Here is a 70944-nt window from a genome sequence, read left to right on the forward strand (position 1 = left end):
CTCCAAATCTGTCCATCTATACAGATGATATAACAACTCTTACTGAAGCACTCCCGTCTATGTATGTCGCAAAAACCACAAACACACAAAATAGTTCTGTGCTGATTGCAGCTCCCGACAGCAGTAGCACGTGTTATCGAACATGGTAAACCTTACTAGGCTCAGATAATATTACAGTCCAACCGGAATGCTTTGTGTACTGTGATATACGCAATAGAATATCTCAGGACTAAATCAGATTTACGTCTAGGTTGACACGCAGGGTATGATTATGATGTAATATTTTTCTCCAGCCCCATGCTCTGCGCCTCCGATATCATTACAAAACAACTTTGCAAAAATCCAGCTCTGATGTATATTAACTGCTTCTAGCACCGTCTTATTATTTAGCAACAAACACAAATCATGTCTAGCCCAGACAGCCGTTGCAGCTGTCGACTGTGGTCAGTGAAAAATCCGCTCTGCGACTTTCCGGTTTGGTATTCGCATTTGCGGCGGTCCGATCTAATCCGACTACATATTTAATTTGCATTTGCACAAACTGCTGTGGAACTCCCATGAAGCCAGAACAATTACTGGCCCACGTACCCGGAGGGCTCTGAAGAACAGGGATGCTGCCTTCTTTGCTTGGAGTGGGAGGGAGCAGAGTTGGTTAATCGGACTGCTGTGCGCCCGACACTGGGGAACGGTCGGAGATGGAAGGCCAGAGGTTAAGTCTGCGATCAGGACTCGTTCAATACACACAGGCCATTTGGGCTCGTGTGCAGTTTTGCTGCTGCTCCGAGTCTCACTTTTTCCTCTGGACAAATTTATACTGTGTTAATTTAAGTGGCACTTTTAATAGATGGAACAGGCTAATGCATATACGGGATTGTATGAGTTTATTCAGAGTGAGCACTACAACCGGTACAAAAATATTTTATCTATCAAATGCTTCCTCATCGAACATGTTATGTTTCACACTCTTTTATTGGGGGGGGGGGGGGGGGGGGGGGGGGTATTTAAACAAGTAAAGATTAACATTAAACATGTAAACATATAACTGCTGGATCAGTAGTCTTGTACAGTAAAGTAAATGTTGACACAGCCCCGTTCTAAATACAGTACACTTCCAGTACACTGAATGCAGTAACAATTCTGACCAGTCACACAGCTGTGCTACTGTCAAACACTTTGACAAAAGCAGTTGAAAACGAAACTCAAAAGCCTCAAAGACAGAAGATCAATGAACTTCATCTTCCATCACAAAGCAACTTACAGTTATGACTGAATACAATTTGACCAATTAAGGTTGAAGGGCCTTGCCCAGTGGCAAGGTGGCAGTGGTGGAGCTTGAACTGGCAACCTTATGATTACTAGTCAAGTACCTTAACCATCTCTAAATAATTAAACTGGGCATACCTGTGGCAATGCTTACTTCTTCTCCAATCTCAGTTTGCACGGTAGTACATGACAGGATTAATAATAAGCATATTACATTTAAGTGCACACCACAACTGAGCAAAACAAACCATGCGACTTGACTACATTCCCAAGATGTGTGAAATAAAATGGTAGTTGCTGGCTACACCTAAGTGTCATTAAGTGTATTTGACTTGTAATCGGAAGGTTGCCAGTTCAAGCTCATCGGAAGGTTGCCAGTTCAAGCTCACCACTGCCAAGTTACCACTGCTGGGTCCCTGAGCAAGACCCTTAACTCTCCAATGCTCAAAAAAACGTTGTATTCAACCATGATCGTAAGTTGCTTGGGATAAAAGCGTCAGCTAAATGCCATAAATGTAAATAGATCTATTATAGTGTGCAGAAACCCTGTCATGAACTGAGTAACCCTGTGGTTGTAGATATTTACAGTAATGAGATTCATTTGAAAGGCCTGGATTCAGTGATTCTGTGTAGCCTAGTTTCCCTGTGGAACAGTGAGTCAAAATGTCAACGATCACCACCGACTGCAAAAAAACATCCGACTAGCCAGAGTAAATCCTGTCTCAGTGAACCTTGATGTTTGTTTGAATTATCTATACTGCAAACTGAGCTCTATAGATATTTGATTTCATTCATGTGGTGTCCAGGAAATATATAAACTCCAAAGATAGAAACAGTCATCTCCAAGGTAAGCTAATAGCGATAAACAAATCAGAGTTTCATGTGACACATTTGACATTTTCTATTATTTGATTCCATTACTTTCTACAAAGTGTATTACTATAACTGCTCTGCAAGGTTTCTGTAAGTATGATATGAAATATTCAGAACATCTCTTGCCATAGTACTGCACGGGGTGAGATCAAATATGCTGCTATTGCAAAACTACTTGACATACAAAGAAACAGCCAGTATTGATTTGAAAATAACCCATTCCAGCAGGTACAAACAAGCATGATACTGACTGTCTGGAATGATTCAGGAAATGCACGAAAAACATCTGTTTAATATCTTCGTTGGATTTCATGAAATATTGAAAACACAGATTTGCAAAGATTTGTTAGGGGACCGTTTCCAGTGTAAGGATGAATTAATGACATGGCCTGACCTTTAGCTACTTTCCACAAAATGGATGGGAAATCTATTCAGTGGCGCTTAACTATAGCAGGAAACGAGGCACTTGAGATTTCCAAGAAATATAAAAAAAGACACCACGTCTCAGCCTTTAGTACTAAATCAGCAGACTCCAACTGAAATGCAACAAACAGAATAACCTTAGCAAACTAAATTAACCTACACCAACTATAGAAATACTGATCTCGTGCACTTAACACGATATGAAACCCTCGCTAACGTTTTCCGCTGCGTGTTACTATAAGAGACACAGGCATAGTGTAACCAGGGTGGGATTGATTTGTAAAACAATACTGCCCTCTTTCAACAGCGACCTTACAAGCCAAGGGCGTTCGGCGGCGGCGTCCTGTCACTCAACGGCCAAGCCCCTCCCACGGCGGCGGCGTCCTGTCATTCAACGGCTAAGTTCCTCCCACGGCGGCGGCGTCCTGTCACTCAGCGGCTAGGCTCCTCCCACGCCCGATTTTTGACTGTAAACATCCCGCTGATTTTAAAGCGTCGCAAGCGGGAGGAAGAAAGCTGGCGCCATCTTTGTTAGATTCAATGAGAGGGACGACTGAGGAGGGAAACAGCTTGTAACTTCTCTTCAGCAGTGAAGGAAGAACTTACACCGCCCCGTATCCATACGAAAAAATTACTGTTGAATGGTGAGTTTAATTCGTTTTGCATTAGTAATCGAATAATGGCTCTCAGTTGGAAAATACTATAAAAATAATTACAGCCGCTTGCTAGTTAGCTAACAGTTGGATAACTTCATTATCCAGATCAGCTAGTTAGCGAGTTTTTTAGCCGCTAGGTAGTGTTAATTTAAGATTAGATTATGCTATCTTGTTATTAGTCCAAAATAGCTTCGCATTGTGCTTGAGAACAGATAGGTTACATATTTATATGTGGTTCCGAATTGCTTGGCCATGTTTGAAAAACCGTGCAATGTAACGATTTAGTTATTTTGGGACATAACTAGGTTGCTAATTTTGCTAACCATTGCCTATCGGCTATGCACCCGACTAGTTAGCCAATTTAGCAACTTGCCGTGGAAAGCAGCGTTGAGGAACACAATTAGCTATCTGGCTAAGATTTTAGATCATTTATAGACAACAAATTGACGGTTGACGGCTAAACGTGGTCCTCCTTGACACTTGTTTTTTATTTTTATAGTCCGCTAGCAATCTCTGGCGAAAGACCTGTAGCTAGCTAACGCTAGCTAACCTCTCCTAACTAGGTTAGTATTTAAGGCGTCTCCTGTCTCTTGGTGTTGCTGTTCAGCAATACAAACAACTGTTTATCGTTAGCGAGTACGCTATGATAGTATTGTTACCGGTAATGGTGGATGTTGTGAGCTCTGCATATTGTCTCCAGTAAATTGTTTATTAGCAGCAAGTTAGCGAGCTAGTCTTGCTTTTTTTGGAGACCAGACGTTGAAACGGTAGATAACGTTAGCTAGCTATGATTGAGAGGCAACTAGGTAACTGCTTTAGCTAATACGTTTTCCGTGCGAGCCGTAATTTGCTATGGGCATTTGGCCTCACGTATGTCTCTTCCGACAGGTGTCGCTGACCCCTACGCCTTGACCGATCACAGGGCCAATGTTTTACGCCCACTTTGTCCTCAGCAAGCGTGGGCCGTTAGCCAAGATATGGCTGGCGGCCCACTGGGACAAGAAGTTGACCAAAGCTCACGTCTTTGAATGCAACCTGGAGAGCAGTGTGGAGAGCATCATTTCCCCCAAGGTGTGTTCTTCAGCCTAACGAGGACTTTTTTCAGCGGTTCACTGAGCTGTAACTGTGTGATGAAGCTTCCTGCTTGGCCTGTTACCAGTATATAACTATAAAGTGCAGCTTTTTAATTTTACTGTATTTTTTCCCCTCTTTTCCAGGTGAAAATGGCTCTACGTACATCTGGACATCTTCTCCTGGGTGTAGTGAGGATCTACCATAGGAAAGCCAAGTACCTGCTTGCTGACTGTAACGAGGCTTTCATTAAGATCAAAATGGCTTTCCGACCAGGTAAGGTCCAGTGTGGTTGTTGCTTTGGTGGTTGACCTGTATCATTTTGCATGGTCTGACCGTGTTGTAGTCTAGGTTAACCGATCATTTAAAATGTGATGTTTGGACGTCTGTGCCAATGAGACATTGCGTTTGTCCTAAAATTGCCTGTCTGCCACAGGTGTTGTCGATCTGCCCGAAGACAATCGCGAGGCTGCCTACAACGCCATCACTTTGCCAGAAGAATTTCATGATTTTGATCAGCCCCTTCCTGATCTTGAGTATGTGCGGGTTCTCCCCAATGGGTTTTTGCTGTGGTTATTACGCTGAATAACTTGCTGTCTGTTAGTGTTTTTTAGAGGTGAAGTGATGCAAGTTTGATCTGTTCCAGTGACATAGATGTAGCCCAGCAGTTCACGCTGAACCAGAGCCGTGTGGAGGAGATCACCATGAGAGAGGAAGTGGGCAGTCTCAGCATCATGGCTGACAATGACTTTGGTAAACTCAAGCTCTAAATGCATCACATGCAAAGGTCATTTAAAAAAATGTTATAGCTTGCTTGCTTTATTGTTGCTAGACGTTATGCTGTAGTTATACTAAAATGTAAATAGGATTGTCGAAAAGGTGGATGGGTGTTAGTTGGACACTGGTAACCTGCAGTTTGTATGTTGTTTGCAGGTGACTTTGGCATGGACGATCGAGGTATTATGAGGGAGGAGAGTGCTTTTGAGGTGGACATCATCCACGGATCCTCTGCCTCGAACCTTCTGTTGGAGGCAGAGCCTGGCCCCGCCCACCTTCCTGACAAGTCGACCAATCTTGACTATGATGACTTTGGAGAGAACAACCTGGAGAACAGTGATGGTGGAATACTCGGTAGGGATGGGGTCGGTGCTTATAGACTGATTGGGGGGGGGGTGGTTTCTGACTGAGTAGTTGGATGCATATGCTTAGCTGGGTTTAGGTTGTGCTTCATTAGAAATTTAATGACCGTATATAGGATCAGAGAGATTTTAATCACAGTGATTTTGTTTACTTGTAGTGGATAAGCTCTTGAGCAGTGATGGTGGTGGCGGAATATTTGATGATCCTCCAGCCATCACGGACAGTGTCATGATGCCCCCAGAACACGGAGACGACGATGATGACGATTTTGATAACCTCTCCCGTAAGCTTCTTTGTTTACAGCACCATTAACGCTATTATAACTGTCATTATCTTGCTGCTATGTGTTTTTTAGTGAATAGTTATAGGTGTTAGTTCATTTGAATCTTCCTTCTGCTTTGTATGTGTTTTTTGATTTGAAATATATTTATGTTGGTAACTTGTTGAGTTTTGCTGTAGAGTGCAGATTGCTGCCCTTTTGTCTGCTTGTTTTGACCCCCATTTTTAATCGTCCGTTTCCATCTCTTGCTGTGCTGTGACATTGGCTCTTCAGCCGCTGGAGCACCGGACAGCCCTGACTTGGGTCCGGTAGACCCTCTTCCTAACACCACGGATCAGACAGAGCAGACTACTCTGGTGCCTAACGTAGAGGAGGCCTTTGCTCTGGAGCCCATCGACATCACTGGTAACAATACAGACCACATAACTGGTTTGGGAGGAAAAGTCCCACCTGGGTTTGAGTAGGAAGTACAGGAAATGTTTCAGATAATATTGACTGAAAAAGTGGCATAAGCTGTAAACTGAACATCTGACCACAGTAGATGGCCACAGCTCCTCCATGTATAGTCTTGTTAAAGATGTTGACCATTTAGTGCTATTAAAGAAGAGAAAACAAGCTGCATTGGTTTGAAAAAACTGAGTCTGAGCCATATTGAAAAGTGGTGAGCAATTGTGGTTTTGATGATGTTCTCAGTGAAAGAGACCAAGGCCAAGAGGAAGAGGAAATTGATTGTGGACAGCCTGAAGGAGCTCGACAGCAAGACCATCCGTGCGCAGCTCAGTGACTACTCGGACATCGTCACCACACTGGACCTGGCTCCGCCCACCAAGAAGCTGATGATGTGGAAGGAGACGGGAGGTGTGGAGAAGCTCTTCTCCCTGCCAGCCCAGCCGCTCTGGAACGGCCGCCTGCTTAAGGTACAGCTGCTGTCGGGGCCTTTCTGCACGGCCTGGTCTCAGCGCAGGGTGCACTTGTTTACAGTGGAAGATGATTAGTCATCACGCGAAACAGCCAGTAGCATCCATGGGCATCTCCTGGGCTCTGAATCTGACAAATATTAGTTTGAGTGTGTGTATTAAAAAAAAACCAAAAAACCTGCTGGGTTGAGTGGACCGTATGTTGTGCTCCATCAAATTTCACACCAGAGAATTCCCACTGGCAGAATAACATACTGAAGATTAAGTTGAAAGCTAAGGTTTGTGTGTCACGGAAGCCTAAATTATGAACGCTTAATTATGGCTCGACTAATTGTGTGTTGGGAGCAGATGTTCACGCGCTGCCTGACGCCATTGGTGCCGGACGAGCTGAGGAAGAGGAGGCATGGTGGCGAGGCCGACAGCCTGGAGGAGTTTCTCCGGGAGCTGGAGAACCCCGAGGTGCCCCGTGAGGAGCAGCCGTGCCTGCGCGGAGACGTCATCGGTGAGTGGCCTGCACTGGGTCGCCCTGCAGTGGTCAGTGGGAGATGTTGCAGTGTCCTGGTCGAGCATTCCAAGTGGAGTGTTGGTGTCAACACAATGGATGTCTGAAAATGCATTCTTGTGTTCCAGCCAAGAATGTGTGTTTAGTCATTTAAACTTGAAGTATACACTTGCGTGCCTGTTGGGGTGTTTTTCTGGGTGTTCTTGAGAGAATGCTGTTGTCAGTATGCTGGTGAATAGAATTCAGACATTGCAGCTCAGCTGTAAGTGTAACGGGTAAATGTGTGGTGGTTGGTGCCCTGCAGATCAGACCATCCTGGAGGAGCCCAGTGTACTGCAGGCCTCCTCTATCGAGGGCAGCCGGACCACTCTGGACGAGACCCTGATGCCTCCGCCCCCCAGGCAGCGTCCCGTCAAGCGCAAGTCTCAGGAGCCCGAGCCCACCTTGCCGGTGAGTGGGTTCACAGCGATTGCCTTTCCTCATACCCGTCGTCTTTGTACAAAGTGTGTTTTTCTGCCGCCGTCGTGAGCAGTGAGCTTGATTCCTGCAGGCACTCCTCAGACCAGTGCCTTTCCTGCTCCAACCAGCCTGTCAGATGAAAAAGAGTTTAAAGTTTTCAGACCTCTGCTACTGCCATCATGTGCAGTGTTGGCAATGTCTGTTCATTTATTTGCTAGTTTCTTTGTTTTCTAGAAATGCCCCAATTATGTAGACTGTTGATTTACTTAGTGTTTTGCGTGGTGTTTTTTTTTTTTTTTTTTTTTTTTTATGTTTCTGCGATGGTTCTGCAGTCAATGGCCATGCTGGATCAGAGCCTGCCGCCGGTGGAGCAGACGGGGCTGACCCAACAGCTGGACGTGCCCCAGGTGGAGCTGCCCCCCGAGGAGAGCGCCAGCCTCTCCAGGCTTGCGCCAGAGCTTGACCTGCTGGGGGAGAAAAGCAAGGATAAGGAGGACAGTGAGGAGGAGGAGGTACGGGTCTTTGGTCCTCGCACCAAAAAAAAAACAGTCCGAACAAAACAAAATTACTAGATTTTTTTGCATAATATTTTTTGGGACCAAGACAAGAAGCCACGTTCAGATTCAAAAGCCACATTGAATGGAAATATTCCAGTAGGTGTAATGGTGTCGAGGCAGTAGAAAAATGCCATTTCTCTTGCCACCTCATTCATCGTCACTGTTTTTAAGAGCATAATTAGTGACCATTTGTAATTGTTTAATAAAATGCATAGGAGATTGAGGGCCAAGGCGGAGACCAGGACCAGGAGGAGAGGAGATGGAACAAGAGAACCCAGCAGATGCTGCATGGACTTCAGGTATGCTTCTGATTCACCTCACCACTTCACAGGGATGGCAAAATGCGTTTCATTTTATACAATCAAGATGTTTGTGAGCCCTCTAGCCAAGAATGGTCATTTGATTAACATCAAAAAGGAATAAGGACGAGCAATTGCCAACTGACCCCATACCTCCTCTTTTACATTGACACTGTTGCGGTTTTGGACAGCCACTTTTAAGGAAACGGTTGGAGCCTGAGTTTGTTTGCGTGTGTGTTGCATTGCAGCGTGTGATGGCCAAGACCGGAGTCCAGTCCATCAGCCTGCTGGAGCTTTGCAAGAACAACAACAGGAAGCAGGCTGCTGCCAAGTTCTACAGTTTCCTGGTCCTGAAGAAACAGCAAGCTGTTGACCTGTCTCAGGTCGAGCCCTACAGTGACATCGTCGCCACGCCAGGGCCACGCTTCCATATTGTATAGGTGCATGTTACTCTGATCTGTGTAGTAGCTGTATTTAACACTTTTTAATGTTGGTCAGTTTTTTTTTTTTTTTTATTGTTATTGTGTATCTGGCTTGTTTTTTGGACCAATTGTAAGAAGAATTGATCATGACGAGGTTTTAACTCCACATAGCAGGGGGCTTACATGTTGGTCTCTTGTATTCCCATTATTTCAAAACCAATGAAACTTTGCAGCCTGTCTTCTATATTTCAGAAACTGTTTTAACACTTTGGTTTTTACCTGATTTAGGTTTTACAGCTCAAATACTAGTAGAATAGGTGTATACATTTTTACATTTTTGATAATGTCATGTTTGAGAGACAGGTTTATTTTTGGAAGTTTTGGTGTAAGTGTTGAATAATGCAGAAGCTCAACATTTTGTATCCCTTTTAATGACATGTCTAAGGATTGCTCTGTGGTTATTAAAGGTTTATTCAAACTAAACTATATTGGGAATTCTATGCACTTGTGCTTAAATGTGGACTCCCATTTAGCAAGGCTAATGCTTTTTTTTTTTTTTTTCCCCTCCCCTGAGTCTTTAGATTTTTTCATGCTTTTAGTGCCCCACATCTCCAGCTCTTTGCTATACAATAGTTTGAACTAGAAACATGTTCTTGCCTTTCTACCCTTTTAACCTGATATGCATTGCCTTAGTGAGTGAGCTCACACTTAATGGTGGTCAAGATGGATTTTTCTTTTTAATGATTAAAAGCTGTTTTTAATAAACACCAAAAATAACCCTCCAGGAGTTTCATGCACAGAATGTTTTGCTGTAAAGTACAAAAGATTAGTGCATGTTCAAAGCTAGCGAGAAAGGGGAAACCCTTACGCTGCGTGACTCCTTTCATATGAAATGGCGTTGGCTCAAACAGATTTTTAAGATAATGAATCCTAAATGTCAAATTAAACTTGTAAGTATTAACTTTTAAAAAATTAAATCCTGGGTTTTTTGTAGTTCACAATCAAGATACCTTGACAAGATACCCAGTGATCTCTTGGGGTAAATGCATACGTTTCTAAATAATTAATTCGTGCTTAACAGTTGGAAGTATTTCCATTTTGTACTACTGCATCTTCTATATTAAGGCAAAGGAGGTAGACATGCCCACATGTTAACAACTCACGCTCGTTTAATAAAGCACGTTTGTCTACAATGTTTTGAAAAACGCCCGCTGATTACTACCGGAAGTAGTATCTTTATCCCGGAAACACATGTCCTGTCCTCATGGCAACTATGGCCGCACGTAAGGAGCCCGTGGCTCCGGCGCCTTGCTCGCTCGATTCCCAGGTCAAACGGATCCAGATAGATGGACTGGTGAGTGCTGACGGACAGACACCCTCACCGTTTTCTCAGGAGAGCGTACGGTACCGTTTTATTTAGCTCATCGCAGGCGCTAGGCGTACAGGCTAACGTTAGCTTAGCCTAGCTTATCTTAGCTTAGCTTATATTAGTTTAACGAGCTCGCTCTTCTTAGCTGGCTACGGGTTTCACCGTGACGGGAAAGTCTGAAACCCAGTATAACCGGCGTAAATATAAACCAGTATAACCGGTGTTCCGGCGAGTAAAGGACGCGGACTGGTAGTCGGCGCATGCCGGGTTCGAGTAACGGCAGAGTCGGTTGTGTCCATTAGCTGCTGTGTAAATGCGCTTCCTAGAAATCAGTACTGATCGTTTCATTAACGCGGAGACCGTCGGATCACCAAACCAACACGAGCGCTTTTGTGTTTATTGGCCGCTTTGTAGCTGGTATAAACGGGGGTTGTATGGCGGGGTAACACCGGGACCCGAGGCGTAACATACCCAGCACGCCGGATCCCCTGCTCAGAAACACCCATTAAACGCTGTAATCACATCATTAAAGAGTTGATTCTGCTGTCTCTGAGCAGGAAAAGGGTGAAACTGGAACTGGACACCCTGCACTAAACTACCGAGTGCTGGAGTCCTTCAGAGTCTCAGTTAAAGAATACTGGTGTGATGAAATGTGCACTAAAAGTCTATTTTAGTAGTGTGTTATGTTGTAATAGTCTAGCTCGTTTTCGTATACTAGTAAAAATCCTGGCGGATGTTTCTTGTTGCAGTCGGCTTATGATTCTAGCAGTTAGCCCAGATGTCTTTCTGAAATTTTAGTTGTAACCCTTATGCTATTAAGTTTTGTTCTCAAATTAGAGACTTTAACTCTGGATTCTTGGCTTATTAAACGTATCAGTAAAAGGACACCTCTAAAAAGCCTTCCCTACAGTTCTCTACTTGCCATGAGGGGGCAGAATTGCATCAGAGTACAGGAGTACTCTGGCCTTAATGCAAATAGCCGTTGGTGGGTACATTTTAAAACATCCACGATGCTTAAGAACGTCTTTCAACTTTCCGTGTTCCGCATCCCAAATCTAAAATGTTGTGCTACATTAAGGAGGATCTGTTATTAAAAAGGTGAATAGTGTCATGAAGAACATAGATTCTTTTATTTATAATCGAATTCTGGCCTTTTTGTGTGTCAGGATTTTGTATCTTAGGCGACTTGGCACGTAACGTTACTTTACTTTGTGTGGCCTATATAAGGAGACTAGCAGCGTGGACTGAATGGGAATCTGGAGAATGAGGTAAATAAATAACTTCCCTGTCTCTATTTGGGGTGCAGCAGTTTCTCCACATTGCATCACTCCTAGCTGTTGACACAGCGTGGGTCCCCGAATGTATTGACGCCCAATCGCTTCGTGCCAGCAACCGATGAAGCGTCGTGGAGGACAAATTGAGGGCCACTCACCTCTGCGACGGACCCGCCGGTGTTTCCTCGGTTCATTAACTGAGTCCGGGCAAGACTGGCAGTGGTCGTGGTGGAGCAGAGCCCCGGGCACCAGTGTGCCATCAATAAGTGTCCCGTTGCTGTTCTCCAGCTAGATGGCAGGAGATCGAGGCAGAAGTCAGACATAGTTCACGCCCTCGTTTGGTTGGAGGTGTGATTATGGAGTGCATGTGTGACCTTGAAACCCGACCCCCCCTGTGGATTTTTATCCCAAGTCTTGTGAAGCTTATATAGTGCATGTAAAATTGTATAACTCGGTGTCCAGGTCTGTCTTGCGATGGGTAGATGTTGATCGCGTGAATTGCTGACAGTGTATGTGCATCGTTTAGGGGGGGAAAAGGACCAGCTGGCATCGTTTTCCGGCTGGATACGTTGCCAAGATGGATGGAATTCAGCAAGGTGGATACAAAGCGGGCATCCTCATTCTAGCGAACCTAGTGGTTGCAGAGATGAGTAAAAAACTGGGAGTCCCTGTCTCCTCTTTGATTGTGGCGTGAGCATCCGACCAGATGCACCACAACCATATACACTCTGAAAGTCGGTCGTAACAGAGATACAGGTGCTACTGCCGAATGTCTGATATGCGGACCAAGTGGCTATGGCAACTGCTTGGAGTTGGCTATTTCTAAATTGAGAGAAAATGGAAAGTGTGTCCTGTGTGCTGTTGACACAGACAAATTGTATGCAGAAGAGGACAAGACAGTCTGTCAAGTCGCCCGAATATTTGAAACAAGACCAGACAAGGGGCACAGGAAGAAAGGGGGAAAAAGATCAGAAAACAGGCACTGAAAAAATTGAACAGCACAATGGAATGGCACAACCCAGCACAGAAGACCGGTCCTGAGCGCAGAAAAAGGCCAGCTTGCAAATGACCGGTCGCTTCTCGTCCATAGGAAATTGGTTCTTCTTTTAATTTCCTTTAATTCAGCTTCCTTTCATTTGCGCACGTTTTGTAACCTGGTCCCAGACCGGTACTTTGGTTGGCCACGGTGACCGTGGTGCTCAGCGGTGCCCTGAGGCGCGATATTCGCTCCCACATGACCCTGCTGTGCCGTCCATTTAATTCTGGACAGCAGGCGCTTGACCTGAGGTTGAAAGGATCCGGCAGACAGAGTTCCCTTACCGCGTCCCCGCGGCGTGGTTCTTCTGCTGGGCCGATAAGCCCGGCGGGACCGTGGGCCACGCGCACTGGGCTTCTGTCTCGTCCCTCCTCTGACCTTAAGGTTCGTGGCTGGGTTGTGGGGGGAAATCGGCGGGCGTTGAAGGCGACCTTTCCTCCCGGGGGCTTGGGCCGTGCTGCTTTTTGTTGTACCTCGCGGTCGTGACCTACTGTCCTTCATGAAAGCGCGGCCGTTCTGGCAGGGAGGCTGTCCACCCCCACCCCCACCCCCCACCCCCTCAGCTCGCGTGCTCCGGGCCCTAAATCAAGCGCTTAAAGTGGCATATTGAAATGGCTTCTCACACTGGGTGATGCTGTGCTCCAGCTGCGTGCCACGCTGTGATCTGCCCGTCAGCGCCAGGCCTGTTTGTCTTTAATCACTGTTTGCTTGGTTGTTTGTGCACCTGGTGCAACGGAATGGCCCCGTTGCCCCCACTGTGGGGAACCATTAGCGTCCGGCCTTCCGAAGGCTGTGAATTGAGTGTCCGTGGGAATGCGAGGCACCAATATCCACATTCATCACAGCTCTAACGCTCTTAAGCGCAGGCTTGGGGAACGCTGAAGTGCGTGGCAGCGTGTGCTTGTAGCATTCGCCAGGGCTGTGCTGCATATTAAACCCGTATCAGCATGGTTAATCAGCATGTCACCTGCGTCATGCTGTGAATAAGATGCCTTTTTAACAGCAAGCCTAACTTTTAAGAAAGTTTATTGACCCCATATAGCCCTGTATCAGCAAAAGAGTAGCGTTTCGGCTTCAAAGCGTATGTCTTCTGTTGTTTTGGTCTCGTCATCCGAAAAACCTCGAGTTGCTTTGCGGTTTATTTCTCTCCGTATATCGTCCCCGCTCGGGTCAGGAGAGACGTATAAAAACGTAGCTGAAGCCACGCTACTCTGTGTCTGAAGACATAAAATGTAGCTCCAAGCACAGAGCGAAGTGCCACCCTGCGAGGTTGGAGCACGCGTCGGAACCGCTGCTTCAGTGGGATCTTGGCCGTTAGTCGGTGTACAAAACGGGCGAGACCGTTGTCTTGAGCGTTTGCATTCTCGTTTGCTGACTTTCTCAGTGTGTTGCCTCTCTGATCCTACACCCTTTCTTTTTAAATGCTTCTGGGATGTTGCCCAACACATGCGCACCTGCACACCTGCCGATACCCTCTTCTCACGTGTGTGTGTGTTTGTGCGCAGGTGGTGCTGAAGATCATCAAGCACTACCAGGAGGAGGGCCAGGGCAGTGAGGTGGTGCAGGGTGTCCTGCTCGGTCTGGTGGTGGACGACCGGCTGGAGATCACCAACTGCTTCCCCTTCCCCCAGCACACGGAGGACGACGCCGACTTTGACGAAGGTAAGGGCGGAGCCCCGCTGCCGGCCCGATGCTGTCCTCACGGCGCTCGCGCCGGGGCCACCTCGTTAAAGCTCGAAATGTCAACGTTAATTGCTCCTTTAACCTTTTTGTTGAAGCAGGTAAGTCTCCCAGAGCTCAGGGTCTTGTTTTCAAGCAAAGCTTTCCCAGCATGGATATGCACGCCTCGTACGAAACCATTATCGCTGGAATCATTGTGCAGGATAGAAACAGACCCGGCACGCGGTGCGGTTTCCGTTCAAGCAAACCCAGACGGGCTCTCGTCCGCGGCGAGCGGGGCGGATTATTAGCATGAGGCGCCGGTCCTCTTCGGTGGCTGCTGTGATCAGCTCCCGGCCTTCTGTCGGGCTGGCGTGTGGCCCGCAGTGGCCCTCCGGCCTCGGCCTTCGGACAGCAGTGGGCGACCTCACTGATCCAGGCTTCTCGTTAGCGCTCGGGTGGCCCAAAGCAGGACGGCCCCGCTAACGAGCAGCAGAGCGAAGCGTGTGGCCCGTGCGAGAGGCCAAGCCAGGGACGGGGGGTCCAGGGATGGGTGTTTGCTCGCAGCATTCCTGGGATAAATCTGGGAGTAATGGCCTGTTTTGTTGTTTAAACCAGTGGAGCAATTTATACACTCGTTGGCTGCTGTGCATGGCCATATCTGCCTGAATGCAGACGTGTACTTCAAAATCTATTTTTCCAATTGGAAAGTGTAAGCGTTCCTGTTCTCTGTGCCTAAAGACTCGGCGTGCCCTTTGGGCTCATTAAGCGATTCTGTTAACAGGACATCGCCATTCATCAGCCTGTTCGACGGAGCAATATCCAGCGTCCTAAAAACTGCCGTCTGGCGTGCGCGTGCATCCACTGGCAGAACCGCGTCCCGTTGTGTTCCAGCTCTGCGCGCTTCCCCTGCTGACTGTAAGCCGAGATCTGACGCTCTCTCTGAAGTCGTGCCGCTTTTTTTTTTTGTGAAGTCCTACCAGGCTGCGGTGTGGCTGTGTACTTTTTTTCTGAGCTCCGTCATTCTTAAACTCAGTCTCGCTGACTTCTTTCTGCTGAGCCAGTTGTCTAGTGTGACAGACGGCCCGTCGTTCCCAGGAAGCTCGCACGGATCGGCTGTCATTCTTCACTTCCTATACGTCTTGGCAGGTGCGAAGGTACGTGGGGATCTCCGTATTGCGCCGTGCTGCGTGCCGTGCTGCCTGGCGTAAGGGAGTTGCCTCCCTCGCCTGCTGTTTCTTCCTTTCCCGTCCTCCTGCCGCCGGATGTTTTTCTCTCCCGCTCTCAGTAGGTGGCAGTGTTGCGCCTTCGTTTCCGCCCTCCGCGCCTCAACATGGAGGCCAGGCAGGCGGGTTGGTGAGCTGAGCAGGAGGACGGGAGGCGCGGGGCGTTATAGCCTGATCTGGGATTTATTACAGAGGAGCTCATCCCAGTCCTAGAGCTCGCAATGGACGTGCTAAATGGGCAATCTGCCGCGGAGCTTCTGTGAACGTGTTAGCCCGGTCGTGGACCCCCGCCCCGAATCAGGATTCCTGGGAGCGCCTGCAGCTTAGCTCAGTGATTGGGGTTGTGGGTCGTGGGTCATCGCGTGTCAGGTGAGCAAAATGGTATGTGAGCGAGTCTCCCTGGTGAGTGCAGCTTATTGCTTAGGCGTAGCCTATGAGAACGGAGGCTTCCAACCGTGTGCAGTGTGCTCTGAGATTAGGGTGACGGTGCAGACCCCCCACCCCCTCTTCTCCCGTGTCTCCCTTGTTCCCCCATCCGCAGTGAATCCAACTTCCTTTATGCTCTCGTTCCCAGGTGTGGTTAAGATGCAAGTCAGGGCTGAAGGCTTTCTCATTTTAATTGCCCAGTACAGAGCTGACATTAGAGGGTAGCGGGTTGTCGATATTACCCAGAGTGTCGCTGGGATTCAAGAGATGTGTAATTGAGAGTAAGCGGTGACCTGGGAACAGTGTCAGGACCCACACACCGCTGGGATCCTCCCACATGCCACCAGGCTCCTCCCACAGGCTGCCAGGCTCCTCCCACACCCCTCAGCAAGGAGTTCGTAAAGCCAGATTGACGGGAGCAGGGATCCAGCCTCAGGCTTGCACCTGGGCCCTGGCTCTTAGCCAGTCTCTCGCATTTAACAACCTTGATTTATTAATGGCCCTCGATGCCTCCACGGAATACGTCCTATCCAAGGTTTTAGCAGATTGCCTTGTATCCTTCTCCTCGCTGCTGATGCTGTGATTAATCAAAAGGTCCTGGGTGATGAGACAAAAGCCTACCAACTGCAGCTACTAGTGCTCCTTACGGGAATGAAGCATGGAGGCCCGAGAAAGGGGTCCCTGGACACTCTGGGAGGAGTCCTGACTCGGCCACCAGTTGTGGATGAGTACGTAACCCCAGGTTTCAGAAGGTCTTAGCTGATGGTCTGAAAGGTCAAGGCAGAAAATCTGGAAATTGGCAGCCGAGTGAAAACCGCGGGACTTTTGCTTGGTGTGGTGCGGCGATTGTAACGCTACCAAACCCCATTGCTTCTTTCTCCGTGTTTCCAGCATTGGTGAAATGCGCATGGCCTCGCGTGCCGCCCGTTGGTCCGTGCCCCGCAGAGGTGCCGGTGCGTTGGCCCTCATAGGCTACCCTTTTTCCAGTCATTTCTCCTGAGCTAGGCCAGCGTTGAACAGCGAGGCATTCAGAACGCCTTCATCACTGATGCATTTGAAGATGTGGGACAGATGTACTCACTGTAGATCTGGGGTAATTAAGTTTTGTGATTAGCCCACTCGGGTATACTGGAGCACGGTGAAAATAGGGTCTCTCTGGAAGCCATGGTATTAAAGGGGGAGAGTTTGTTGGTGAGGAGATGGCAGATTGCCACTTTGTCTAACCGCTCCCCCGCAATTAGACACACCTGGAAAGTACAGTAGCTTTTCTCTTCAAAAAGAACCAACAAACAGCTCGCCGTTATGGAGAGATGGAAATGGCTTACGTGCCGGCTCGCGTGTTCATGTACAAACAACTGTGAAAATTAAAGGGCTTAAGCCCTCTCCGTTCGGAATGCGCAGCGGTGCACTCTCCAAGTCTGTTCTAGGAGCGGAAGAATGGCTTCCCAAATCAAGACACGAATACTATGTTTGAACACGGAGTACTTGGAAGTAAACTGGAGTAAACGTGAGTACTTGAAAACTCCAGGCGTAGCCTCAAACGCGTCAGTACCTTTCATCTGGCATCTGTCGGGCCTTTTTATGAGCTCTGTTTTTCGATGAAGCAGGAGATTTCTTTCTGAACAGCCTTGGCTTCTGTCACCTAGCAAAGTCATTCCTGTTTCTCCAAATTGATTGTGAGTCGTTCATTAAAGCCTACAGCTTTTCTTGAGAAATCAGCTGTTTTGGGGGGATAAACAGACAGGAGGACAGCAGCTGTTGTGATGTTGCCTAGAAGCAGCTAGAAGTACAGGAGACGATGCTGAAAACGGTCGCGCTGCAAAGAAGGAGCTTGTTTGATCTTCATGCCTCGTCCTGGGAGACTGAGCTGTTGAGCCGGGCCGGGCTCACGCACGCCGCCTCCGTCATCCTTTGACGTACCTGCGTTTGAGCGCCGACTGTTGTTGTGAGCGGGACCCGTCGAAGGGCGAGGCAGTGGATGAAAACGGAAGGAGGGGCTTCACGGTCGCAGCACCGGGTGATGAGCGAAGGCGTAGCCACCGGAGGCCCTTGGCACAGGCATCCACGTAACCCTGCCCCCAGAAGCCCCTCGCCTCGGACAGCGGCGCGCACGCACGCATGTGACGTCTTTGTCATTCTGGTGTTGTGCCACCATAAATCCTATTGAATTTTCCTGCCACCGCACTCAAAATCCTACATGTCATTAGAGATTCACCAGGGGTGCGCTCTCCCGAATGAGTGTGAAATATGGAATCATCCACCATTTGCAGATGCGCGCTGGGGGCAGCGTTGGCAGGGAGAACAATTCTTCTCTCTCTCTCCTGCCTCTCTACTGTCTGTTTCCTTCCTCACCAGCCATGAGAGGAAAGAAAACTGGGGAAAAAGCTGATGGACTGCTGTTGACGCGCGCGCGCGCACACACACACACACACACACACCTCCTCTTGACTGATGTATGTGTGGCGGGAACAGCCTATCCGGCACTCACTTCTCATACGGCCATCAAGCGGCCGAACGGGCTCACTCAGACCCACCCCCCAAGGCTCCGAGCCCCCCAGCTAGCAGCAGCTACATAATGGGATCTGTGGTTCGCCTTGTTCCAGCAGGCACACTGCATATTAGCTGCAATTAATCTTAGTTAAGAGAAGCCTGTGTCCCTGACACCCTTCGTTGCCACTGTGAGGTGGGTGGATGCAGAGATGGAATGGGAATCCGGGAAGGGGGCGCGCAACACTGTGGCATGTAAGGCAGAATATCATGAGCACTAATGGGTCAGCAACCCACAAAATCAGCCCCGTATGGTCAATACATAGCTCATGCAGTGTAGCATGCTAGCTCACCCTTAATTTCTCTCTTGCTCCTCCTCTCTCAGAGTCTATGTTGCTCCAGCACTGCTTCTGCTGTTCATGTGAGATTTCCTTCTCTTTAGAGGGAGTCTCATTCTGTCCTCTCTTTCGCACGCACTCTCTTGCTCGCTCTCTCTCTCTCGCTCTCTCTTTTTGAGCGATTACCCATACCTCCTTCCTAGTCTTATTCTGCGTGCCGCTTTCACACTGATGTCTAGACTACTGAATCCACAATGAGGGAGCCTCACACCCCTCCTGCAGCAGGCAGGCTCGCGCAATTAACGAAAAATGCACGCTCTTATTGTGCGGCATACTGTGGCGGTAATTATTAATTACGATGATCAGATTAGCGTAGTTACCACCGGTATGATCTATCCGTACACGGAATGCTGCAATGCACATGGCTGCATGCGTTAATTGATGCCTTGTGTTAATTGTGGCCAAAGTTGTGACAACAATTGATCTTCCATTAATGGCACAGCCCTTGCTGACAGTGGTTTATGGGATTGTTCTCTCTCTCTCTAGAGAAGGCGATTAACGAGGCTTGCTTTTCAGGTTATTTACTGAGCTATGTCGGCTGTGGTAATACAGGCTTTCTCAAGTTCAAGTTTGGTTTATTCGTCACATACATAGTCATACACAGTATAATTCGCAGTGAAATGGTGGGGAGTGCTCTGTCCAAACTGAGGAAAGAAAACAGGGGTGCATAGAGAAATATAGATTTTCTCTATATGTGAAATATATATATATATGCAAGCTAAATATATATTCTATGTATGTACAAAATATATTAACAATGTATGTACAATATATGTATATTATGATTATATACACAATGTACAATGTATATGGTTGGGTATACATGTACACAATCTCCAGAATGTACAGATCCATTTTGTATAATAACATATCTACAGTTGTTGTGTAACAAGGTAATTGAATATAAATATATATATACAGATGTACAGATATACAGTTATGTTGCATGGTGGTGGTGGTCCCCACAGTTGATCAGTTTCCCTGATTCAGGGCTCGAATGGCCTGTGGGAAGAAGCTCCTCTTCAGCCTCTCTCTCTTGGTCTTCAGGGAGCGAAAGCGCCTCCCTGACCTCAACAGAGAGAAGAGTCTATTGTTGGGATGGGTGGGGTCCTTCACAATTCTCCTGGCCTTGGTCTGGCACCGCTTGTAGTAGATGGTCTGCAGGTCAGGAAGTTCCGTGTGAGAGTTCTCCCAGAGATGGACAGAACTTCCATTCAACTTTTGTTTTTTCTGTATTTCCTGAAGCAGCATGACTAATGTCTTCTCTCTATCTATCTCTCTATCTATCATATGCTAACATCACCAGAACGATGTGCAGACTGACCTGAAAATATAGCGTTTTCTATTTAAACCGCTACAACGTCGTATGACCATGTAGCTTCCAGTACATTTTAAGTGCATTTCTTTATAGAATAAATATTGAGAGTGATGGCATAATTTTAGCAGTACGTTGGAAGACCACGGTAACACTGCTGAGCCATAATGTCCCCTCAGCTCCGTAAACAAAAGCATTGGTGGTCCGGAGAGAGACAGGAACAGGAACAGGCAGTAATCAGCCCGCCTCCCCTGGTGGGCCGCGATTCTCAGCGCTGCCTGTAAAACAAACAAATGTCCCCGGATTTCATCCAAACCACAAACGGGCCCAGATCGGACCCATCTGGGAAGCCCTCGGCTTGGGGATATCTCGCACCGCCACCGCTCTCAGCGACCGCGTTCTTTGCGAGGCCCCCCCACCCTAAACAAGGATCCACCCTTGTTTATCAGGCTGTCATCAAGGCGACCTCTCCCACAAGTGCAGATGCAGCAAACCAGAATGTACTACAAACTAGCGCGTCCCAGCAAAGGACCATCGTTTATAATTTCGTATCAAACTCCAGATATCGATGTTGCTGAAATTTGCCTTCCGGCAGTTCCACTGTGTATCACGGCATAGTTTCTGTAATAGTAGCTGGCGATATGGAAAAGCTCTCAGGTCTACCGGTGGTGGGCCTCCACACGGTTTCCTGTCCCAAAGGAAGCCACTTGGATCGGGTGTCCTGCCTGAGCGCTTCTTCTTTTTAGAATGCCACTAGCCATAGAATTCCTATGGGTCTATTGAACTACTTCTATCGTGCTTTTCCAAAACTGTACGCCGGAATGAATGCGCTGGATGTTTTTGCAGTGCTCGGCAGGCTTAATGGACCGTGTATAGAAATCAACTGAAATGGAGTAAAACGTGGACTACTTTATGTATCCTCCGCCTTGGTGTGGCGAATGTCTGTGCTTCATCTCGTTCAGCGTACTGTTGTGAATGGAGCAGGCATACTAAGGCGAATTATTCCACGCACGCCACAGGCAAAGAAACGTGAATTGGATTTAATGATCAATCCTAGTCTTGTTCTGATTGTTATTGTGATCCCTGCTCAGTGTTTTCACGTGTTGATGTTTATCAGGGTAAATGCAGTCTTGCCTCATGCAGCGATGCAGATTTATTGATGGTCTACACTGAATTACTCATACAACGTTTCCTGGAAATGCAAATGAATCGTTTACATAAGCAGCGATGGCCTCTTTTCACTTCAACACAGACATGAAGTCCACTGTAAGGAGTAACCTACTGCCAGTGCCTTTTCAGTTTCTTTTCACCATAGCGGGCAACATTTCAGCCTTCCGGCCTAGTCCAGAGGTGCGGGTTTCGCGTGGCATGGTAGAGTCGGGGCGGGCGAGAGCCAGACGAGTGTCTCGGAGGCCTCGTTGGCTTGGGCAATATCAGTGCTGCAGTTGCTAATATTGCAATAACGATTAACAAATAAAATCTATTGAGCAGCTCTTCTGTGTTCTGCTGAAAGCCTCCAGCGTTCGGTTTAACCCTGGTGTCAGCTCGCCCTGTGGCGCTGTAAAACCCTGCATATCTTGTGCACTCAGCTCCAGGTTTTACCTCATCATCGTTGCTTATTAAAGCCATCGAGTCTGTCCTCAGTGTTCTTTTGGGGGCAGGACTGGAAGTCCCTGACTTGGAGGTAATGAGGTCGTTTCAGCCTTGATTGTTAAAAAAATAAAATAAAAAAATGTGTTGGCGCATCTTCATGCTTCTGGTTAATTGGACCTTACCTGTGGTGGGAAAGCATGGCTTCTGTTGCCTGGCTGCGAAGGACAGGGGGTCTGAAGGAGGCAAAGCCATCGATCTGATGGAGGCAACGTAATGGATGGCCAAACTGAAGCTGCTATGTTCTGTGGGGAACGGAGGCCTGATTTTAAGACACCTGCAGCGGTCAGTGGAGATGATTTTTGCCACCAATCATTCGGTAGAACGAGAGCTTCTGCCCCATGGAGTGATGAAATCATGCAAGCCACGCAGTCTGGCTGAAATTAGAGGATTGTGTTTCTGGAGGCTGTGGGGATGGGCGCATGGTTAATGTAATTTCGGTTCTCATAACCAGGATTGTCCGACACCGTGGCATTGTCTTTTGGCATGGCGGTCGCCTCTCTGCCTGGCACGCTCTGCTGGAAGTCAAGCTTGAGATGTTATTCCCCCCTCCCACAGAGATTTGACTTCGGATCCACCTGAATGAATACAATTATACCAGAGCCTAATCAGGGTGTCATGCCTTTGATGGTGTTGTTTAATATTGATTGTGTTTTGGGTGCCGTGAAATATGTGTAATTTGGAGCTGTGGCTCAGGCGGGTCTGCGTGGCTGAGTAGCTTTGGTTTGAGGCGCTGTCTGTCATTATGCCCATGGACAAGAATATCAGCGTTTGTCGGGCTACATCCCGTGGTGCTATACTAGAATATTCACAACAGGAAGGATGATTTTTTCTCTCTCTCTCTCTCTCTCTCTCTCTCTCTCTCTCTGTGAGTGAGAGTGATGGCAGTGGGTTGCCAAGTAATAGAAACCAAAGAATATACCTTGGACATTTAGCAGTAAATCTTAACACCAGTGTTTTACTGGTGAAAAACCATGGCCATTTACATTTGACATTTCGCACTGCACACAGTTTGTGTGTGTGTGTGTGTGTGTGTGAGAGAGACTGCTAATCTGTGTGTGGAAGTCGTTGTGTGATGAAATGGGATGTGCGTCTGAATCATGACGCCAGCCGATGACTGTCTATCCATCACCCTCCCAAATCCATGTAAGATTACCATCATGTGTCAAACAGCCTTCACAAATGACCTCACAACTCAAGCATGTAATGGCACGCAGCTCCGGGTGCCAGTATCCACTCTCCCGTCTCTGGAGCCTACCCGCCCGGCCCAGCGCAAGCGTACGCTTGGCTTTGCGGCAAGAAATTGCGTAACATTGTTGGGGGGGGGGGGGGGTTGCTCTGAATCATTTGTCACAAGCCCTTGTTACCTGTGTCCTTCCATGCAGAGTTCCTGGGCAGCCCTGATGCAGTGTTTCAGTAAAATAAAAGCACTCTGACGCGTGTTCAGTGACCAATCAAATGTCACCGCTCGTCCAGGTTTTAATGACTTTCCTGCCTCCCACTCTTTTTTTTTTTTTGTGCTCGGGGCATGACTGTGGAGTCCAGTATATCATGAGCTGAATGTTCTACCCAGGGCACCATTCCGTAGTGCAAGTAATGTGGGGTGGCTTGGGTTTCTGCCCCAGCTGCATGTTGCTCGCAAAAGCCTTTAAATTGCGCCGGCTCAATGGAAATTCCTGAGCTTCAGTGTTGCTGGAACGCAAGAGCCTGCAGTCTCTGATTTGTGTGCTCGTTTGGTACAAACCCCCTCGTTGCGGGAATATCAAATGGATAAATTGGCCTATGGTGGGGATTATGAGTTGGGCAATCTTACCTCATTATCTTACCTTACGTTATTGATCATATCACACGATTCCTCCCCCTGCAGGTTTATTCACAGTGTTGGTCCTCTTCTATTCCACCCACTAGCTCACTAATTCTCTCCCATCACACGATGCCATCAAACCAGGGAGGTGAAGGCAAGCACATGCTTCTTCCAGCCATCCATCATGAAAAGTTATGCAAATTTTCATTACAATTATGAAACGTACTGTTTCATGTATTTAGACTTGAACCAGCTTATGGATTTATTTGAACCATTTAAAATGCAGTTCTGCATTAAAGATGTTACAAATTGGTCCTTATAACCGGAGTTGAACTTTTTTGCATGCTCAGTGGTAGTTTTTACCAATATGCACACCACACAAACGCATAGGGCCCCAGAGACCAGGGGGCCCCCTGTTGGCTCCAAGTGGTTGGCTGAAAAAATGGGGGAAAAAAATTCCTTCTTTTATTGTTAAACACCAAAGATGCCATAACATGCTACCTAGCTAATCAGGGCTCTTGAACGCGAAACACTTGTCACCTAGCGATGCCCAAAGAAGAAAAACTGTTCAGTTGTGACTGCTGTAAGATGGGTGAAGCTTCTACAAGGTAGGTAAATGTTGTTATATTTTGCAGTAAAAAAAATAAGAATGTCAGACACAACTTTGCTTGGGGCCTCAGAAATGCCAAATCCTCCCCTGAGGATGCTCCAGTCAGGATTTTTGAGGCCGTACACCAGTGTGGTGCTGTTTTGTGTCCTCGTCCTGATTTCTACTTCCTAAGGACCCTGTTTTAAAATGAAAGCCACTCGCTAATATCAGCCAATGATGTTAACCAACTCTATCTAAACCGGGTAAATAAATGTTGAAGTTATAGAGTGCAAGTTTGTTTATGGCACTCGCATACAGTTGAATAATTGCAAAATGGTTATGTAATCGGATACAGTTTTGAAAAAGATAGGTGATTTCTGAACAGTACGGTAAAATTAATTCCTTGTGCACTTATGCTTTACAGTACTCTATAGTCTGAACTACAAATACATATTTTATTCTACTTAAGTCTACAAATGTTCACTGTATTACATAAGTCCTAAAATTATACACTGCCTGGCCAAAAAAAGGTCTCACTCTTTCGTTGGACTGCCTTTAGCTTTGATTACGGCACACATTCGCTGTGGCATCGTTTCCACAAGCTTCTGCAATGTCACAACATTTATTTCTGTCCAGAGTTGCATTAGTTTTTCCCCAAGATCTTGTATTGATGATGGGAGATTTGGACTACTGCGTAACGTCTTCTCCAGCACATCCCAAAGATTCTCAATGGGATTTAAGTCTGGACTCTGTGGTGGCCAATCTATGTGTGAAAATGAACCACTCTTTCACCCTGAACCACTCTTTCACAATTTGAGCCAGATGAATCCTGGCATTGTCATCTTGGAATATGCCCGTGCCATCAGGGAAGAAAAAATCCATTGATGGAATAACCTGATGGTTGGGTATATTCAGGTAGTCAGCTGACCTCATTCTTTGGGCACATAACGTTGCTGAACCTAGACCTGACCAATTGCAGCAACCCCATATCATAGCACTGCCCCCACAGGCTAGTACAGTAGGTACTAGGCATGATGCGTGCATCCCTTCTGCCACCTCTCTTCTTACCCTGGTGTGCCCATCAGTCTAGAACAGGGGTACATCTGGACTCATCAAACCACATGACCTTCTTCCATTGCTCCAGACTTGAATCTTTATGTTCTCTAGCAAATTGAAGCCGTTTTTGCCGGTTAGCCTCACTGACGAGTGGTTTTCTTAAGGCTACGCAGCTGTTTAGTCCCAGTCCCTTGAGTTCCCTTCGCATTGTGCGTGTGGAAATACGCTTACTTTCACTATTAAACATATCCCTGAGTTCTACTGTTGTTTTTCTATGATTTGATTTCACCACACGTTTACGTGATCGCCGATCATGATCATTCAAGATTTTTTTTTGACCACTTTCCTTCCTCGAAGATGGCTTCCCCACTGTCCTTCCACTTTTTAATAATGCGTTGGACAGTTCTTAACCCGATTTTAGTAGTTTCAACAATTTCCTTAGATTTGTTTTCTTTGCTTGATGCCTGCCAATTTAACCCTTCTGAAACACATGAACATCTTTTCCACGACCACAGGATATCTTTCGGCATGATTGTTTAACAAATGAGAAGCTACTCACGGCATCAGTTATGGTTAAATAACTTGTTGTCAGATGAAACATAATCACCCATGCAGTAATTATCCAATGGGATGCTCTTACCTATTTGCTTAGTTAAATCCAGGTGGTGACCTTTTTTGGCCAGGCAGTGTATATAGAAACATGTAACACGTCCCACTCTCTTGTTTAGGTCATATAGATTATGAAAAACTGAAACCCATATAATAGCCAATCCTAAAAAGCTAAAGTTTGTCAAATATTTTTGCTTTTCTATGGTATAAAAGATGAATGTGCTCAACACTATGGACCATGTTTCAAAGTATAAGAAAGTATTATAGTCTATATAAGGCAATAATTAATTCCAGTGGATGTAAGAAAATGCAGGGCATTTCTAAATTTCAGCCTACTACTAATTTAGATCATGTAAAATGGCAACAAAGTAGGGCTATAGCTAAATTGTAAAGAATAACGCATTCCTCAACATTGACCCATTTTTACCATCGGCCGTGGCTGCCATTCTTTGGCTCAGCCTACTTCTTAAGCATTGACGGCAAGTTTTTCTTAATAAATCTAGACATCTCTGCGTTTTTGGAAGTCTGTTCCTCTCCTCATCTACAACAGTTGCCACTGTGCTGAAAAGTCGCTCGCTATCTGCACTTGTGCGTGGTGTGCTGAGGCAGACTTGTACCGCTCCTGAGAGTGCGGGGGAGCCACTTTTATTGCTCTGCCAGGAAGCAAGCGACCGTCCTCTCTGTATGACGAGTTGCTCTGACAGGGAGAAAGTCCTGCGCGACGCAGTTTGGTTGCAGGTGTCGCCACTCCCGTGTCCCACAACTTCGTCCAGTAATTCCGCATGCAAGGAACCAGCTTGTGGTACCGTCCTCTGAACTGTTCCCGTCACAAGGTCTGATCTTATACCGTCCATCAGCAGCCCATGCCATTGATGAGCTCGTCTGTTGCGTCAGCTCTTCGAGTGATGTGAGCACATTTTTTTTGATTGATTTCTCCCAGTACCTGGGAATGGCGGAGGCTGTTGGCAGCGTAAGCAGATAGTTGGAGAAGACACTAGCGTATATGTTCCTCCTCGCAGCTACATCGTGCTGCCGCCATTTTTGTAGGCTGTGGCTGTGGTTTAATAAGCAATGTTTGGCAGCCATCTTAATCAGCCTCCCTGCAGCTGGAGGGAGCCAGATACGGTCGGCTGGGCACAATCCATAGCCTTCGTGGCCTTTTCCATGTTCTTGGCGTCATCCCTAAGGACTGTTTGTTTACCTTTCCTCTCGGGCTTTCCCAGTATTGGAACCCTATGTTTTGAAGATTTGATCAATAAAGTGCCGCTAAACAGGGACATGGGACACATGTACTTGAACTAGTTGTAAAACTACACTGTTTGGTATAACTGTAGCAGGCATACGTATATGAAACATTTATGCCCCCGGAAATAAGACGGCGTGGATCCAAGTAGGCAATATGCCGTCCTTTAGTTTTCCGCTACAGACAGGAGCTGTGGCTCAAGGGCAGTGAATTCCGTCATCTTGGCTGCTGTTTCCTGTGACGACTTCCCTTCACTGCTGTGGGATTCCTGCCACTTAAACGTCTCCCTGACAGCCGAGTGACGGAAGACCACATCGCTAAAGTGTTAACTCGCTTTACTGACTTTGCCTTGGCTTGCTTTTCATACACGCCTTATTCTTTGACGTGACTCATTCTCAAATGTCTGATGGCTATTAAATAAATATTAATACTATTTAATCCCAGCCACACCCTACATATAGTGAATTGGTCTTTTTTTTTGGACACCTTGTAGACTGGTGCTGGAGCAGGGAAGCCATTTGCCACAGACGGAGGAATATGTCTCGCATTTTGCAGCATGTAATCTGCTCTTCTGACCGGCCTTTGTAGAGGGCTCCAATCAATCTAGCATGAATAGCAGCTAATAATGACTGACTGGCAGCTGATTGATTGGAGTATCCCTAATTTTAAATCTGAAACACACATGCAGCCAGCAGTCAATAAATAACACAATTGACCCACTTTATGGGGTTTCAAAGTAGCCCTTTGGCATGTGACAATATTGCCACCAGTGCTGAGTACTCTATAATGGTGCACCGGTTGCTGGGAGACAAAGGAACTTTTTTTTTTTTTTTTTTGCCAGGCATCCAACCCATGGAATGATTCTATTCCAAGCGATCCAACTTCCTGTCAAGTTCAGGTAACGAGGGGGTATGATATTTGTTCTGCCTCAGTTCACTCTTTCAGGAGTGGAGAGAATTTTTTATTTATTTTTTGGCCCCACAGGTTCTGTGCTGGTTGTGCTATTGCTGTGGGTGCTGACAGAAGCCCTCCCATCTCAGACAGCTCGAGACATTCTCCTTTCTTTGTCTCCCCTTCAACACCATAGTGCTGGTTAAACCTTGGGTCAGGCAGGGACGTCATGTCCAGCATGTCCCCTGTTGTCGGGTCGCTGTATTTTTCACCGACGTACCAGGATGACGGGTCAGTTTTACCGTCTTTCGCTCGGAGGCCTCAGCATCCACACCTAAAGATATTCATTTTAGGGAGATGAAACACCAGCATTAAACACAGAGCACTCGTACAGTCACCACCCAACAAGTATATTTGTGAAATCTGTCAGTGGACTGAGGGCGGCCTTCGCCGACTCCAGAACATCAATACCTTGTATCGTGTTGGCACAAGATGTCTTGCTTTCCCATCGAGACCTGCATAATGTCTGTTGAAGCACTTTCAGTCATTGACTCTGGTCCCCATAGTGAGGCACAGTTATCATGGCTGGACCCAGTGCGTGTCCTGGGGCTGATGCAGCTTCGCTGGTGGAAGCAGTCACACCCCCTTAGACTTTTTAGTGAGAGTTACTGGATTTATAATTAGAAAAATATAAATACATTAATATAAAAACAAACCAATTATTTTGTCTTATAAACATAAAGCCAACGCAGGTGATCTACTTCAGCCAGTGGGCCCTCATGTTCTCATGTACTTTTTTTGTAACTTGGTATTAGTTTTTTAATTAATGATTTTTTTCCCATTGTTTCTTTGTGTACTAGAAGACTATAGAAGTGAATTTCTTTGTTTCCACCTTTTGACTCCAGCTGTTCACTGCAGTAATGAGCAAATGGTAACATTTGGGGTTTTTTCAAAGATTTGTTGCTGGGACCATTTAACCTTAAGTTTGGCTTGAGTCCAGATTTTTTGCCTAGGAATGTGTATTATTAGTTACTCTTATTACTGCTGTTATTACTAATTGCTATTCATATATTATTACTACTTTTAGTAGTATTTTTTCCCCCTATGTAGCTTAAGGCTAGTTTGTGTTCTTTATCTACAGCTAGATGCAGCCTGTGCCCAAGTCATGGCGGGTGAGTCCAGTTGCCGAGTTGCAAGGCCTTCAGCATATTTGCACCTCGGTCTGTTCTCCATGCAGGCTGTGTGGCCTTCACCGACACCCTAGTCCTCTATTGCTTCCTTCAGGTCATGGCCAGTTAACTCCCCAGTGTGTGAGTAGTTTGTTTGAAGACACGTACTCTTTAGATTGCAGTGTCAATAAAACGGATGTTCCCATTCCGGTTTGGCTCAGATGTACGACTGGATCATAAGTCACTCGTTGCAAGAAATTCGACGTTCTGTATTAGTGCCGCACTCCTCTGTCCGCATTCCCTGTACAAATGGGGTATGGTGGTGTTCAAAAACATATCTGTGACTTCGCAGCTCACGCCGTGCATCTCATGGCCTGTAAATCCCATGTTGCTCACAGCTCTGAATGACACTGTATCCTCAGCTCGAGAGAATGTGACCACCTCAGTCACCCCTCCATTGCATGCTGTTTTTATCGTGTTTTTCAGACTGCTGTAACATGTCGGTCAGCGATAACCGTTTCTGGATTGTTTCTCAAATATGACGGGCATGAAGGATATTCGCCTTCGTAGAGACGCGTGGTATAATTTTGGCCAATCAGCACTTCCATCTGGTAGACAGTTATTCTGTTGGTTTGGGAACGTAGCATGGAACCACATTATTACTGGCCAAGTTTTACAAGGAATACATCAAATGTCACTCACTTTGATCACAATATAAAATCGTCAGACCGCCCATCCCTTATAGGGGTATCGCAGGGTTCCGTGTGCTTGCGCAGTTTGCAGTGACTTTGTTAAATGGTCAGAGGAAGCAGACTTGTTTCTTTTTCATGGCTTCCGCGATGCACAAAAGAAGGTGGACCTCAGTGGAGGGCGTCTCCATGGGACCCTTGTTGAGCTCGGTTTAGCCTCCGATTGATTTGTGGCCTGGGCCCGTATCGACTAGAAGTAGTGCTTCACCCCAAAATGCACAAGGCACCGATCACCTCTGAAAGCTGGCATGAGGCACTAGGAGCTTGACATTATGTAAACGCTTCATTGGCCTTTCCTGATGTACTATTCTGTTAAAAGCTCATTGTGTTTATACCGGCTTCACGGGATGAGTCGCAAAGCTTGGAGAACCGCTGTTAAGCTGTTTTTCTTCTAATTAGCAAATCGGTTTGCAGAGTCACCACTGTATTTTATGAATAGCACCTTTAACGTAACTTTTTAATGCTGTGTGCCAGTGTGTTCTCGGCTGGCTCGGTTCGGGAGCGCCTCGCCAGCAGGGAAAATTCCAGAACTGGAAGAACGTCACCAAATGTGCTTCCGTGACGTTTGGAATTAATGCAACCATGGAGATCGGAATTTTTTCCCCCACACCATTAGGTTTGTTTACTTGGTCAGTATAGCTTTCTTGGTGAAAGCTAAGGGCTTCCAGTGCTAGCAGGGGCCTGGCAGTTTAAATCACTCACCCTGTTTCTATCGCGCATCTGAAATATCGCTCCCACGCACCCTCCGCTCGCACAAAACCAAGGGTTCCATGGTAAATTGCATCTCACTGCCTCATTCCTATTCAGAGTCGGAGCATTAAGATGTGGTGATGGGTGAATTCTCTTTGCACCAAAGCGAACAATATTGATTAAAAAATCACGCCGCTTCGTCCACGTGGATGGACTCTTATTTGCTATTATTAACGTTATATTGTTACGATGTGAAGACCAGCCACCAGTCATTGAACAGAGATGAAAAAATGGGACACGAACTGGGAAAAGAAATGTCTCAGCGAAGTTGTTTTTTATGATTATAAGTGGTTCTTTTCTCACTGGAATATTATTGCCTACTGGAGAGCTTCAGCTGGTGACTAGAGCACCTAAACATAGTGTGAGAAACTGTAAGAGTGTTATTACACACCCTTATCACAATGGATATGCAGCATTGTGAGCCCAGTGCAGAGACACAGGTATTGCTCTTGCCTTTATGGGCATTGGTTTCCTGTGTGTGTGTGCAGCGAGAGCTCCCCCGTGGCCGCGGCAGGCGCCACACGTCTCTGTGTGTCAAACATTTCCGTCTCCGCGGGGATGCCTGGCATACTCGCATGGCAGGCTCGTCGTCGAGCCCAGACCAATTTCAGCGCCTGGTCTGCCCCGCGCTCTCCCATCAGCCTGTCTTCCATTTTTGCAGGGGTTTTGTTGTCTATGTGGTGACGCGCTGGGACTGGCACGGCTCTACCACCTCATTTAAGCCCTCGGAGTGTTTTCTAGTCGGACCCGGACACGGTCGGCACCAGGCACAGCCCGCCGGCCAGCGCGTTTTTGTGCGTAGTGCTCATCTTTTTGGACTTTGTCGTCCCTATGCTTCCGTTTTGCCGTGTTTAATGCGCCCAGCGAGCAAGACCGACGCCACTCTGGTCCTCTCCTGCGTCCTCTCCTCATGTCTTCGGGAGGACGTGTCGTCCCTGTGTCTCTTCCTCCCCTCGCTGGCCCTCTCTGTTCCAGTTCTCATCCAGCGGAAATGGAATCCTCTCGGGCTCCTTCTCAGGCGCCTGACAGCCCATCAGCCTGTCGGCGTCTGTGGAAGAGGAGCGTGACGAATGTTCCGTCTCTCCCTGTCCTCCTCCCGCTCCGCTCCTTCCATCCTTCCTCCTCCGTGGCCTCTGGGAGAGATCCAAGCACGGCCTGTTAAGCTGCTCATTATAAATTCCAGCTATTCGCTTCCAAAAAAATCAACGGGGGGCAGCTGCCCTTTATGCTGCCCCCTCTCCCACAGTGCCTCGTCCACAGCGGTCTGCTGCCGCTCCTGACAGAAAGCTGCTGTGTGTGTGTGTGTGTGTGTGTGTGTGTTTTGAGGCATATGCAGTTATTTATCCTTCTTTTCTGCCAACGTGGCGTTTCCTCAGCATGCGCCCCTCGTCTCGACCAGGGAAGCGAGATGATGCGCGCCTCGTGTGTGAAGCGTCGTTAAAGTTCACGCCTCTGTCCTCTTCACCCTTTTGTTTGGCAGCGATGACAAATACACCCTCGCTTTCTTTCGCTCTCATGCTCCGTGTTTCTTTCTGATGCGCTCCTGCTGTCTCTCTCGTTCACTTGCTCGTTTGCTAGTTCTCAGTGCGCTCTCTCTCTCTGTCTCTGTTCACCTTGGATCTGAACACTGGTAATAACAGTCTCGTATTATTCCACATATGCAGTTTAGGATGGTGTTTCCTGTTAATTCCCAAAATGTGAGGAGATGGCGTTGACTCGATCTCCGTTTCACCGTCATTTATGATATTTCGTGTTGATTGATGATCTGGATTATGATTTTTGGGAGAGAAACATTCGTTATTTAGAGGCATGTGGATACTAGTTTAGGGTCAGGAAGGCCAGGTTCCTGCTCTCACATGTAGCCTAACCCCCCCCCCCCCCCCCCCCAAACCAAGAAATTGTCCGGGAGATGTCTAGCTCTGTTTTTCCTAGAACTGTAATTGGACATGAATTAACCCCATTCCCCCCCCCCTCCCCCCTCTCCAGTTCAGTACCAGATGGAGATGATGAGGAGCCTCCGTCATGTCAACATTGACCACCTGCACGTTGGCTGGTACCAGTCCACGTATTACGGCTCTTTCGTGAGCAGAGCTCTGCTGGACTCCCAGTTCAGCTACCAGCACGCCATCGAAGAGTCCGTGGTGCTCATTTATGGTAAGGTGCTTCTCTCTCTCTCTCTCTCTCATTGCTGAGCAAGCGTACTGCCTCCCAGGATTTATAGGCAGAGGTGCACACAGCAACACCTGCAGACTAAATTCCCGTGCAACGTCTCAGGAGTGGTAGTTACCTCACCTGGAATCCGACCATAATTAGTGATCCCAGTATGCCTTCAGTGATGTCTTTACACAAGCCATTTTGGTAAATGACTGAAATCTGGTGGAGTAGCATGGTAGCTATGTAAAAGAGAATAGAGCTTGGCCAGAAATGCTAAATGGTGCTGTTGGCTTTGGTTTCTTGATGGCCACATTATCCCATTAATGTTATAGCACTGATGTAATTGTGATACGTTTTTTGATGTATGGAAAAATGTTGTATTTCCAGCACAATTAATTTAGCCCTTTCAGTAGGGCAGTTGTATAACGAGAGGCAGGAATGTGGCGTTTTGGCGGTCAGGCACAGCTGCTCCCGTGGTCCTCCAGAGGGGCGACCCGAGCAGCATGCTGCGGGCTCCCGGCTACACCTCCGCATCCATAATCGCAGCCTCTTTTATGAAGCATTAATAATGCACGCTGCCATATTAAAGAGCCCTGGAAGAAAACCTCCGAAAAACCCGGCACCGACGTGCCCCATAATCACAAGCAAGGAACTTGAGAAAAGACCACAAGGTCCTCTTGCATATGCATGGGGTTGGCCTGGTGTTGCAGTGTGGGTTTTTTGGGCCTGTTTTATTAGTTTCCCTGGTTAAACAAACTGGGGAATGCCATTGTGTGTGTAAGCGACCAAATAAAACGGGGTCGTGCAAAACGGGCCATGATCGTGGTCGGCCGATTTCTAACGACTCGTTAGGGTTGACTTCATCTTTTCTTTGCATCATCTTCCATCGAGCTGCTCATAGCGTGTCGATCCATCACCCCTCTCGGAACACAGCATACGTTTTTTTTGTTTGTTTGTTTGTTTTTGTTCCCTTTGGCTGCCGACCCGTGTCGGGAGGGTGGCTTAAGGGAACAGGCAGGGCCAATCCAGGCGGCGTCGAAGAAGCAGCTGTGAAGTCCCAGGTCCATAAAGACATCGGAAGTGTTTAAGGCCTTCCTGCTGACCGCATTAATTCAGTTACAACTCGATTACTAAAACCGCCGCCAGCCCCTGTGGCCTCTGCCTTCTCAGGAGACGAGAGGAGGCCCGTGCCGTGTGACCTTTCTGGTCCCGTGCTTGAGATTGGTTTGTCAAAAAATGAATTAAACGCCTCCGTGAAGGAGCGCGGACGTTCGAGACGGCAGTGGTTTCTGCGGTGGTTTCCTTTTTTTGACCTTTCTGTCATGTTAGCGTATTTCCTTGCTGTCCACAAACAAAACGCGATACATTTAAGACCTTTTCATAACATTCACTTAGTCATCCAGGCGTTTGAACTCCCTAGACAGCTGGTCACCGTGGCAGTGCAGAATGTCACGTCGTTCAGTTTTGCTTCTAGTTCCTGTTATTGGGAAGCACTTTTTGTTGTGTCCAAAAACAGGAGTGATCAGAGTGAGTATTGGGATGCATGTCTGCAAGCAGAAAGGATTTTAATACTAATTGTAAAAGATGGCTTTACCGTTGTGCTGATTTACTGCACGGTCTTCAGGAAGATTCATCGATATTTATAATGCTTTGCTGCCTTGGGTGGGAGTTGAGGAGACGGAGAGCCGTAATGGCTGGCTGTGTGCGGAGACGACAACAGTGCCACTCTATAACGTCTCTCTTTTGTAGATCCCCTCAAGACGGCGCAAGGCTCACTGTGCCTCAAGGCATACAGGCTAACACCTAAACTGATGGAGATTTGTAAAGAGAAAGACTTCTCCCCAGAGGGGTAAGCAACTCGCCCGCACTCCTGTGTACGTGCACGCTCTCACTCTCTCACACACAAACACGCACGACTGAACACAGGTTTGAAGGGATCATCTCAGGATATGTGTTCCCTAAACCACACGGCAATGCATGAAACCGTAACTGACAGTCACACTCCCAAAAGGGAACATGAAGGCAGGACCAAATCTGCCCCTGTCAGGGGCATTCAGTCTGTCCTGTTCTGCTTACTTTGTTGGCGAGATGGATAAAAAGGCACGTAGCTAGCCACTCCCCCCCCCCCCCCCCCCTGCCGCCGCCGCACAGGTCGTCAGCGAGCGAGTAAAAAAACAACAGCAAAAAAAAAAAAAACCTCAGAATGGTGCTGATGTAGACTCGGTGGGGTTAGTCATCTGTCCCGGCCAAACTAACCCCCGCACAAAGTTTCCAGCTTCGCCCTTCCGGTAATTGCTTTTAAATTGCGAGGAGACACAAGTGTAATGGGATGAGCTTGCAGCAAAGGAACGGTGGGGACACGGCGGAGCAAATCCAGGCACGTAGCAACAGCGGCTGTTCCTGTTGCATGGCTGAAGCACTGACACAATAGGCTGCAGGTAAAAAAAAAAGGATCCTCGCGGAAATATTAAAGCTACTTCACTGGACTTTGATGACCTTGGTCTTTATGGGTCTGGGTGCCCTGTACTGAACATATTTGGAATCTGCGCATTGCGTTCGGTGGCCTACATCTACTCCGTGTGCGTGCAGGTCTCAGAACTGAAGAGGGTTATTGATTTTCGGAGTGTAATGAGTAATTTGGCGAGTGTTTACCTTTATTGTAGGCCAGTGGTAAACACTCTCGCGTCTCTTCCCGTTCACAGGCTGAAGAAGGCGAACATCGGCTATGAGCACATGTTCGAGGAGGTGCCCATCGTCATCAAGAACTCCCATCTGATGAACGTGCTGATGTGGGAGCTGGAGGAGAAGAGCACTATGGCTGACAAACATGAGCTACTCAGTCTGTCCAGCAGGTCAGAGCGCAGCACGCGTAGCTACTCAGTCTGTCCAGCAGGTCAGAGCGCAGCTTGCGTAGCTACTCAGTCTGTCCAGCAGGTCAGAGCGCAGCACGCGTAGCTACTCAGTCTGTCCAGCAGGTCAGAGCGCAGCACGCGTAGCTACTCAGTCTGTCCAGCAGGTCAGAGCGCAGCACGCGTAGCTACTCAGTCTGTCCAGCAGGTCAGAGCGCAGCACGCGTAGCTACTCAGTCTGTCCAGCAGGTCAGAGCGCAGCACGCGTAGCTACTCAGTCTGTCCAGCAGAATCCACCATACATTCACGAGCAGGGGTGGCAAACAGGAATCCCAGAGCAGCCAGCTGGACTACAACTGAATAATAGTGATAAATGAGTGTTGTTGTTATTTAGTACCTGTTTTATCCTGTTTGTACAGCCCCCAGCAGAATGAGTCACAGTCATAGTGAGAGTCCCCAGTGTAACGAGAGCTGAGGTGTTTGTCAGGGGGAAGAATGCCAGTGGTACTGTCACGGTCAGACGTAATGGGAACTGCAGCTTGGAGTAAAGTATGAGCAGAGAGTTCCTTACTTTTTAGCCTGACAAGCGAATCGGACTGCCCAGTTTATTTAAGAGACTCTGTCCGTGGGCCGGTGCCAGTATGGAGTCTTCCCGTTTTAATCCTCGTTCCGTTTTCCAGATGATGGTACTGGATAGACAGTCTGTGAGAAGGTCAGGAGCCGGGCGAAATGAGGAGAAACCACGCCAATGCGCACACGTGCTGAAGACAAGTCGCTCAGTTTTCCTGCTCACTTATATAGAGCCAGTCGTGACAGAGCAGTTGCACAGTATAAGCCTGCCACACCATTCTCAGTCTCTTAAAGCACTGCTCACCAGTCTTCAGTAACAGCAAAGTACAAGCTACTATTGACCATGAGCTCACAGACACTGAGAGTACACACAATAAACTTCAATAAGATAGCTAATTGGCTAGGTACGCTAACATTTTACCCCTTCGGTCTTTAATTGCTTGCTTCTAAATACCAAGCAAGCTGAATTAGTTTAGCTGTCATGCATGTTAGTTTTGGTTTCTTCTCCTTTCCTTTTTAGTTTCATTAACTATCTAATTAGACACCGCTTACTCTGCAACGGCAAAAAGTCTAATATTTCATGACTTTGTCAGAGTGGTAAATGAGATGGCAAAGCAGTGGTCAAAGGTCAGCGGTTAGAGACCTGTACCGCTAGTGATGAAAACACTTTTCCCAGCTAATGTTAATAGATAAATGGCACCTTGTTAAAAAAGTCACTTCTGGACCTGCCACGTTTGTTAAATGTTGATCTTTATTTCCCAAGGTATTAGCGAGCGGATAGCATAGGCCAGTTATGAAAGAGTCGGTTCTCACAGGCAACGGTTAGGGGCTGCGTTTGCTGACCGAATGTGTGTGATCCAAGAATAGATCTTTAAGGAGCATCTCTGGTGTTGTATATCTCAGCAATGCACTCTCCAAAGCCTGACAAAACCATGATCTCTTATAATGCATGTCCACGCACAATTTGGGGCAGCGCTAGAGAGGCAGCACAACCCAGTTTTATAAATCCATGTTCTGGTCTCTAGGACCTAAAGCAAGCACATAAATCGTAACAGCGTAACAAGAAAAGCAATGTCCTCCATTTTTGAACCTCAACTGTACCAGATACAGTAGCAACGTTTGTAGCTGCACACACAAATGTACTTACAAGAGTCTGAATTATGCATATAACTACAGTCAGTTTATCTCACATGGGCTGTCAAGCTAGTTGCACATTTCTAGAATGGACAAATTGCTAAGCTAATTATGGTCTCTCTGTGCCTCTCTTACACACTCGCGCACTTACACATCTCACACACACACACTCTATCTATCTCTCAATCAATAAACCTATCTAATCTACCTGCAATTCAAAGCGTTGTAAGACCTGGTGTGTCTAATAGTCACACTTGTAGATTTTTACAGCCTCCCTCATGTCAGCCAGAGAATGCTAATGCATTCAGGGCGTAATTTCTCTCTTAATGTGCACAGTGATGCCCTTTTCCTCTCTAAGCAAATACCAAGAGGCCCAGGGAGCATATACGCCAGTCCACAACCACCGAGCTCGAAAGCGTTTACCAGGGAGAGTTCAGTGAACCGTGGGTGGTCAGCAGCTGAAGATGGCTGTAATTATACAGTGATCTCAAAAATGGTTAATTAAACAGCAAGCTACTTTCTCCTACTTAGTAAATTATTCGTAAAAGTTTTAGATCACAGTGGAGGGAAATGTGTGACGGGTGAGGTTTGGCTGGAGGTGTGGGAGGTGTCCTCGCTCTCCTGAGACCGCGACTGGAGCTCTTCCCCGACCCTTGGGTCCACAGAGAAGACCCTAGTTCACATCAGATAAATCTTAATTTTGTCTGGTGGGATTTTTATTTTTTTTTAATTGAAGAGGACGCTGCTGTGGGGAGAACGTGCTCGGCTGTTCAGTGGACTGTGTTTCTTAGGCTCGCTCGCTTTGACTAAGCTGGGTGTCCATCTGCAACCGTAGTAACCATCTGGAGAAGAGTCTGCAGCTGCTGATGGACCGCGTGGATGAAATGAGCCAAGAAATCGTCAAGTACAACAGCTACTGCCGCAACCTCAGCAAGCAGCAGCAGCAGAAGCACCAGGTATTTGCCCGTCCTTGCTCACGCCAGCGAACTTCATGCTTCACTTTTTTGTCTGCTGCACTTTGTGATCGCTTGGCAGGTAACTGGGGAAGGGAGACTACGGGGGGGGGCGGAAGTGGGGGATCGTTTAACAAAGCAAAAATGGGGGGAGGGGCTTTGCTGGAGAAGTACAGGGATTTGTCTGTCTGTCTCTCTCCGTCTAGGATATCTGTCTCCCTGAATGACTTCAGCACAATGCTTTGCCTGAAAATTGCTGTGTCATTTTTGCTAAACCTTGTTCAGAGAAGCTCAGGAATCAAAGAACAATCTCTCTCTCTCTCTCTCGCTCTCTCCATTCTCCCCCTTTCTCTCGGTATCTCTCCATGACACTATCGATTTGCCTGTCCTCACATTGTCATGCTCTGCCCCAATAACATTCACAGTACATTCTCAGCAAACTGCCGTGTCATTTTTCCTACTGTCCAAGTGCAGGGTAAGGTGTCAAGCTTTATTTACCCAAAGGTGAGTGCACCAACTTGCCTTAGGAAAGCCGTTTAAGCGATTCAACCCAACAATAATTTTGCAGAAGACAGCTGCGACACATGCACATGCTTCGGAGTTCTCTCCCAACACTGTCCTTTTAACAGAAAGTGTTTACGTGGTGATTTTAAACTGATCTTGCACTTGAGGAGTAAAACACAATGCAAGTAGCAAGGAGCAAACAGACCTGCTTTGGTAAACCTCATATAGTGAGCATGCTAACTCAACGCTGTCATACAGTTCAAGAAAAGTTCAGGTTTTCTGCACTTCACGCCGTTATTCTTGTAGTCCATTTAAAGTGAATTATTCATGCCTTAATCAGTCCACATCAAGCCAACCAGTGGATGGTCACATGGGTTTCATGAGGGCATGTTAATTTGGTGCGTTTTATTTCTCTCCTTCAAAATCGACGTTTTCTCCTTGTGTTGACATTGCAGCCAGAAAAGCCCTTGACATTTCCACAGGCTTCGCCGTGCTGACGCTTTGGAAAGATCAGTAGTGCGTAGACACATGGGGCTTGGTGGCAGTGGTGAAATAAGATCTGAAACACATTCCTGCCAAGTCACCTGTTTGATCAGGTATCTCTTTTCTTTTTAAAGGAAATGCAATCTCAGATGCATCCTATTTCAGAGAAGCCAGGTTTTCAGTGGCTGGAGGTTAAAGATGTCGTACCATGAATATGGTTGGAAAAGTTGGCTTAGCAGCTGAAATGTCAATGGAATGACACTTTTTTTGTTCTATTCTACAGAGAGCACGATACGTCTGGCACTGGAATTCTAAGACATCAGAAAACCTCACCTTCACTGCATACCTCTCCTATATCATTCAGTGCTGCCAAAATAAAACCCGTATAAAAGACGCTCTTTATATAAGGATAGCTGAAGGGCCCCGGTAGCTACAGTTCTTCTATTGTGAGCAGCTGGATATGGGTAGGGAATTCGTACAAGCCTCATGCCAAAGAAACCCCACATTGCAGTGTTTGCGTGCTGCTTAATTGCGGCACGTGACACACTAGCACATCTCCGCGAAATGTCCTCCTGATTTCCCAGAGTACGCCGTCAAGGAAACGACCCTTTTTTTGAGCAATTAGCTGTGGTAGCCAAAGTGGTTTTGTCCAGGGGGGCGGGGCTTAAACGGAGCCACAAACAAGAAGGCCTCGTGGCCTGCATCCATCTCACCACAAAGGCCCTTGCATCAAACCCGGTCAAATCCTGTGTAATTATGTCTGACATCAATCACACCCCCACCTCACCCCCCGTTTGCCCTCATGCATGGCGCCTCCCTAACACCAACCCCTTATCTCCACCCGGCGTGCGATACATGCCACATCGATCATCGTTTAAGATCAAACCACACCAACGCTGCGTCTGTCTTAAATCATAACACCCCCCATCCCCACCTCCACCCCCCAGTTTTTTACGGAAATGACCGATTTTCTCTGCAGTGGTGTAAGTCACTTTAACGGGAGCCGGGAATGAAATATCCTTTTCTTTCCTGGTGGGCGTTTATTCCAACACACTCACGGCCTTGCTTGCTAAACTTGGCTGAAGAAGACGTGGCTGAACAGCGCTCGGCCATTTTCAGTTTTGAGCATCTCTGATTAATGACATTCAAGGCAACATGAGCCTTGGCAAGGGGAGGTAATGATTAAACAGCCTGGAAGGCAGGCGAGGCAGAACATGCTGTAGCAGCCTTGTGGGCAATACCTGACAACTTTAAAAAGTAACCAATATCACTGAACGTATTGATCTTCAAATGTACGTGTACAATGTTCCTGGGTGGGTTTTTTTTTTGTATTCCGGTCCACAGACTTTATCCCTGTGGGGCAGGCAGAAGCCTTTTATTGGCTGGTGTTAAGCCCACATCGCGTCGAGATCAGTGGAGGTGCGGTGTGTGTGTATTCCAGTTCCAGTTCTCTTCCCATTGTCTTTCCCTTTGTTTTGTTTGTTCCGGCTCCTTCTCTTTGTTCCGCCCTCCCACACAGTGATCACAGTTGTTGGAGCAGACAGCGCAGCTGAGAAGGCTTCCCATGTTGCTGGTGTCTTTCACAATTAATTGATTTCTCCAAACCCCCCCCCCCCATCCTCCCATCTTCACCTCTTTCCTTCTAACACTCTCTCTCTCTCTCTCTCTCTCCCCCCATCTTTTTCTTCCACCACCCCCCGGGTTTTTGCTCTCTGTAGTATCTGCAGAGGCGGCAGCAGGAGAACGCCCAGCGGCAGAGCCGTGGCGAGCCACCGTTGCCCGAGGAAGACATCAGCAAGATGTTCAAGCCGCCGCCGCCACCTCCGCGCATGGACACGCTCCTCATCGCAGGTACCCAAGGAAGCAATCTCAGCCAATCAGCTCTCCTTAAATTCCTTTTATTCACCCGTAGTCAAATTGATTGTCCCATCTCCACGATTCTGGGAGGGTAACGGGAAAGGGGGCAAGTTTCTTGCCACAAACTACCGGAGAGGGACTTGTAGCTTGTTATGTAATTGTTTATCCTGTCTAAGTAAATTCAATACGCAACATAAGGTGATGGACTTGGAATTTGGTTGAAATTTGTACATTACATGTTTTATACTCAAAAGTCTAGTTTGGTACCTGGTGTTTTTAGGCGTCTGAATTCCTCTGTCTGTTCCCACTTTCTCGCCCCTCCAGTAGTATGGCTCCAGTTTGTCAGCTTCACCTTCTCTCCCTTTGTTTCCGAGCACTTTAGCCTGCATACATTTATCAGGGGACTCCTGACAAGCCTCCTTGGGTTAACTGGAGATGTGACATTGTGACCCATGTTGCAAAATCTCCAAAATATCTGTCTGTGGACTAATGCATATTTAGACAGTGAAAATTAAAATGCGATACATGTACCACTTACATAAGGTTGCAAATATATATATATATATATATATATATATATATATATATATATATATATATATATATATATATATTACACACACACACACACGTAAGGCTGATTTGTATGCTGTAAATATCTCTGTAGACTTCCACGTTAAAGAAAACATCTAGTTGAGTTGGATGTTTATCGCCAGCAGCTTATATGAATATTCCGAGGTCATGTCTCAAAGTTCACGGCCTCCTTTAGGTGCTGCTTGCGCCTCTGTAAGCATTGTGGGATTCCTGCTGTGATGGCAGCTGACTAAGTCCTGGTGTGGCCCCTTGTGCAGTTCTTTTCCTTGGGAAATTTCCAATAGTCTTGATTGAATTTCCTCCAGTTATGCATGGAATTGTACATGTTCCAAAAGTGATGCTGCTGAACTGACTTAACGACCCTGCGATTTACATATGTATGCATGTTTTCTTTGCCTTAACAAGGACAAATCAACAACTACTGTCAGAACGTGAAGGAATTCACCTCTCAGAATCTTGGCAAGCTTTTCATGGCTCAGGCTCTACAGCACCCCAGCAGCTGAGGAGCGTTCACAGAAGAGAGCGATCTCAATTTAACCACCCCGACGAGTGTACACTGCCAAACCTGATGCTTTTTAATATCCCAAGTGCAAATTAAAACACATTTACATTGATCTCAAAGGAGGTCTGCATATGTGGTGTTTGTAATTGGTGCATCGGTAATAAAAATGTGTGCGTCTCATTGCTGCCTGGTGTCTGGACTGTTTTGTATTTGGAGATGCATCTCCATCTGCTCAGGTGTATCTGCTGTGGGCCTCGGAGCTCCAAGCAACGGGTGTGCGGTTTCATCTTTCTGATCTTCCTCCAGCATCTTTTTCTCGTGTATGTGGTTGAAACATGAGCGAGCGCATGGAACGAGCAACGGAACATTCTGTTGATGCGTTTAACTGCTACGCAAAACTTGCAGTGTTTAAACTGTGCATCCTGTTAAATCATCATAACCTGCTACTTAAGAATCAGCGTCTGACTGGAAGTTGTTTTTTTAAACCATAACCAGAGTCCCAGAGTCTCCAAAGTCGCATTAACAAACCTGCAGCTCCTCACAGGCCTGACCCACCCCCACACTGTGACAGAGGAACAGTACCCTTATCAGCGCCTCTTAATGAACCTGTCCAATCAGTTTTAATCACAAACAATTATGGCCATTGTCTTCAGCGGGGCAGCGTCCTCCTAATCACTCACGCTGCCGTATAGCGTGCTGCCAGCGTTTCTGGACCTGAGCCCTCATGTACAATTTCATCTTGGGTGTGAAATGGTGACTCACCCCATCAGTCCTCCCCCTAATGGAAGGAGAACTAATTATGTCAGCTCTGATTTGCAAGGGCAAGCGGGGGGGGTGGGGGGTTGGAGGTCAACTTGATGCCGAAACGTGGCGTTCATGTAATGGCCCCCTGCTCCTGGGCGACTGCCGATCTGTGTTGTGTCTACTGATACTTCATACAGAAGGGAACTTCGGTAGAGCGTCGGCTGGACTTTTGTGTTATGGTTCGGTGCGAAGCTCAGGACAGACCAGATGCGTGAACACCTGCCTTGTGGCAAAACTGAAGCGGTCACATTTTAATAAAATTGTATGTGTGTTTTTCTGGCCCATCTAAGCCTTCGTCAGAGTTTGGGTCTAAGGTACCATTGCTGTTGTGGCTGGATGCTGCTGGAGTCTCACTCCTTCCTAGCTGTAGGCATGTTGGCTTAAGCCTGGGGAGAACTCTGTACATTTCATTTAGCCATCGAAGTCGTGGTGAGTCTCATTTGCAAAGGATGTTTTTTTGTTTTGGTTTTTTTTTTGTCTTTTTTTCTGAATTTGTCCTCTCTGTTTGTGTTTCTGTGGCAAGAAAATGTCTGTGTTACTGCACACGACTGAAATATGCTACGCCGATTAAAATCGGAGATCAGGTTGTCAACTGTGATGGAAAATCCTCTGGCTTAATAAAATGAAACCAGTTATCTTGCTGTTAAGTCATAATGCTTAGGGCTTTTTAAAAAAATTTTTTTTACTCCTTAGCTAAAATTACCATGGCAACAGTAGTTGTTGAATGCAGTGCAGAAGAGGTGAAGTACTGTTCCTGTGCCATACGAAGCCCCCCAATAAATAAATGGATATAAATGAATAAAAAGTAGCCTTATCTTTTAAATCATTAAAACCAGAAGAAAATATTGATTTAGGTAAGGTGGTGGATACGATGAAAGGAGGATTTCTGAGATTCTTCGAAGGTTGGAGATAAGCATATAGTCAGTAAGGGTGCGGCGTCTACATATACAGGTAAAAGCCTCGGAATTCTATGTCTTCTTGCAGTTCAGAATGTAAGGCTTTGTTCTCATTTAGTACACAGCCAGCCGTCAAAACCGCGGCCTGTTTCCAGCAATGCTGCATAAATCAGTCCCTGGGGTCTATCGCAATCACCTGTCATCACTGCATCCCGATTTATGACGGTTTGGAACAGGTGTTTGTGGCCCGTCACGATGGCTGCTTGAGACTTTATGCACGTCTATGTGAACGCATCGCTCTCTCATGCTGTGCTGGGGTGCTCTCCATCACGAAAGTCCTCTGCAGTAGACTGGTCTAAGAGGTAGCGGATAATTATGATATACTTCACGTTTCACGCACCGGGAACGGAGCCTGCCGCCAGCGGACGGCCGAGATGCCCCGATGCTTGATTGGTCGGAGCCCGGGCTCCATTTTGCATTCCGTGCTGCACCGTAAGCCAAGTACCACCAGAAATAACTCGGAGAAAGGCTGTCCCATCAGGGCGGTCAGACAATGTACCCACCGCGACAGCAGGAACACGCTGTGTTCAAAGCAACTGGTGCTGTTAAATTGCCCAGTGGTATAATGTAAGTGAAACCGGGACCCGGCTGTCTGTGACAGTACAGACGCTGCCCTGGGTCAACCGCTGACGTGCCGTTAGACGGCATACAGGGACGCGGTAACCTTGCTGACACGCTGTCAAGCAGCAAGTGGAAACAAAGTAACCACGGTGACACACCGTCAGGCAGCAATCAGAAATGAAGTAACCATGGTGACCCTGTCAGACAGCAGGCCTACATGGGTTAAGAAGAATCAGCCTAAACAGGTTAGGCCCTGCTCGCTCTCTGACAGAATGTCAGTGGTTGACCCAGGCTGAGTTCCTGTGCATGCAGGTGACTTAGACAAATGCATCCTGTGGCGTTTAACCTTGGCAGTTGAGACTTTCAAGGCTGAGGGGCCAGTAAATTCTATGAAAGTGTCAGAGTTTTCACATTGCTTACCTCAGGGATGAGAGAATAAATTCTCACTCAATTTTCAGAATAGAAATTACTTGTTCCCCCTGTGGCCTTCACTAAGACCTCTCGAGCTCTGTGTTAGAAAATACTCAACCACCCCCCCACCGCCCGAAAAAAGCATACGCTTTGTGCTGAATGAAGGCTACCTTAGCAGATGATTTGCATGGCGCTAGCTGCTTGCTTCCAGTCATATTAGCATTTTTGTCAAGTGTTCCACTACAGCTAGAGTGTGCTCATGGATGTGTGGTGTATGTGCTTTTAACCATCTAATAAAGCAAATTTACATTTCAGTGGTGAGCTTTTGCCTTTGTCTTTAACTTTAAACAGAAACTGATACTAAAGTATTTGGATACTAAGCACTGTTGGATAAAGCTGTCCTTTAATAGTTTGAGATACCTTATTACTTAGACAAATAACACACATTACCCACCGATATGACCTTGCTCATTGCTGTAGACATGGCAAACAGCCAGTAAGGAAAATGTCTGCTACCATTCCCTCTAAAATATCACCCACCACAAAGTATATCTACAAACCAATGGTCCAACTAAACTGTATCAAGTACACCGATTTAAGGAATCATATGTAATAGGTTTTTATCTTGCTTCCAAAATCTAGACAGAATTGTAATACCTAGTTCAGAGTGTACCAGGAAACCTCAAGCCAAGTCTAATTTGCTAAAGGACTGAATGTTCGCTTCTGTTGTGATTTAAGGAGACTTGTTTCTGCGAGCACTGCTTTGCCATGTGTTGTGTACTGTGTGTCGAGTTTGAATGTCGGAGTTGGCGCGTAGGGTGGTTTGTACCCTACGGTACATTGCTATGCCAGGCATGTGACAGTGTCTAGACATGGAAAAAATTTTAATTCAAAAGTGGTACAAAATATTGTACCTATTTATATTTCAAATAAAATGTTACACTCACTGCAGACAGTTGAGCTACTCTACAGCAAAACCATGTAGGCATCTTTACCTTGAAATTTAAACAGTAGGTAATCCAGACAATTTTTGGCAACATCGTTGAACTCGTATAAACAGTGCACAAATTTGCCAGATTCAAATAACCTCTATTATGAACAACCCATTCTGACATCAGGGCAATGTTCAGTGCGTGTGTGTGGCAGGAGCCCATGCGTCACCCATCACTGGTCAGTTCCTGCGCGTAGGATCACTGATGACTGGATAGTATTTGGCTGGTGGACCATTCCCCACACAACAGACACGCTGACGTGGCCGTGGCTTGGTAGTGTTGGTTTGGAGGTTTTACACATTTTAATGTTACCACCAGTGTGAAGCTGACAGGGAAATATTTCCAGCCAGTGGTGGGCCTGATTTTAACCATCTATTCTTTGGTTAAAGTCAGGTCACTCATGCAAGAGACCAATTAAGGTGGACCCAACTTCATCACAACACTAAAGCCAAAAAAAATGTTTTTTAAAACTTATAATTAGATATAAATGACAGCCTATTAAATGCAGCTATGAGTATGTGTACCAAAGTGTTCATTATGTGTGGGTGTTTGTTCATGCAGGACTTAAATTATGTGTTAAATATGCTACTTATCATCTGACATTAATCTGTGTGTACCTCCTCTCGCAGTCTCGGCAATACAAAGTGAGCAGTAATTAGGTTCTTTTCTAGAAAATTCTGAAACAACCCAATGAGAACGCTGAAGCGATGCTCAGCACCAGAGCCAAGGCTACCTGGGCCAGCATGAGCTCATTGCCAAAGCCCATCTGTGCAGGTAACTGTCTGCCTTGGTGCAGCGCAAGGGGGTCTCAATAAAGACCACTTAGATGCTGCCTGGTTTAGTAACTTCCTTTGGACATCAAATAGCCTTGTATTTTGAACATGCATACATAGTGCTAATGTTTGGCAGACCATGAAGCGAAAGGAAAATAAAAACTTAAGTGTAAATTGAAGCTTAAATGAGCCAATTTAACAGTTTGTGATGCATTTGATGTCCCCCACCCAAATAATTCTGCATCGTGAGAGTCCTAAAGTATGTCTCTTTAGATTCACATTACAGTGTGGAAGTGTTCCAAATCCGTTTCGGACTGCTGTTTTCTAAATAGTGTAAAAACAAACAAAAGCAAACATCTTTCCTGGTCAGATTTAGCCTGTATTTATATTGGCACTATAGGTCAGACACATCGCATCTGTGGCCAAGGTGACTCTTTGTGAAAACTGTTGGACTGGAATCCCATTCCCCTGCAGTCGCAGATTCCTGTCTGTATCCCAGTCCCGCCGTGGCTGGCTGCTCTGACCTCTGCGCCCCCCCCCCCCCCCCCAGCTGCGCTGCCGGGGTGGGCTAGCAGCTAAAACTGCAACAGCTCTGCCTCCTGCCCTTTTCGCATTCTCACGCCAGGCCCCAGCATCCACGAGCCGCCGGCCGACCTCCGCAGCAAATAGCCTTTGCAATGAGAGCGCGCACTGCTATTTTATTCATTTAGCTCACCCATTACATTGATGGACCATCTCACAAAAAAGTGTGGTTTATTACTGCTCGTCCTCACATTTAGGTCAGTCATGTGGGCCTTTTAGGGTGGAGTCTGGTTCCCACTGAATACAGATATCGGTCTCTTACCAGCACAGTCTATGCAAAAATTATCTGGTCTGAGGAAAATCTAAGAATTGTGTGATCTGATTTATATATGTAGTCTTTAATTCTTCCTTAAACACACTGTGTGTGTGTGTGATGGTGTCAGGTCTGCAGAGGTGTTTCATTTGATGCCTCCATGAAAAGCAGCGTTAGTAGGAGCGAGTGGTGCCCTGCTCCTGGTATAGTGTGATCCCAGCTAATTTTCTGCTTTCATGTGGGAGAAAAGAAAGATACTCTTTTTCCCATCTTAATCCCTCCATGGCTTACTGGGTGATTTTCTAGCTGTTTACAGTTTGAAGAATATTAATAATGACTAAGCATGACTCAAAGTTCAAAGGCATTATTTTGCATGTTGTTTTTGCCACATTCAACACAATTCTATCTGAAATATGTTTTGGTTGCTATAGCAATAAAACAGCAAAAATGATAACAGGGACAGATTTGATTTCAGTGCATTATTCTGAACGTTTCAGACATTTTGCTTTAATCCTATTTCATGCCTTTGGATCTCTGGATCAATAACCATAAACATGCAAATAATGTTTTAGAGATTTGCCAATACTGGATCAATCCTAAAACGTTTTGTACCCTTGTTTTAATCACTTAATATTCTTATGTAAGTCCTACTTGTTACATTGTGTATTAAATGCAATGTAATCTACTGTGCATGCTGTAGTTAAAATATTGTGAATATTGTAGTTAAAAAACACTTGATACTAGAGAAACCAAGGCAAGTAAACCAAGTAGGGACCTACTATCAGAAATCTACAGTAAGAAATCTTGTACACCTCAAGGTCAACATCGACGGAGACATGAGTTCGAAGGAAGTGAGATTGTGAACGGCTTTGAGTTTTGGCAGCAGCAGGCCGCTCTCGGCGATGGTCCGTCAGACCTCCATAACGCACGGTGCGATTACCTCACGGCGACGGTAGACATTTCCACCTTGGCCCTGCATCACCGCCACCTGTGTGCATGCTGGTCTACCTGCTCCCACACATTTATAGCAGCGCGACGATTAGCAGGTCTCGCTGATGAACGATCCAGTTTCCTTTTGAGTGGTGGAATTCGTCTTAAAAGAATCTCATCCTCGGAAGAATTGAGATTGTGTATCTGGGACAAAGACAACCTCCTCTAAATGAACTTGGATTATCCTAGGAGAGGAGGTGTGGTCGGTCCTGGATCGGTGAGAATACTTTGTGGGGATGAATTTCTATTTTGGACTGAAGAGAGGGAACTCGTGCCTTGCGCAATGTTTCGGATTTTCTCATTAAGCAACGGAAATAGCTTCACTACTTGGCCTGCCCAATCGCCCCAAGTGAGGAGGCAAAATGATAAGAATGATCAAATGATAAAAAGAAATGCAGCACCAATTTAATGTAGTCTTGGAGTGTTTGATTTATGAAGTGACACTGGAGTCAGCATGGGTGTGAACATGCTTATGTCAGACCTGTGTGTGGTGGACTAGGCCCTTCTCTGATCTGGATTTCTACTGTAACTCTCCTGGTTCACGTCTACAGCCATAGTCCATATTTGTGAGTTACATCAGAGCAGTGCTTACAAGCCGGCAGTAACTGGGCAGGGATGGGATGTTCCAGGATGGGAAACACTGCCTTTAGAATGCCTTTCCATGTTTCTATCGGTTTTGCTTAAGTTGAAAAGAAAAATGAACTATACAGATCTTTTGCTTTTCAATTTGTACTCGCATGTGTAATATTTTTACTACGTAACTATAAAAGCACTGGGTAGACTCCCTCCCCCCAAGCACAATGTCCACACCCTGCAGCACGTGTGGGTGAAGTACTTTGACAGTACACTCACAAGCCACTATATTAGGTACACCTGTTCAACTGCTTGTTAACACAAATATCTAATCAGACATGATCTAATCAGGCATGCAGACATGGTCTAGATGACCTGCTGAAGGTCAAGCCGTACATCAAAATGGGAAGGAAGTTGATTTAAGTGACTTTGATTGTGGCCTGGTTGTTGGTGCTAGACGAGCCAGTCTGAGTATTTCAGAAACTGCTGATCTGCTGGAACTTTCATGCACAATCATCTCTAGGGTTTACAGAGAATGGTCAGGAGAAAAAAAAGAAAATATCCAGGGAGTGGCTGTTCTCTGGGTGAAAATGCCTTGTTGATGCCAGAGGTCGGATGAGAATAGCCAGGTGGTAGAAAGGCAACAATAACTCAAATAACCACTCCTTACAACTGAGGTGTACAGAAGAGTGTCTGTGAATGCACATAACGTCAAACCTTGAAGGTTTGAGGTGGTGGTGGAGGTGGAGGAGGTGGTGTGGGTTTTTTTTTCTTGGCACACTTTGGGTCCCTTAACAACTGAGCATCATTTAAACATCACAGCCTACCTGAGTATTATTGCTGACCACGTCCTTCCCTTTATGACCACAGCGTGCCTGTTTTCTGACGGCTACGTCCAGCAGGATAACACAGCATGTCAAAGTTTAAATCTCACACTGGTTTCTTGAATGTGACAACGAGGTCACTGTACTCAAATGGCCTCAGCAGTCACCAGATCTCCATCCATTTGAGCGCCTCTGGGTTGCGGTGGAACGGGAGATTCGCATCATGGATGTGCAGCCAATAGATCTGCAGCAACCGTGTCGCGCTATCGTGTCGATATGGACCAGAATCTCTGAGGAATGTTTCCAGCACCCCGTTGAATCCATGACATGATTAATTAAGGCAATTCTAAAGGCAAAAAGGGGTCCAACCTAGCAAGATTAATAAAATGTCCAAGAAGTGTATGTAGAGGGTGTTTTGCCAATCCATTCATGGCTCCCCAGACACGACACTGAGCATCTGCCTGGGGTTCTGGGTACCTGCTGGCCTCTAGGCATAATCTGCGCGGCAGTTGGGTGGCCAAAGCGGGAATGCAGATGGCTGTAATTATTGTCATTATTATGGCCATTTTCCGCGCGACCACATGGTGCGGAGCCGCATTTTTGGTCTTGTCGGAATGACGGGTCTGGTTTTTTGAGCAGCAGTTACAGACTGGCAACATTGATGGCATTACAATCTCCTAATCCCCTGTATCCCCTGTGTCGAAACTATCTACTCCTTTGCCAGCTGATGCTTGTGATTTAAAGAGTACTTCATTTTCCGTTTAAATTAATTTTGCCCAACATAACACGTCTCAGAAGCATCCTTTCTTCTAGTGACGTTACTTCGTATGCCGAACCAAGCGCTCCTCTTTGATTTGCGTCTGCGTGCGTGCGTGCGTGTGCGCGATAGGACGCTTTCATCCTGCCTCGGGGCCTTTCCATGACGCACACACGTGTTTAGGAAGACGATGGCAGCGAGATGTGACGCCCAGATAAATTCCCAAGCACCGCGCATCTCGCGGCCAGACTGGCGAGTTCCACCTCACCAGCGCTCGTTCGGCACCGCTGAGATCGTGGCGCGGTTCCTTCAAAGCTATTGGAAAGCAACCGGAAGCAATATTTCCTCCCTGCTCTTTTAATACACGCATCATGAAGATCGGACCGATTTATCACTCAGTCTATCTGTATGAAATTACCGTCTCCCGAGAAATGCAGCCTTTTTGTGGTATTAGTCACTGTAAAACAGATCCCGTGCGCGATCCATTTAGATTGGGCTTGATTAAAAATGATAAACTGCGTGAATCACTGAGCTAATTAAATGAGTGGTAAAACGGGGAGGTCTTGCGCAGTTAAGCGCTTATAAGAAGCACGTGAGAAATATGAGATCATATCGGATGGGTGAGCGTGCTCTGTATGGATTTGAAAATTAAGACACTGGTTTAGCTCGCATTGTATTGTTCAGAATGGCCGCTTTATTTTTATTCATAATCCCTTACTGTCGACCAACGTTACCATTGAAATGAATCTGTAGCTGCTTGCATATGTATTCTTTTAGGGTTACAGTGTGGAAGAACGGACAGTTAATCCAAAAGTGCAAATGCAAGTCACATAATTATAAAGGACCTCAGTACCATAAATAATTGTAGATGAAATGGTGTGTACGCGGTAAAATGGTCGTTTGTCTCAGTGCGCTATAGTCAAGTGTTGCTATTTCTGCGTTATGCAATCATAGATGGTTTAGGTACATTTTTGCTGGATTTGTTTATAATTTGCACGTTAGGTTACTTAGAGGGTGCTTTTTGGGGGGAAATGCTTCCACAGCCCAGGTCTAGTACAAACATGTTTGTTTAGCCTAGAGTCGCTCCTCTGAATTTCATCTGGCGGATAAATCATAAACATGTGTACACACGAGACCGAAACGCTACAGCGCAAGCACAAGCAGAACAAGTGTTTCTCTTGAACTGCGCTATTGACAAAGTGCTGCATCAGATCCAGGCAGAGCAACGGAGGCTCCGCAGACAAACAAACGCGCGCACGCACGTGGCCATTCCCCCAGCGGTTGACGCCGCATTTCAGTGTCGCTGCCTTCCCCAAAATCATATTAACCGGGTATGCTCGTGCTTGGCGGGTAGCGCTTCGACGATATTCCGCTGCTCTGAAACGAGGTGAGCAGTTCACAGCAGCGAGCGGAAATGGATTGCGACGCTGAAAAGCGTGCGAAAGCGCGTTCCTTGCCGCATTAAAGCGTGCATGGTGTTCTGGCGACAGCGTTCCGCTCGCGCCTGTCTACAGCTCTGGGCATGCCCAGCAGGGTCAGCACTGAGTGTCCTGTGTAAACAGGCTCTTGCGCCAGAGCGGACCCTGGTTTACCTGCTGTCTGCGTTAACACCGTCATTATGAGGAGACAATTCCCTACATTGATGGGTGTCTTTGAGTTCACAAGCCGTTTTAGTCGTAGTAGCTAAGATGGGTTACCATGGAGAGCTTCTGTTCTCGTGTTTGACGAGTTTAGTCACGGTTTGCGCGCTCTTTCACCAAGTGTCCTCGGATGCGTTCGTGGAGATTGAGGGACTTATTAGCGATAAACAGGCTCAAGTAAGGCCCTTGAAAGTGCAAGCAAGACAAATACTTAAAGACTGCGGCGAATCCCATGGCAACGCATTGCGGCTTATCGAGGAGTTCATTTTTATGAGTCCTTCTTGGCTAAAGGCGCTAATAACACACTTAGAGGCCGATATGTCCGTGTCTCTGGCGCTATGGCAACCTGGTCCAGGGTCTCGGAGTACAGGCGATTAAAATGCTTTCATAGGTCTTAATTGGAGTGAGGAGTTTGATATTTTCCGTATTGAATCCATTGCATTTTATTAGCACATACAAGACAAAAAGATGTCGTCTGGTCCATCTAACCGTATTTAACCGTTATGGGTGACCGAGGCTCCTTTAACACGCTTCACGCATGAACCCTAAGGCTGCATTATGTGTGAACGTGAAAGCAACGCTTACAGTAAAGCCGCAGGGTGCAGCGCTATTGTACGGCCTCGCGCCTAATTAGCTGGAGGCTCGTGCTGTCCTTGAGCATTCTGTCTCGCGTGCTCCTTGTATCATTTCTCCCTGTATTCATAAAAGTGTTCTTGTCCACTCTTTTATCGTCATTTCCAGGCCTAAATCATACAGATGATTTATCGTTTACACACATTTAGCAGCTTTCGTTATATGTCACCATTGCCATGTGAAGGAAGTGAACTCCACCATGTGTCTGATGATGCTGTCTCATGTTGCTTTGTCTGATGTTGCTGTCTGATGTTGTGTCTGATGTTGCTGTGTCTGATGATGTTGTGTCTGATGATGCTGTCTGATCATGTTGTGTCTGATGTGTCTGATGTTGCTGTGTCTGATGTTGGTGTCTGATCATGTTGCATCTGATGATGCTGTCTGCCATTCCTGAATGCTGCTAGCGTTAGAGATTCATGGTGGTATCAGCTTTTTAAAACAATTCAGAGCAAGAGAATTTCTTAGCTTCTACAGCATAGTGTAGTCTCTCTCTCGCTCTGTGTGTGTTTGTGTGTGTATGTTCACAATTATAACATAGTATCCTAACCTTGGATTGCATCAACATTTCTGTGGTGCCACTTTTGTGCAAAAAGAGGTTATCAGAAATAACCGAACCATATGGGCCCTTCAAGCATGGAGCAGACGGCATGACTCTGGAACTCTGGCTCCTTTTGGCTGCAGTCCAGCTGTTTTCCTCAGAATCTTCGGAGCTTACGCAAACTGCATCGAGCAGTGAATGACAAACACCAGGCCGTCGGCACACGCGTTCAGGAGATGGCGCGTCTCGGTGCCAGTGGCCTGGATCAAATCCTGGGAGAGCTTGCTCAAGCGTGAACATGTGAGGGGCACTGATAAACCACAATATCTTGAGTTAAACGTATCTACACCCAAGGCTTTGTTTCTCAGCCTCCCCTTTTAGCAGCAGAGACAATAGCGGCGGAAATAATTAGGTCGCTAATAGGGATTATCAGACCAATGGCTCAGAACTAGTGCAAGTAAACTGACAATGAACACACTGCAGTGGACTGAAGGCAACACCACGGTGGGGGTCACTCTCAGCTGATCTCTGCCAGTTGTGTTAAAAAAAAAAAACAATAAAAAAAACCTCCAGACTTCCCAGCTGGTGAGGGGCAAAGCACAGAAGGAATATTAAGTGAAGCCAGACAAATTGCATGCTCGAAATGCATTACAGATGGGGTGAATAGCAGAAGAACCAATCTCCCTTATACCTGAGATATGCCTGCAATCATTCGAGTCCCGCATGCAGTGTCGGAGAGCCCTGTAGGACCCCTAGACAGCTGACACTAGCCAGTAATACAGGGGGAGTCGTGCAGGACTCTTCGAGAATGCTCTTCGAGGATGATTTGGCCACACGCCTCCATGGAGCTTTCGTCCAACAGCCAGCAATTAAAGGGGAATATGCCGAAAATTGCGTATCAGAAGCTGAGTCTGTGCAGGGCACATCCCGCAGTGGGTTTCTCCTGTGTTGCACTGTCATTACTCCAAATAGTAGAACTCGGTGAGCTCTAAGGAGAAGGGGGTTCAGACTTCATAGCATGGATGCTCAAATTGGATTTGCTCTTTTATGACCTGGTATGATTCAATTTGTAGACATTTGGTCAGTAAAGGAAACGCCCCAGTCCATGTATGAAGTCAAAATTCGAAATGTCTGGTTCAGTGTTGCCATTTGCTTGGTGGACGTCCAGCAAAATCGAAGATAAAAACAGGTTCTCAGAGGCTCGGCTAGCTTATAGCCAAATGTTAAAGGTGACGAAAGGAAATCAGATTTGTGTGCCTGTTCAAACAAAGCCTTCGACCTCCGTAGAGATTTGGATTTTGGAAAGACTCTTTTCATTGAGAAGTGTGGGTGTATGTGTGTTAACTTAGGATGTCAGAATACAGAATGTTCCATGTCTAGCCCCAAACAAACTGAACCTTTCATTTCAGCTCATTCAGAGCACAGAGGATGGAGTCACTTTGTCTGAGGTGTTAAAGATTGAGTGCAAATTGATTGTGAGATTGGTCGTCTTTTTCTTCCAAGATCTATATTCTGTCAAGGCCTTTGTTTGAATTTTGAATTCTAGCCAACAGCACACAGTGTATTTCTTCACAGTGTTTTGTGCTATGGCCCCTTTACCAACGCGTATTGAACAGGCTGCATCCATACAGTAAAATCTGAATAAAAACATGGCAATTTTTAGGATATAGTTTATTGATATGGACTGGAAGAGCAAAACTGTGGTAGCTCAGTGGTTAAGGTACTTGACTTGTAATTGGAAGGTTGCTGGTTCAAATCCCACCGCTGTTGGGCCCCTGAACAAAGCCCTTAACCCTCAAGTTGTACTCAGTCATAACTGTAAGTCACTTTGGATAAAAGCATCAGCTAAATGCCATAAACGTGTGTACACTCTTTTGTAGTGATCAAATGTTCCTGTTTTGTCGCCATGAGGACAAATCCTTTAGAGAAAAGAGAAAGATTTCCTTATGGTTGTTGGGGTAAGCATTGGGTTTATATACAGGCTCAGGACTGTATGTTGTCAATAATGCATAGGCCAAGCACTATAAAAACAGTTACATGGGTAGGCGTGGAGTGCTGGACAACACACTAGTCCTCCAATATGTATATCCCTTGATTTTTAAATGCCTAACTTATGCATTTATCCTGCATTGCCCCTGTTATAGTCCCCTGTGAGCTGTTCCTTGCGGCCCTGGCGACCCACGCGTCGTCCGCGTTTTCCGCAGGGCATCAGGCTCGGCTGCATCCGTGCAGGGGCCGGGGCTCATCCCGTAAGAAACAAGACAGGGAGCTGGCTTTCGCGATGAGGCCTCCTCAGCCTGAGGAGCGAAAAAGGGAGGTTGGGTGGACGGTGCGACGGAGGGGGAGGTGGAGGTCATCTCTGCCATGGCATAATCCGTGAGCTGACTGCGTGATCGTGTATGAGAGTGCTCTCCGTGGAGGGGGCTAATGTGATCCTGCCATGGCTAAAATTCCAGACATGGCTGTCGGATTCCTGTGGTCTCTGGCGCGCGCTGTCTGATGGGGGCTAACGAGGGGACCTGCTCACTTTCAAGTTCCTACAGCATCTCGAGCTTTTCTTCTTTTTCTTCCCCTCTTCCCTTTGTTGTGGGGTGACCCAACATCTGCTATCCCGAGGATACACAGTAGCGGCTTCTGAAGCTGGGAGGGTTTCTGAACCCTTCCAGTACCAGAACATGTAGACTGGGGCATCGTACTGCACAAGAGCCGTTCTTCCCTCAACCGGTGAACCAGTGCCTCCTCAATTAAACCCAGCACGGCAGACTGTGATTCATTTCAGCCAACACGGACTCCAGCGTAGCCCCAGGAATCCAGTCATTAATATTCTGCCACAGATTTAATTCAATGTCTAGTGATCTCTGAGCTCCTCATTGCAATATTCCAAGATTTCCAGCTGAGGGTGGCTTTCTTCTGTGCGTCCCTACATCCTCACTGTGCCTGTGAGCCTCCGCTCCCGGGCTGAAAATGCAGGACGTGCCGCGCATGCAACTGTTTCGGCTGCATGCTAAGCTCCGCGGAGCAGCCACCGTGGTGGGGAGAAGGGCCGCCCTCCAGGGCAATGGCGTTTTTATTATTTTTATTTTTTTGCAGCTGTACGCAGGTAAATTAGAGCAGCCAAGGTTACTGATGGACTGTTAATGCTGACAGCTCTGGGGAACGTGGCAACTGCCCCTTAATTATCCTGCTTTAAGCATGCATTATAGAGGGTCCTTTAAGATGTCTGAACTGACAAGCTAAGTAGGTGAATGCTCTCCAGTATGGCCTCCTGGCCTCTGTGTGTGTGGGCATGCACATGGCTAGGTTCATTTTGGGGGGAGTTTGTGTCGGTGTCTGTATTTGTGCAAAAGTGTGTGCGCATGAATTTGTTTGTGTCTATGTGTGCAGGTCTATTTACATGGCTCTGCAGAAGAATACCAAGTGGTTCTGACTGTTATGGAGTTGATAAGTCTCAGTAGGGGCTGATATTGAATAAGTCACAGGGGTCAAGCCTGCAATTACTGAGGAGCATTCGAGGTCATGGGTCCCACTTGTCTGAGATAGGCACGGCGACTGGCGTGATGGGGGCCAGCAGTGGCCCAAGGCTTGAGGGACCCCATACCCTATGTCCTGGTTAACACGTCACTCCAAGCCTTGCTTCTAAAAATGCACACACAGGACAGTGCAGTGATGTGAATGCCTGTTCCAATCAGTGACTCAGCTCTCAACATGTAGCTCTAAAACAGAGACTTGCCAGTGTTTTCACAATCAGCCAGTGTTAGTTATACTATGACTTATAATTTTTGCATGCCTCTAGCATAAATTGTTCACCGAAGTCCTACTTTGTCCTCTAATTAACAACATTTTTGATTTTCATTTAATAAATACTTGTCCTGGTGCACTCTGCTACCACCCCAGTGCCCCATGGCACATAAACACAGCTAGCAGCAATGGAATTGGACCCTCACAGTAAACACATCCTAGGATGCACACAGTTGAGAGTCAAATAACTGTCCTACCTTTGGGACCCAACACACTCACAAATGATACATCACTGCTTCCTCGATGCTGAGTCAGCACTTCCAGTAAGAAATCTTCAGTCCTGGTCCTCAAAGCCTGGGTACTGCTGATTTTACTGCTGATTTTCTCACAAGTGTTGTTACAACTTTTACAAACAGTTAAATTAACCGCCAGTGATTAGAAAACAGATTGGAAAGCAGGACTGATTTAAACTGGAGGGCTCAAAGTGAGAACCTTCATCCTGACTGAGGAGGAGCACACCTCACTCCACTTGTTTAAACTCTCAGTCTTCAAACTGTTGATTAGCTATATTGACTGTTACTTGGTTGGAACAAAAACTTGCTGCCAAGATGGTCCTTTGTGGATAAGACTGCCCGCCCCGTCTTAGAGCCCATATGAGTTTAACTCACATTGGTGAAGAATTCATTCACAAGGATTGTTTGTGGATAGTCTAATTCTATTTTTTCTTGCTGTTAGGGTGTTAAGATGCAGTGTTGAAACTGTGCCAGTCACAAAGGCAGGGAGAACAGTCAGGTGACTGGTGGAAAGAGCAGAGCTTGGGTCATGTGACCTTTTGTGAGCAAAGGATGCGAGTCAAGTTAGATTTGTGCATCGAGAGACTTATGACATCCTTCCAACTCTGTAAATACCTCGGAGAATGGGTAGGTGAAGATGCAAGTTGTACATTTGGAGTAGTTGGGACGCTGAAGCACATTTCATATGGTTAGTATGTCACAAGTACATGAATACATAATCGGGGGCTTATCTCATTAACATGTTTATTCAATAAGAAGTGCATAGAACTGATACAACTACAGCAGTCAGGTTTGTGCGAGAGGGCCAGTGTATTGGAGAGCGAGCACAGGCTATAAATATGGGTAGAGAAGTTGAAGCATGTGATTGGAAATTGGCAGTGGATGTGCGTAAAAAGAAAACTACAGATCCCACAGTGCATTGCTTTTACTGTGCTGAGGCCGGATGTGGTGTACCCCATAAAATAAACTATCCGTTTATTTTCAGAGTTAACAATTCCAGGTGCGGACGCAGATGATGAAGCGGAGGTGAGAAAACGTGGGCGTCAGGCGTGCATAAGCCCAGGACAGATAGGTGCTGGGGGATTTGTAGCTCAGTCTGCCACATCCTTGCTTGTGGAATTTAGTTTTCGAGGCTGGAAGTGGAGGGTAGCTGTGAAGGAATGATGTGGAACAGCTGAAAAGGTCTGTCTGGTTATGGGCGAAAGGAGCACAATCTTGAGAAAATCGTGGTATAATGGTGGAATGGCTGAAGTGTTCTGAGTTTCAGGCCCATTCTCATGTCTAGAATCACATAGATGATACTGGCGGCATCAAGCATAGTTCCTGTGTATGGCCTTAGTCACCAGTGAGGCTAGTATGAATCTGCTGTGTGGCATGGTGGGTAAAATCCACATGGAACTGGAGGCACTGGGCACACATTAACGGTGCCAGCGGCACCTTCGTTGCTGGGGAGGCCAATGTGGCTCTTAGGGGTTAGGGAGTGACTGGCTGCATGGGAGCAGTGTCGTGGGTAAACACAGGGACATGAACTCAGTGTTTGTTGTTGGCGTAGTCCGTAAAGCCCACACGGAACCGGTGGCACTGAACACGCATTAACCATGTCAGTTGGGCTGGGAACAAGCGCTAGTCACCAGGGAGGACAGTGTGGGTTTACATCTAAAGAGGTTTTGTATGTGGTTTAAATGTTAGCTTGGAGGGGCCAGGGCCGGGACTCTTGGCCTTGCTGTTGAGCCTTCTGGTGTCGTGGGCTTATTTCAGTGAAGCACTGATGAAAGGAGGTGCCTGCCAGTTGACCCCTGTGAAGAGCTTGTGATGTTGTGCTCTCTAGTGTGAAGTGAGTGGACTGGGAAACTATGTGAAACTAATGGTTTGGTACAAGCTATCTGACATGTTATCCGATATATAATTACAGTCGGCAGTGTCTTTAGGCTTTTCGCAAGCTTGTTTGTCTTCCGTGACTTGACAGTGACTTGTTTTCTATAGGTTAAAAGCCGGATATCTTGCTGGTAAACACGACCTAGGATCAGCCATTGTGTAGCTTGTGTTGCCCTCCGAGTCTCATTATCAGCTGGCACTGTCTTGCAGGAAGAGTGATCAGAGCAGGTGAGCACACCTATGCGCTCAACTTAAGCTGGGCTCATAATTAGTGTCAGCAGAAGGTCAGATGCAGGGTGTGCCCTTTGTCTTCATAACATCACACCACTTTCCTCAGATAGCTGCTCGGGGGGTCACTGGCCCATGCACTTGTCTGGATGAGTCATTGTTATCTGTGTGTGTGTTGGGACTCTCTTCTTGAACTACAGGTAAACGGAAGCGTCCCTGGATGCTCCGCGTCTTGTCTGAGTATTCCAGTGTTCACAGAACACATATGCACCATCTAACAAAATCCCGGCTGAGGTTCATACCGTCTTTTGGTCAACGTTTTCTTTTGCATAAACAAGTTTTCTTTTTTGCAAAACACTATTTTCACCCTGGATGTGTGTGTGTTTATCAAAATCTATATATTTTTTTCACACAATAGTTAACGGCCTCTTTGCAAACTTTGGAAATATTGATTGGATTGTGCTTTGTGGCAGCGTGTGCATAGCTAAATGTAAAAATGAAAGGTAAAAATGAAGATCTTGGGAGAATCTCCTGATATCGAGCTCTGCTGAAGAAGGAACGTCCCAGTAAACGGATATATACAACACTGCAGTCACAGTCGGAATCGTTCCTTTTATTTTCTTGACATTTTAACGAATGCGATAAGGAACAGCTTAGGGTCAAGACTTCCTCTACAGGGCCAACAGCAAGAGCTACGGTGACAATGGTTGGTCAATGACTCCCATTAGGAGAGAACAATAAATTTACTCGCACATCCGCCTGATGAGTGTATCCCTTCTAGTGCTGCAGTAATGGGTAGTTTGTGGCAAAGCTGATTTGAAAATGAAAAGACAATTGTGTTAAATTATAGACAAGCATATGACTGGTCACTGTAAACTGCAGTGATTGTGCCTATAAACACTGGTAATAGGATAATTGCCTGAGGGTTAATTACACTTGAGTTTTATATTTGAACTTTCTCGGTACATGTAGCCTTCAAAGAGGACTTAATGCTTTATGTAGCCAGAATGACTGTGCATATTGGAGTCCCCACATCCCATTGGGACGTCCCCATGGCAGTGTGTAGAAAAAATGAAAACAGGCTTTCCGAGCGTCTAACTGGATTATGCTGCTTTAAGACTTGCATGTGGCTTCATCCTATGATGCATTGCTCCTGTCTTAAGTCAGTGGAGATGGGAGATGGTTTGGCTGGACTTCACGCTCTACTGTGGCTTATGGCCATCAGCCCTGTCCTGCAGAGTTGGCAGACCTGGGTCCTGGGTCTACCCCGATTTAATGTACGTGCTCCAGTTCAACAGCTAATTACCAGCCCTTTCATCTGCTCAGTCAGGGAAGTAACACAGCGGCCCTGCAGAGACGATGCCTGACGCCCCACGCTCTGGAACAGGGGCCTGAGCAGTCTGAGATCCTGCTAACACCCCTGCTGGGGGTTTTCACTCTACGGTTCTGGTGCCTTGGTTGGAGGCTGATGATGATGTTGTTTGTTGTTGCTGCTGCTACCATTGTGGAATGTTTGCCCACAGCACAATAGCTGTCTCTGGTCTGCACATCTGAACGCATGAAAGATGGCCAATTGCAAGGTTTCTTTTAGGCAATGAAAGAAGAATGCAGTTGCATACAACTATTACCAAAAGTAAAGATAAACTCTAAGTTTATATATCGCTTTTTAAATTTCCAGTATAGTATCAGTTAAGTGTTATTCTGAAACGCAACCATAGACTAAGACTTTATAAGACAGAGAAATACAAACATGCTTTCATTAAATCAGTGAAACCAGTAACAGGAAAAAGGCAAGGAGACAAAACGGACAATATCGACTCCTAGAACAACTGAATATTCTTAGAAAAATCGAATAAATTGCCTGTTTACTGAGGTATGTCTTAAATTGTTTTTAAAGCTAGTAAATAAGGATCTTTAATGAACAGCTGGAGGAGAGAATTCCTTTTACACTGCAGAGAAACAAAAGGATCCATCTGCACGTTTATGTTTCACTTCTGGAAAATTCAGTAAGTCTGCACTAATGGTTTTAATCATGATTTGGAATCGAACCTGCCCTGAGTTATTAGACCACTGAGAGCTTTAAAAAAACTACTAAAACTTTTTAATTCTACGGGATTTCACAAAACTCCATAATAATTCATTTTCTCCAGTAAAAATTACCAGTCTTAAATGAAATGCAATATACTTTGGAGAGTAGAGTTGCCATACTGTGTGCTCCAGAGACCAGTTGAACACTATAGGTGGTAATTTAATATGGGTAATTTTTCTGCTCTGAACTTGCAGACAATTTTTTACAGGGGAAAAAAAAACCAACTTGAACAATCATTTTAAATGAGACAGAAATCTACTGTGGTGTGTGTGTGTGTGTGTGTGTCGTGTGTGTGGTGTGGGCAGGGGGAATGCTTGAGGAATTCTAACAGTCTACTACTCTCTGTTTGGGTCAGTTTCGAAATAAAGGATTTTAAATGAGGTCCGTAATTATGGAAGCCTGTCATGGAGGCTGGCCGCCTGTCAAAGACGCAGCTGCTTTGAGATCTGTCCAGGTTAGTTCAAAGAGCTCCGAGTTTGGTTTGCACTGGAAGGTGAGGAGAACCTTTTAGAACAAACTGATGGAATGTAAAGAGGACAGTCTGTGCAGAGAAGCACTGCCTTGCCAAAGCTCCTGAAGGTATGTTTGTCTTGCGCTCTCCAAGGAATATATTTGTGGTGCTTGCATACAAATCAGACCTTTGTTTCAGACTTGCTAATTAAAGCCAAAAGATTCCACCACCCGCCTAGCCGTGTTTGAACAGCCCTACGTGGGCGAGAGCATTTTCAGTGGGGGGATTCAATCAGCCCCACAATCAATATGGCCTCACGCTGAAATGTCTCGCAATCACATGCAATTTAGATGAACCGAAGCAATTTTGCCTAATGTCTGTTTTTATACCCATGTCTTATAAATGAACATTATAACATCACTTGCTCTGGCTTTAACCCATGACGCAAAGTCTTGTAACTTTGCCTTGTGGGTTATGCTGTTCACGGCCATTACACTGTTCTAAGGGAGAAAGAAACCAGGCCTGGTGGGTCAGTGAGCTAACAGGAACTAAGAGGAGTCTGGCTTGCTGGCGAGAAATAAAAATGCTTATGACAACAATATCATAAAGATTCCATCCGTTTCCAGTCCTTAATCACTTTGCCTGAACCAGCTCCGTGAAAAGCTAGCTGTAAAATCCGTGGGAAATATTTAACAGCCCAAGACATTCTCTCAAGAGTAATAAAAATCAACGTGCCAAATACAATGTTTGGAAAGACAGCCACTTGGCTACTGTTGGTACTGTTTGTTAATTGAATACTACAGCAGAGAGTGTGCAAGGTCTGTTGTTCTTCTTGAGGAAGAAGCCAGTGATGATGGATGAGGAAAGCAGATGGACAGTCACTTGGCTGAGGTGAAAAAAAATATTCTCTGTAAGTAAAAGAATCTTTTTTTTTTCAGTAAGTTGTTTTTTCATTCTTGACAAACTTCTTGCATCTCCCTGTTTTGTATATAATCTCTAGTGTCTCAAGTTCACATATAACATCCACAATAACCTTTACAGCTGTTAAAATTTCACTTAAACTAAAATCTTTTTAGCACAGTGGTTTTGACTAGTTATCCAAGCTAATTGGACCTGTCCTATCAACCCCACCCCACCCCCCACCCCCTGGTCTCCCATAAATAATTTCAGCATGGACACAGTAAAGTCAACATGTGCTCAATCAGGCCAGTCCCTTCAGCTGAGCCTCCAGTGAGCCAAGCTGGAGTGATTTATTAGGTGAATTAACGTGGAGAGCACTGTGCCTTTCTTCTGCATTGCTGTCACATACAGGCCCTGCATATCAGCAAAGTGGAGATTTAAAAATGTTGGAACCACCCTGTGACGTGAGACCCAGAGTACGAGACCTGGGGCTGAGCTAGTATGCACAGAATCCGGGACATTAACCGGAACAGGGCCAGCCAATCACCAGAAGGCCTGCCATGCTAACTTGTTCTATTAAGTTTAGTAGCGAAAGTGAAGTTTCGTATAGCCTACCTGTTACTAATCTCCATAAATAGTGGGTTTTCTTAGCAGGAGGCTAAATACAACCATAAACAATCTTCTCGGTGTTGTGTGCACCTGTTTTCTTCTGAAAGGTTTGATCGCTGACTAATAATCACTGTTAAAGAAAACGCACGGGATGCAGTGAGATGCAAATTGACTGCTGTGAGCGGCTTGGAGCAGCAGGGAGCAGGAGGATCAGTGCTTCCAGACGCATGAAATGCAGCACTCGCACCTCCATGGTTGGCTCAGGGGAGTCAAAAGTGTCGGTTATTAACCTGGCAGAATGTGGGTGGCCGCCAAGGCCGCCAAACGGGCTCTGCTGATGAACTTCAGTCATGGACACTGTCTTCCTCAAGCCCAGCTCTCCAGGTGGCAAGTAAGAAGGCAGAGTTAGCCAAAAAGGCAAAGTGATGGCGCCCCTGGTAGGGCAGCTTGGATGAGTGGCATGCACAGACCAACATGAAGGAGAGTTGCATGTCGTACCGTGATGGAAGTGGAAGTGTATGGAAAGGGAAATACACTGGTGCTGGGAGGGAAATCTCAGCGAGGCTCTTACTGAAACGCTTTGAGCTGCGTCCTTTGATTACCTCATGGTCAGACCATGGATAGAATTTGAGTATTCAGGAAGGCTTTTCTCAGATTAATGAAATGAACGAAAAGCTATAATCATACATTATGGCATTTCGTGTTTTCTCTTGTTTGTTTGTTTATGGTGGTTTGTTTGCTTATGTATTTTGTACTTCTAGCCCTCAGCATTGATCCCTGTATTTCAACAGTATTCTAGTTCAATGGTGTCTTGGACTCTAATTTACTGTACTAGCTTGGATGTATTCTATGAGTAAATGACACAGCATTTTTGTAAGTCCCTCTGGATAAAAGCGTCTGCTAAATGTTGTAAATGTTTTGAGCTGTACATGTTTTGAGCGACTTCCGTAGGTTTTCAAACATGATGGCCATTTTGCATATTGCATACTGGGTGCATTTTTTTTTTCACTTACCGATGGTCTTATTTGTTCCACTAACCTGTGACGATCCCTGATGAATCACAGTGATCAATAGGTTAGAAACCCAGCGCTGTACAGAGTCTCCACAAGGCATGCGGGTCAAAGCAGTGAGTTGGTTTTCAGTGTATAAAAGTTCTCTCCTCAGTTTTGGTGTGGGTGTTTGCATGCTGATGATGTTAGTGACACTCCAGGTAACTTAACATGCTGATCTCTGAAACAAGTGAAATAACAAGCCTAAAATGACAAACCAGGAAACTAGAACATGCATGTATTAATTCAGTAATTAATTTCTTAGCCTAATGCGAGAAGTGAATGCTTGAGTGCTCCACCAGCTTCCAGTTTAGCCTCAATGTCCTACCATTCCCTCGCGTTGCAATCTAAAAAACCTACAACAGTAGCTTGCGTCTCCGGCTTGATTTATTCAGCACCATGGACAGCTCCTAATTGCCCTCCGTGCACTCTGGCTGTGTTCGCGCTCTAGTTTTTATGTTTACTATTTTTTAAAAATCTGTATGTTATGACACGATTTTCCTCCATTTCTCTGATGTTCCGCGGAACATTGACTATCTACACGTCACAACTTCCATTTGGGTTTATCCGCCTCCCGAATTCTGTCACCGTGTGACGCGCAACTGTGTGTTTGCGCGCGCGCGCGTGTGTCTGCGTGTGTGCGTGTGTGTGTGTGTGTGTGTGTGTGTGTGTGTGTGAGAGAGAGAGAGAGAGGGGGGGGGGGGGGCGCTGAACTGGGAGCAGTATAACCCATAGATGGCAGAAGACTGCCTCTAAAACCGCACAGTTCTTGGTACATTTTTAATGTGGGACTGGATTTCCATCTTAAGTGGACTTTCTAGAATATACTTCAAAATGCAGCGATGAAAAGTTGCATGGTTGTTGCACATATCACGCACTGCACGCTCGAAGCTCGTGGGGTTTTTTTGGCGGATTCACGGACGAAAATATGTTGCGCGCTGCGGGAACTTGTGTTCATGCTCGGATGAGTGGAACCTTTTTAATGGGTGGAAATCAAACCCCTTCGCTGTTGTTTCCGAGCATTTGGTTAAACATTCATTAAAACGGCAGTCATTGCTGTCAGGTGGTTTGCCTACCGAGTGGGAAGAAAGTGACGAACGGCGTAAAGAGGCTCCAGAAGAGTACAGAGTCTACTTTGTGCCCCTGTCGGCGAGATGGTTGAGTCCTCGTCAAGGTTGCTGGACTATCCTAAAAATCCCTGTAACGTTCCTCATACCGAGAAGTGACCGCTCGCTAGCCGCCCAGCCGCGCGCTGCCCCTTTGCGCGAGGAATATTCATTTCTTTAGGACACTTGAGAATATGAAAACAGTTTCTAGTGACGGATATGCCGCCGTATGGAACGGATTTTTAGTCGTTTCCAACAGAGGATGTATCAAATGTGGTCGGACGAATTCCCATAACGCTAAAACAATGAGGATTAAAGCGGGATTTCTCGCTTGGAATCTAATCTTTTCCTTGGCGTTCACGTGCGTGCATGGTAAGTGGACGAGGTCTCCTGATTCCGCTCGTTTCGTAAGGAGGTGCGGTGCTGCTCGTGCGTGGACGCGCTGCAGAGGACGCAAGGTTTCGCTGAGGAGTTGAGGAGCCCAATTCGCAGGGAAGATTCGGCACTCAATGCAGTCTTTGAGTGAGGGTGCTTAATAAACATGCGTTTGGAGGGATATAGCCAAGAATTTAAATCAACTAGGGTCACATTTATGTCTTAACAGCTCTAAATTAAGATGATCTTTGGTCCTGGCGAGCCAACGCGTCATTTATTAGGGTGCTTTCTGTCACTAGGTACCCTGTTATAAGGAATAAACACAAACAGCGTTGGTTTGTCTTCGGTACCATTGATTTGGGGGTATTGCTCGGGCACTACTGCATTAACACTTTGTGTTCAGGATATAAGCTGCTGCGCGATGTTTCAGCGACCTCGATAGTGATTTACTGTGTTAATAACCATATTCCCTTTGAGAAGCCAAATAGTTCCATGTGGATTAAATTGTGTAATGTGTTTGGTGCGTTTTGTCTACTGTTGTAAAGGGTTGTACAAAAAGGTTTGCTAAGTGTAAGTTAAGCGTACTGTCCATTTTCTAAAGTTTGCATTACAATATATTACTGATTACTTTAGATTACTGTCTATCACACAAGGGTGCTGGTAGACTTCATTTCCAAAATACGCAATTAATCTGCCATGTTAGAAGCAAGAAACGGTCTTTTAACGGAAAAAAGAACGAGACTTGCCGGTTTCGGATCGGCAATTGTCGATCATTTTAAATGACGGTCAGGACGGCAGCACTTTTCCCTGCATATTTTTAAAAAATTACGCGTTTTTTCCCTTTTAAAAGCACACAGCTTGAAGAACTAATTGTTGCGCGCGCAGGCGCAGACGCTTCATATGACAGTGCGGTGCACATCAGCGCTTCAAACACGGACAGCATCTCATCTTAAGGAAAAGAGCAAATAAATGGATATGGGCTTTTGAACTAATGGACGCAGAGATTTCACTCGCTCTCCGTCCACAGGGCCCTTTTGCGCTGTCACAGCGATGTCTTCTTCACACTTGCATTCGGTAGTCCACCTGTCTTCTTTAACGTTTCTCCCCAGTACTTTCTTTTCAGGCTTATGACACCATTTAAATGTTTCCCATTCTGTATTCATTGTTTTTTTATATATAGATAATATATCATAATTTTATATATATATATATATATATATATATATATATATATATATATATACATACACACACACACACACACACACACACACACACACACACACACACACACACACACACACATTGACCTTGTGTATTACCCCGTTAGCGTAATGCACTCTTTAACCTTGCAGTGCATCGTAACATAATCGACATATCTGCATATTTTGCCACTCATTGCCAGAACATCAGAACTGTGCTCAGCGTCTATAAACGTGCCTCTGTTTCCAATGAGGAACTCAGGTGAAGTGACAAGCGGACACCGCCGCTGGTTTACATGTCTGATTTAACCCCTTAGAAGCTGATACGCTACCTTCAAGTGCTGCACGTGACAGTTTTCTCTCTAGATTCATTTAAAGTATAATTTTAACATAAATTTGAGGAAATCTAAATAAATGTTTATGAATAATGTACACTGCTCGCTTTCATCACCAACATTAGTCCACCATTTATGCTGTATCAAAGAGAATCTCAGGAGTGACACTTGCCCATTGGTAATGTTTGAAGAACCTCCTAAGATCTGGAGCTGGTTTTCTCCTGAGCTTATGCTGACGTTCTTTTAGTGGGAGAAGAAGCCTATTCATCTACTTTCCATATGTTCTTTGGCTTTCAGAATGTGGGCGCTGCACATTCATCAAAATGATATGACCTTGCTCTTAGTCATGGAGACAAGATCGTGAGGTAGACTGAGGTAGACAGTAGATAACCGTGCATCATGTGTCTAAAGCATTCACGTGTACATATTTGGAATACTTCAGTATGGACATACAGTTTCACGCTCACAAGTCCACTTTGAAAAAGAGCCCAGTTCTGGCTCAGAAATCCATTTTTGAACTTCTACTGATATGTGTGAATCATAATTAATATCCTCTAGTGCGTGGGTTGTCTTTGACATGTTCGGAAGTGTGTAATCAAAATAACGAAAACCAACGCTCACAACAAGTTAACAGTCCATTTTATCATATTATAAAAATAAACAGATACAGAGACCCATATCTGCTGGTATAATTTAATTGTACACTGAGGCATCCACTTTAAAGACAGGGTACGTTCAATGTGGGGCTTCAGTCTGCTGAAAATAAACAACAGGTGCAGTGAGCTTTTCTTGTGTAAAATCAAGCTGATAATCATTGCAGCAGCTTCACACATGGAATGAGAGTTATTAAGCCGCATCTATCTCTACATCCCATCTAGCTGTTTTTAAATTGGATTTTCAGAAGTCCTGTGCTTTTGTGACAGTATTAGATGCAGCCCTGTATTGGGTCCCAGCATGTATTGTCCTGGAAGAAAGACAAAGTATGTGCTGTTTACGCCAGAAATAATCAGCTCCCACCGCACAAGGACCTGGACCCGGCGAGAGAAAGATCTTTCTTCCTGAGCACGCTTATCTCTCAGAGGGCCGCTGGGCTCCCTGTTCGGGCTCATCTGAACCGCGACAACTTGGTTGGAATGCTGTTTGCGTGAGAAGCGAGAAGCGGGGCCCTGGGATTAGAGCTATCTGCACAGCCTTTGCTGTGTGTGGTGGGATCAGCAGAGGATTCGCATGAGAGAGAGGTTTGGGGAAGCCGCCAAGCAGGTGGGCACTGGCACGCATGCCCGTGGGACAGCCAGGAGGGCAGTGGGATTCATCCAGCCGTGCCAAGACCAAGAGCACCTGGCTGGTACGGGGGTCGCTGGCGGAACAGCTTCTCCTGAGTGGATGGGAGCTGCAGGATGCGGCGGTAGGGTCTTCGTCTGTTTGTTGCCGTGATCTCTGGTTCATAGCAGAATGTCCTTGATGAACAGCAGGGATGTCAGAAGTAATGGAGAACTTAATCAGACAGTGTCTGGGAGGTAGCTAGACCAATTCAGCACTGATGCGATTCAGCTTTAGTGTATTTACAGTGAGCAAGTAACTAAGTAGTCAGGCATAATGTCAGGGATTGAAAACGGTTGGTTTTTTTGGTTAGTATGATGGATTTCTTGTGGGCTATAATATTGCTTGACTTGCTTAATAGAATTTTGTACTTTAAATATGTAATTTTCAAACCTTCCAGAAAAATAAATATAACATTTTATTGAAGTTGTACAGAAAAATGATATTGAATTTGTACAGATTATTGTTTAATAACTGTGTTTTACAAAATGGTCCATACAGTAGTAAAATGAGTAAACACATTTTTATTTGTGTTATTCCATGTATGAATATCTATGTTCAACGATAAGATCCTCAACTAATGACTCACAAATTATAGCCCTCATAGTAAAATTATTATAAACAGTTTTATTTTAATTTTGAAGTCCTCTCAGTAATTTTCCATCATATTAAATGTAGGAGGTGCTACTGATTTCTAGTTCTCCCTTCAGTAGTCTTGCACAAATTGTGTCTGGCAGATAATATATGGTTTCACTTGACTGTGGCCTTTTGCAGAATTTGCACAGGATCTGTGATGAGGTGATACTTAACAGATGTCTCCCAAATAGGGTTATCTAATTTCTTAAAGGTGAACCTTAGTTTATGAAGAAGTGGTTCATTTTATTGGGGTAGCATCACATCAGACTGTGTTAGAAGCTAGATAACATGCCTTCATTTTACAAAATACAAATATTCGATTGTGTGTTCTGCCTAATATTGGGGGAAATAATCTTGTAGTGATTCAGCACTTATTTGGATGGAAGATGACACATTTTTAAATGGGTTCTCTGAAAGGCAAACGGAATGATTTGATTTTAATGGTGTTTTGATGTATATTTGTCATTATGACTGAATGCATTTCCTTTTCATGCTAAAGCAATTTTTGTAAACTTTATGCTCCTCATATTAGTGTGATGTACAGAGGACAGCTCTGCTCACTGCCATCTTTTATTATACATTTAAAAAAGTCAATCAATGCATAAAAACATTTTCTTTGAAGTGCATCCCAGGGATGAAGTGTGGGCCACAGGCGTGGAGGCAGTGACTTTGAAGTAATTTCAAATCCTGGGGTATTGTCCTTGGCCAAACAAGGAATGCACAGGCTGCCTTCAAGACTCTCCTGATGCATTTTTAATAATAAGTGCACTTCCCTGAAAATCTAGGCAGAGGCCAGTGAAATAACCTTTCATCAAATTTAATTCCATCGATTGGCATCCCTATGTTACTGGCGCAGAGGTCAGAGCGTTGTTTTTTAATGATGGCCTGGTTTTTTTGCATCGCTTCAGCTGCTGTATCAGCCAAGGCTCATCTCTGGATAAATAATGTGGATGCTTTCATTACCTCGGTGGGGAAACGCTGATTTCCCAGCTCCCAGTGACACAGCTAAGCAATAATGATTAGTCTTGTCTTTCCCCCAATTCCCTAATTGTATTAAATGAGTAGTGGCACTGAAGTTTAGGTTTATGAAGTCTTCCTCTTTTGTTCCTCTTTTCTTTCTTTCACTCTATCACTCTCTCTCTCTCTCTCTCTCTCTCTCTCTCTCTATTTGTCTGTCTCTTCATTTCAAAGCTAGAATACTATAACTCGCTACTTGTCTTCCTTTAAGAGCCATCAGACCTCTGCAACATGTCCAGAATGCAGCAGCTTGACTGGTCTTCAATCTTCCA

At 46.0% G+C, this 70944-nt stretch overlaps 3 protein-coding genes across 7 annotated transcripts in view; all 3 read left to right on the forward strand.

Annotated features, from left to right (window-relative positions):
• The first annotated feature begins 3044 nt into the window (after nt 1–3044).
• rad21a (RAD21 cohesin complex component a) lies at nt 3045–9345 on the forward strand. 2 transcript variants are annotated; one of them, XM_035526588.2, is made up of 15 exons: nt 3045–3203; nt 3715–3778; nt 4104–4286; nt 4433–4562; nt 4723–4822; nt 4933–5039; nt 5220–5417; nt 5584–5709; nt 5980–6111; nt 6400–6623; nt 6972–7125; nt 7430–7575; nt 7917–8096; nt 8357–8440; nt 8689–9345. In XM_035526588.2, the coding sequence occupies exons 3-15, from the start codon at nt 4143–4145 to the stop codon at nt 8878–8880; spliced, it is 1917 nt and encodes a 638-aa protein (XP_035382481.1). In that variant the 5' UTR covers nt 3045–3203; nt 3715–3778; nt 4104–4142; the 3' UTR covers nt 8881–9345. The 2 variants fall into 2 exon arrangements, with proteins under 2 accessions (XP_035382481.1, XP_026868089.2); XM_027012288.3 differs by lacking the exon at nt 3715–3778 and having other exon boundaries at nt 3046–3203.
• Nucleotides 9346–10089: 744 nt separating this feature from the next.
• Nucleotides 10090–42342, forward strand: eif3ha (eukaryotic translation initiation factor 3, subunit H, a). The gene is made up of 8 exons (XM_035526658.2): nt 10090–10216; nt 14047–14203; nt 32549–32716; nt 34466–34565; nt 35419–35568; nt 38105–38225; nt 40928–41060; nt 42066–42342. Exons 1-8 carry the CDS (start codon nt 10127–10129, stop codon nt 42161–42163), a joined length of 1017 nt encoding a protein of 338 aa, XP_035382551.1. The 5' UTR covers nt 10090–10126; the 3' UTR covers nt 42164–42342.
• Nucleotides 42343–65591: 23249 nt separating this feature from the next.
• Nucleotides 65592–70944, forward strand: part of csmd3a (CUB and Sushi multiple domains 3a) — a 149349-nt gene continuing 143996 nt past the window's right edge. For 3 of the 4 annotated variants that reach the window (XM_081720292.1, XM_035526376.2, XM_081720293.1), the window contains exon 1: nt 65595–66159. In XM_081720292.1, coding sequence (XP_081576418.1) covers nt 65982–66159 — 178 coding nt within the window. In that variant the 5' untranslated portion in view covers nt 65595–65981. Of the gene's footprint in view, nt 66160–70944 lie in introns of all 4 variants that reach the window. The other variant, XR_014125183.1, reaches the window with a different exon arrangement.

Source organism: Electrophorus electricus, chromosome 1 (genome assembly GCF_041902795.1).
Source record: "Electrophorus electricus isolate QZ-2024a chromosome 1, ASM4190279v1, whole genome shotgun sequence".
Lineage (NCBI taxonomy): Eukaryota > Metazoa > Chordata > Actinopteri > Gymnotiformes > Gymnotidae > Electrophorus > Electrophorus electricus.

Coding starts and splice junctions, on each gene's coding strand:
- rad21a (XM_035526588.2), top strand. CDS start 4,143: ATGTTTTACGCCCACTTTGTCCTCAGCAAGCGTGGGCCGTTAGCCAAG. Junction 5,710..5,979: donor CGATTTTGATAACCTCTCCC/GTAAGCTTCTTT, acceptor TTGGCTCTTCAG/CCGCTGGAGCACCGGACAGC. Junction 7,576..7,916: donor AGCCCGAGCCCACCTTGCCG/GTGAGTGGGTTC, acceptor ATGGTTCTGCAG/TCAATGGCCATGCTGGATCA.
- eif3ha (XM_035526658.2), top strand. CDS start 10,127: ATGGCAACTATGGCCGCACGTAAGGAGCCCGTGGCTCCGGCGCCTTGC. Junction 34,566..35,418: donor AAAGACTTCTCCCCAGAGGG/GTAAGCAACTCG, acceptor TCCCGTTCACAG/GCTGAAGAAGGCGAACATCG. Junction 38,226..40,927: donor AGCAGCAGCAGAAGCACCAG/GTATTTGCCCGT, acceptor TGCTCTCTGTAG/TATCTGCAGAGGCGGCAGCA.